The 72,089-nt window shown below is 41.5% G+C and overlaps 1 protein-coding gene across 1 annotated transcript; it reads left to right on the forward strand.

Annotated features, from left to right (window-relative positions):
* The first annotated feature begins 1,213 nt into the window (after window positions 1–1,213).
* On the forward strand, window positions 1,214–49,136 carry LOC137617369 (uncharacterized). Its single transcript, XM_068347391.1, has 9 exons — window positions 1,214–1,329; window positions 6,987–7,230; window positions 13,250–13,360; window positions 41,326–41,529; window positions 41,930–43,264; window positions 43,771–43,879; window positions 45,287–45,395; window positions 46,351–46,470; window positions 48,133–49,136. The coding sequence occupies exons 2-9, from the start codon at window positions 7,198–7,200 to the stop codon at window positions 48,320–48,322; spliced, it is 2,211 nt and encodes a 736-aa protein (XP_068203492.1). The 5' UTR covers window positions 1,214–1,329; window positions 6,987–7,197; the 3' UTR covers window positions 48,323–49,136.
* The last annotated feature ends 22,953 nt before the right edge of the window (window positions 49,137–72,089 follow it).

Here is a 72,089-nt window from a genome sequence, read left to right on the forward strand (position 1 = left end):
ATATATATGTATATATATACATATATGTATATATATACATATATGTATATATATATATATATATATATATATATATATATATATATATATATATATATATATATATATATATATATATAATCAGCTAAAAACTACCGAAGAATACTAAATTATTAATTTAAATGACTCAAGGTATTTTTAGAAAACGTATGATGGCAATGATTGTGTACCACAGGTGATGTTTAATGTTGTTATTTCCCTATTTGTTCAAAATGAGAAAAATAATGGTGACAGTTATGTCGTATTCGTAATATATTTTTTCCTTTTTTTCTTTTAAATTTGTCTAATTGCTTTTTCCTATGGAATTTAAGTATAATCTAGACATGAGAATTATTATTATTATTATTATTATTATTATTATTATTATTATTATTATTATTATTATTATACAAGAACTTTAAGATAACCTACAAAAAGTAACAATTTCCCTTCAAAAATTAATAGCGATATTCTTTTCACAACAAGAACAAAACGTGTATGTTAAAATAGTTTTGATTTTTAAATGTTCCTTATAGTTTCATATTTGCATTTTGATACGGTTTGAAGATAGATAACAAAGACTTTGATGTAGAAAATTCGTGATGTCATTACTGAATACTTCCTAAGAATTGATAGTAATTTATTGTAAAAACGTAATTCTATATGAGTTACGGTAAAAAGAATTACGCTCATGAAGATGGACTAGATTACGTAATTTTAAGCTAGAAGCCTAAAGTACACTAAAATTAGAACCTTCTCTTGATTTAAACTATTCAAGTCCATTTCGAATAATATTATTCTAAAATTTTTATTCACTTATTTGCATTCTGCTGAGTAAGTAGGGTGCACGCTTCCAAAATTAATAATGATAATGATTAGGCTACCATTGTTAACTTTCTCTCCTTGTCCAAGTCAAGGCTATTTCATTAAGCCCAAAACCACTAGTTTCTCATGAAATATTCCCATACTCCTACTCCATTACGTTCGTATACGCTAAAAATAATTAATAGCATAATGCATTTTCATTGTGTTCCTTTCTCGCTAGTGTATTTAAATGAATAAATATAATACTATATAATATATATTTTATTTAATATGATGCTCAAAAGCTCAGACAAAATGTATTTTTTATATAAAAGTAATAAATATTTATAGAAACGAACGATTCGGACACCAGTGTATCAATGCGTAAACAAGCAGACGACGCACATGCGCGCTGGATTCGTCTGTCTGTTGTGAAGAAACGAGATGACGCACTCTGAAGTTTTCCTCATGGGGTCCTAGAGATCTACAGTCTTTATTTGAGCATAGGTTAGTCGTTTCCTGACTTGCTGGTTTTATTACTTATACGACATCGTTGTGGTAAATCACGTCAAATAGTAAAAATCAGTGACAGTGGTCAGTGTCTCTTCCATTGGGAGATTCAGTATCGCAGACTCCTGCCAATGAGGTTTTATCTCGTTATTTCGTGGCATCTTGTTTGGTATAATATACGCTAATATATTTATCTGTACTGTATTTTATTGTATATGTGTACATATAGGTTTATTAAGAGATACGTTTAGATTATAATTTTCATAATAGCAGCGTTGGTTGCTAAGCTATGGTTGGTAACTTGGTAATAATTATTATGTTGCTCTTCGTGTTTTTAGCATAAAAATCGTATTCCATAAGTAGCATTTACTATTGGATTTCGAATTGCTATGAAACTCTTTCTTAATTTCATACCTATCTCTTAATTCAAACACACCTTATGGTTTAGCAAGTTAGCATTGAAGTAGGCTATTTGGGGTGTATGTATGATAGCGGACACCTTAATGTATGATTACGGCTAACTACGAATACAACAGTGTAAGGAGGGTTGCAGGGGGGCATTAGTCCCCCTGTTAGTCAAGTCGGTAAGGACACGGCTTGTAGGTTAGGCTAGGGGGACGTTTATGTTAGTCAGTGCCCATTTTTAATGCACGTTGGAGTAACTGGCCGTTGATGTACAAAGGATCCAGCTATTTTTTATGGGGATTCCAACTTATTTAATGACAGCTTGTTTACACAATTAATATGCTTTTTACAGTAGATTTTTAGGTTAACATGTTGCTGGTCAGAGATACTATGATGTATGATTGATTGTTTTGAAGTTCTCTGACATTCTGACTGATGTATGATGAATAGGGATAAGATGACCTAGGTTTGTTTAGGTAACAGGGTTTGGGATACATAAAGTCTGATAAGTAATGAAGGAGATACGGTGAAAATTGGGTTTTGTTATGTAATATTGTTGGTAACAGGGTAAATATTTACTATTATAAGTTTGTTCTATGTAAAATACTCCGTCTTTATCCCTATGTCCTGTGTAGTACTCCTTCCTTATCTGCAGGTATTACATTCAGAGTACCCCTGTTGGTTTGGAAACTTGAACTATAAAGATAAACAAATTTTATTCTTATATATTCGGTAATATTAGATGTAAAGTGTTGGTATATAATTGTTACTGTCCAGTACATAAGAATACAGGTAATTCTCTCTCTCTCTCTCTCTCTCTCTCTCTCTCTCTCTCTCTCTCTCTCTCTCTCTCTCTCTCTCTCTCTCACATAGCAAATACTGATGATTTGTTATAATTTTATTTTTAATATAAAATTGCATTTATTAGCTTTTTAAACATATGGTAAACTGATGCTATTAGATTATACAATTGGAGAAACAAAATGTTAAAAACCAAAAGGTTCTAATAATGAAAGAAACCCAGTGAAGAAGCAAGAAATAAAGTAATCTATATACAATAAAGGGGTAAAGTAAGTTATACAGTATTCATTATAATGATTAACACAGAATAGCAAGCTAATTAAAATTGTTGAGCTATAAAGGGAGATATGGGTGAGTCTTTGTAACAAGAATGCATTTGCCCCAAATTTAAACTCTTGACATTCCAACGACTCAATTACTGTGCAAGGATATCATTCCGTAATTTAGTCTCGGCTGGAAATTAACTTGCAGAAAACTGTGTGTTATTAAACCTTGTGAAAAAAAAGAGCAAAATTCAGAATTAACTATATCTAGAAATATGTGATGGAAAGTATAAACTGGGAAGATCCGAATGTCGAAGATGGTCAAAATTAGGAAAAATATACAGTGGTGTAACTTAACAATGATGTCCGAGATCAATGTTAAGATCATGAAAAAAAAAAATGATAGAATCAATTTTTTATACAATTTAAGAACGGCCAATTGGTGAAAGTAAACTGGCAAACATTATTTAAAGCAAAGCAGACTAAAAGCATCAAAATATTTCATTCAACATGAACAGTTTTCTATAAACCTTGAAGTACTGTATTTCTCAATACTGTATAATATACCATTTTTTTTTTTGTGTGATTGAAGATAAAAAATATGCAAATTTTTCTTAAAAGCTGATATGCAGTCCAAGGTGACAACTAAAATTTTAAGAGCTGTACATAGTTGAAGGAACATCGCCAATGAAAAAATTAGGATAAGAAGGATCCACTGTTTTAGACCTACAGTACTAACAGTCATGCTTTGAATTTTTTAGGGTTTCATTTTATTTCCGAGTGGCTCCTTGAACTTATTTTAGCTAAATCTCTGTTAAGAGAATCAGTGACCACGGATGACAAACAAAGATTAGAATTGGTTCTCATAGTTGCATTACATGCTAAACATGGTTTAGAGCAAACCACATATCATGTTAGCCAAGAACACGTTATTTTACCATCATATCAATGTAGACTTTATAGGCACCCAAACTAAATCCTCTTAACAATTATGATGGACTTCATTGAAAAACTAAATTTTTAGGCTTGGGAAAAATAAGAATGAATGATGAGTACCCAAAACAATTATGAAATACTGTATGCGCAAAACAACAGAAAAGCTAATGCTGTTGAACTTTAAGTGCCCACTAGTTGTCTATCTATTCTAACCTAACCCATTCTAGGGTGATGATGTGTCCACTTATGCCATCTCAGGGCACTATCAGTGAATCTTGAAAAGGTCATAGAGATGTTTTACTAAGAGAATACAGTATACCATTACTTGACCCGACCATAGGTGTGGAACCTTTATGAGTATGATGTCTGTGGACCCTCATTCTTTGTGCCCTTGCAGGGGTCATGACTGCTTGCAGTCATCACCCTGTGAGGAGTGTAAGGTGTGGCTGTCTTAGTGGCCAGAGTACAGCAGGAGGAGGACAAAGAAGTCCAAGCAATATTATTTTCCTTTGGGTTCTTCAAAGTCTAAAAAATTCGCTGGACCTTTCCCCTCTTCCCTGGGTAATCTGGCTTCTGAACCTTCTCCATCTCCCTCCTCTAAGGGAAAGGCAAAGAAGGACAACAACACTGAATGAATCTTATGACAAGCCTGGAGTGAGATGACTTTTTCTGCTTTCATTAGATAGGAAGGTACAGTACTGTATTCCTTCTTGGAGTGAACCCGGAAATTTAGTTTCAGGTGACGACACGTCTAAGGACATAGTCTGTGACCCTTCTTAGGCAAGAAGGGCATTCTGTCAACAGAAAGACTTTTGCAAGACTTAGTAACTTCAAGGAAAAAGTCATCTCTTGCTATCTCATCTTCTGCCGCCTCTGCAGAGGAAGCCCTTAACATGATCACCTCCGTCCATCCCAGAACCTCCAAAGGTGCAGTTGATTGATAATCTTCAACTTCAGGCCCTCCTTCACCTTCTGATTTGACGTCTCCTGGAAGAGAAGGAGAGCCTTCAACTTCCCTTGCTTCCAAGCTTAATTCCATTGACCATGTCTACATAATCATCCACCTTCTCAGAAGCCTGACAAGGATGTCATCAGCTTCCCTCCCAAGCTGTTTGGAGACGTGCCCTTATGTCCTCAGAAGATGGATCTGCTAGGCCTTCTCACTGTAGAGGATGAGAGAAATCTAGCGAGAACTACAAAACAATAATTGCGCTCTCCTGTACCCACACGCACTCACCAGTTAGTGCGCATTCATCGTATCCTGAGATCTTACTTGTTTGCGTCTACCCCTGATGGTGTATGCTCTTCAGGAACTGAATATTCACCTGTTAGCGCATAGCCATCTGTTTGCATGAGTTCTCCTGTTGACAAATGACCTCCCGTTTCTTATTTTAAATACTCATATGGACACAAGCACTCCTTCCATTTAGGTGCTACACTGCTCGCACATAAGTGCTTTTATCTGTTGGTGTACATTCTTATGTTTGCATGCACATACCATTTTGTATGCACTCTCCTATGCACTCAAGATTTTGAATTAAAGGATACAGTACTGTATTTGACAGACCCTGAAGCTTTAAATGCTCGTAAGTACACTTGGTCTCTTGTGACACAACGCTCTCCTATGTGTACGCCCTCAACTTCATGCGGGCTCTCCCCTTAGAGAGAGTTCTGTTCACACGCTCTCAACTGTTTGCTCTCACTCACCTGGGCATACATGCATTCATTTTTGTGTTCACCTGCTAGAGAAAGATGTGCGCACTATTATGTGCACAAGCGGGCTCTCTCATAAACTCACAATTTCTGATAGCATGCAAACATCTATTCACATGCACTCGCCTGTTAAATTTCTTTCTTCTATTTGGGCATGCTCATCATTTTCCAGGCATACATCATATTATGACCCATAGCCTGTTCAGGGATCCTCACCCGTCATTGTAAGGTCTTCAGAGGAGGATACCTCATGCTCAGTCATCATACAGTACTAAGGCTACCACATAATCTACTACTCTTTTCAAGATCGATCTTCCTCTAAGGTGCGCTCTTATTCTCGGGTAAAGTTACCCTTTCGTTTCCCTCTTTCGAAGAAAGCACGATCACTGGATAAGAAGTTCAGAGTTTGAAATAAGATTATAGAACGATCTCCATGCACAAGATTGGATAATGAAACCAATCTTGAGAGAGATTCACCAAAATCACATCGGAAGAGTAGTTCAAGAATTCACTCTCTTGGACACTCTTCGAGTGACTTTTCTCCTCTAGCCCAGGAGGTCATGGTTATCAAGGGTCAGGCTACCCAAGGACTCTTTGGTCCATAGAGTTTCTCTAAGTGACTGTGCTAGCCCTTCAGTGGTACTGTACAAGTAATTGCTTTGTCACTCAAGGTTAACACAAGAGTTCTGAGGTCCTCAAAATGGTCCTCTTACAAACCTTTAAAGCAGACATTCGAAAAAGACTGAACATTTGAGGCGGTCTTCTTATTGCCTTGACTTCAACGAAAAGAGTATGCAAGCTGCTTGAGTTATCATGTCATCAGTCATGCTGAAGAATGGAGAAAGGTTTCTTTTTCCTTTATGCCTGACTTTGTCACTTTAACTTAACTCAAGACCCGGCTGTAAACGACCAAATCTGAATCTTTCTCCTTATGAAAGCAACAACTGTTCCAGATGATTTACATATTTGCCCTGTGAGGGTACTAAAATGCTACGTGAAACGGACTCAATCCTTCAGACCATGGCTTCAGAAACACCATCCGCCAGTAACTACCGACACTTTATTATAGATTTTAACAGCCGAGTTCTGAGCTTTATTGGAATCACACTTCTAAAATAATTAGGATTATATAATTAGGAAGAATACAAATTACTTTAAAGAATTGTGATATTTAATACCATGCAAATTAGATTGTCATTTTATGAAAAAGGGAGGCTTATTAAAGGATTGGTTTGTCTATGAAACCTAAATTAGGTTTTAAAATTCTTTCACATTTTATGTTTGTTAACCTCGACAGTAGTTCCATTATTCTATATTGGTACATAAAAATTTATATGCTGTATTGTACGTAGTATTGTACTGTATTAAGGTTTTTATCTTGTTGGCAATATTTTTGAATACAGTATTGTACTACTGACTTTGTTTTAAGAAAGGGATGCAAATACATCATACGCTTTTAGTATTTTCGAACTTATTTTGCTGAAGATAGCATGTTTAAATTGTATAAAAACTAATTGACTCATAACTCCTTTTCAGATTCATCTTTGTGACCTGTGCTCAAAAGGCCTGAGACCTCTACAGTTAGGTGCCAAATTTTATATAGCGTTGAAGGAAAATGAACCCATTACCTTGAATAATGAGGTGCTCAGCACAGGACGCGGCTTATGCTGAAACCCTGAGAACTTTTTATAAAAACCAAATTGTTTAGTGGCCTGAATATGTGGTTAACTGCAGCTATGTCCTCATTATGACTAGGCAGATTCTGGCAGCAAGGTCCTTGGTAAGTGATAATATAAACATTTTAAACATAAGACTTACCCGGTAGTTATATATATAGCTTACGTCCCTGACGTCACGGCAGAAAATTCAAAACTCGCGCCAATCGCCGATTGGATAGCCAGGTGTACCACCCCTGCGCCCTAGCGAGGTACCTAGGAACCATTCCAGGAACCCTCATATATTCCATGCCTCTAGTCTCTTAGAGGGGAGGAGGGTGGGACTTTAATTATATATAACTACCGGGTAAGTATGTTCAAAATTTTATTTTATAATGAAAATACCATTTTAGTTTAATACTTGTTTTATTGCCAAGTGATTTACTATAGTTTATTTTATGATAGGTGTATGTGCATTGGTACAATCTTTCAGACATAACCGGAAGAGAAGAGATCATTAATTTCTAGCTGGCAGTCCAATCTTTCAAATTTCACTCTGTGTTCCGTCTTGGAAACACATAGTACAGTAAACTGTGTTCCTGTATTAGTTAAAAATATTATCATTCTTTCATTCTTTGTCTTGCATTTATTGGTGTACAGTTGTGTATGTAATTAGAATCCCTCTCACAGCTTCTCTGGAAACTGTGGCAATTTCTGGTTCTTATCCTAGCTGTTGTGACTAATGCCTGAACTGCCGGTTGGAATTGGATAGATTCTTTGGAGAGTCAGAAGTTTGTGTGGATGTACATAAGGCTATCATGTATTTCATGTGGGGTTACTTATCTTGAATAAAAAATACACTATTAGTACTTATTATTCTAGTTCTTGATTTATTGTACTGTATAAGTTTTTGCTGATGGCATCCGAAGTACATTACGTTGAGTTTCTTTGGATGATTTATGGAATTGTGTTATTCTACTGTCAGCCACAATTTCTTATTTTTGGTTTTGTTATTATCATTTAGTTTTATGATTTAAAAATCAAATTGCAGTACTGTATACTTCTAATTGTACTGTAATTGTTTTTTTTTTTCAATAGACTTTGCTAGTATGGAATATGATCATCATATTCAATTTCATGGACCATGTACTGTAATTGATTTATTAATAAACTGGAAAAAAGGGTTTCGAAGAATGGGAAACCTAGTTTGGATGATGTGTTTTCAGGTCCCGAATGACTTCTTATAAAGTACAACAGGGTATACTAAAGCCAAAGTTTTAAACTCCCTGTCACTGCAGGAGTTTGATCATGGGCTTTGCTAATTTTGTGAGCACCTGTAAACCTATACAGAGGCTGAACCGCATTACTATATTCTTATCCTGTACAAGTTCCTCTCTAGCCAAACCACTACATAATGCTGGAAGTGGAGAACGATAGGGATTTGCCAGTAAACATCTTTGGATCTATAGTACAAACCTATGCCTCTTGGGGTTTAGTTAGTACTGTATGCAAATATGGGCTGTAGTAAGACCCACTTTTCTACTTCATTTTGGGGACAAAAGACCTGGGTTCCAGTGCTTTGAAGTGAAAGAATTTGTGCCATATAAGGGGTTTTGTTTTTCATGATCAACCCAGACCTTTTAAGACTAGGTAGGTAGTAGGTTGGCCAAGGCATCAGCCACCCATTGAGCTACTACCACTAGAGAAGTATAGGGTCCTTTGACTGGCCAGGTAGTACTACAGTGAATGCCTCTGGTTATGACTCTCTTTTATTGCCCAGACATGCACCGAATAGTCTGTCCTATTCATTACACGTTCTCCTTTTACCTTACTCACCCAACAACACTAAGATAACCAAAATATTCTTTTTCACTCATGGGGTTAACTATTGCACTGTAATTGTTCAGCAGCTACTTTCCACTTGGTAACGGTAGAAGTGACTCTTTAGCTGTGGTAAACAGCAGCTTTTCTAGGAGAAGGGCACTCCAAAATCAAACCATAGTTCTTTAGTCCTCGGTAAAGCCATAGCCTCTGTACCATGGTCTTCAACTGTCTTGGATTACAGTTCTCTAGCTTAAGAGCACACTCAGACACACTATTCTATCTGTTTCCTTTCCACACTGGGTTATTTTCCCAGTTGGAGAGCTTGGACTTATAGCATCTTGCTTATCCAACTAGGGTTGTAGCTTAATTAGTAATAATAATATTCTATGTCCTCACTGAAAAAACCCTATCTTTAAGGTAGTCGTTGTTGGGTCCTCTACTTTTACGAAGGACCGGAAACATGACCTCTCCTAGTCTACTTCCTTCCTTCTCTCTTCAATTGAAAGATATCACAAAGGACACAGGACACCTGACTGAGAAGGTTGTCACTTTCCACCACCCAGAGGGAGATTGATTGCTGAGTGGGGGTCTGGGATTGAGCCTGCTAAGCCTCTCTTCAGAGGATACCTCTATTATCGGATAGAAATACTGTATTGTCTCTTAGCAAGGAATGTTCTCTTCTTCAGTGTTAGCTGAATGAGTTTCTTCCACTTCTCAGAAAGAGATGTGCTTGGAGCCCTGGCATTATCCTTAATTCTTTCCACTAAAGATTAAGGAAATAGGTCCTTACACCTTATACAGAGGATTACTAGAGTAACTTCCTTTACTGCAACCTATTCTAGATAGCATTCGGTCAAAACCTGTAGTCTTGCATCGATTTTAATCTTGGAAAAATTCTTGAAGGCCTCAGCAACTTTGCCATGGGTGGAGCAATGCCAGCTTCCAAAAAGGGCATGACAAACACTTGATAGTCAATTATGTGTTGAGCATCATGTTTTGCTTTCCTAATTGCAAGAGTACCTGAAAGCCTTCTTCCAGAGGATGCATAACCACCTTAGCATCAAGCCCCTTGGTAGAAAAATCTCAAGAAACCTTTGCAGTTCCATGAAGCCTTTAAACTATTATGGGTAAACCCCAATAAAGGCTTTAAATTCTCTGGGAGGTTGGAATCCCCCTTAAGCAACATATTCCTTCATTGACCGGACACCCATTTTGAACTGGCAAGGTGTTCCCTGACTTGGCACAGTCATCCTAACCATAGACCAAAATAATTAAACCAGATCCTAATTAACTGGAAAGTTGAGGCAGATCTGTTATAAAGGATGGAAATACTTTGGATCAGAAGGAGCTTGGCATTTAACTACTTTCAGCATGGCTGACGCTAAAAAGGTGATAAATAAACACTCAGGTGGTCTTGCCATCTTCCTAGTGGGCAGTAATGATTATCTGGGTGATGCAAAGCTTCTATGGATATTAGAAAAGAATAGAAAAGAAGGTTGTTTTATCACCAACACATTGTGGTTTTCAAAGAATGCAATCTACAACTGATGTAATAATCCATCAAGAGTGATCTCTATGCGAGTTGTTCGCTTTCAATAAACATCATGTGGCAGTATTTTCTAATCTAAAAAACATATGATACCAACCACTTGGAGGTAAGGTATCCTTAAAACTGTCCATGAATTTGGTTTGAGAGGTGAGTGGCATTTATTCAATCAGGCCTTTTTAATACGGCAGTTCTTCAGGTTACAGTTGGAAATACTCTCAGGAAGAACGAGTCCCACTGGGAACTGCGCTTGGCATTACATTATTTTCCCTAGAAATTAATGAAGTTTCTACTGCGTTCCCAGATGTCAATTTCATCCCCACCTTTTGGGGATGACCTCTGTTTCAAATGTAGGAGCAAGAAGGGCAACAGTTGAAAGAAAGCTTCAACTCACAATTGATAAAATTGGATGGGCAGATTTAAATGTCTTAAAATTTTCAGCATTTGTATGAAGTAACTCTGTACCTTGGATTATGAGTAACTCAGAATAGTGTAAAAGCAAATTGGTATACGAGCATGAACTTTCAAATCGACATATGAGCACTATTGGTTCGCGAACAAAAATTTCCCTCTGTATGCACAGACTAATGAGACTAGCAAGCTATGTATAGTAAACAGTCTCACAGCACCCATACGCTGCTCAAACAGTGTTCATATGATTTTCATGTTTTTTTTTTCTTTTTTTTTTTCTTTTTTGCCTTAGGTCGCAATGTCCCCCTCCCTGCTAAGACCTTAATTCTTTCACTATCTCCACAGTACTTGTACCAGCATCACTTACTGTTATCTTACAATGGTCTTGAAAGTATTCTTTTGTAAAGTTGTGGCTGCATCTTCTTTATAGAACTGTGATCGCTGTTATTCACGTTAAATTTACAGTACAGAGCATCTAGATAATGGCCCCCAAAATAATCATGAAAGATGGTAAAAATATGATGATGATTAAAATTTAGAGGTGAATAAATAAATTATCAATAAGCATGATAAAGGTATGCTTGTGGAAGACCTGGAAAAAATGTACAATCATACAAAATCCACAATTTGTAAAATTCTGAAGATAAAAGAAGAAATCAAAGCAATTGATACTGTGTAAAGGGTGCTTACATTGACAAAACGACAGCCTTGTGTTCTTGATAATGTGGAAAGCTTGCTTCTCATCTCGATCAATGAGAAGCAGTTAGTACATACATACATATACCAAGGCACTTCCCCAAATTTTGGGGGTTAGCCGACATAAAACAAATAAAACAAAAAAGGGGACCTCTCCTCTCTACGTTCCTCCCAGCCTGACAATGGACTCCACCGAGTTCGGCTGGTACGGCTAGGGTGCCACAGCCCACCCTCCCTCGTTATCCACCACAGATGAAGCTTCATAACGCTGAATCCCCTACTGCTGCTACCTACGCGGTCATCCAAGGCACCGGAGGAAGCAGCAGGGACTACCGGAACTGCGTCACAGAAGCAGTTAGTAGTAGATATAATTACCGAAAACATTATTTTTGAAAAAGCAATTCTTTTGTATGCTGACATATTGAAAAATGAGCCAGGTACATTGGCAGACCAAGAAAAAGAACATTCAAAGCAAGTCGTGATGAGTTTAAAAACTTGAAGAGAAGGACAAGAATTTATAATGTTGTGCGACTTGGTGAGGCGGTGAGCACCAATGTCAAAGCAGCTGAGGCATTCACTTCCGAATTTAAAAGGTTTGTGGATTTTAAGCCTTACATGCTAAAGCAAGTGTTTAACTGCAATGAAACCAGTCTGTTCTGGAAGATGGCCACAACATTCCTTACTGCAGATGACTGAAAGGTGCCATCTTGCTTAGTCCCCCTGACTTTTAGGCATTTGCTGATTGTTCTCTATAACTCGTGTTGGGGATGGCAAGTACATCCTCACTAAAACCTCAAACTGAAAATAGTTGGTAATAGATCAAGGGTTTGTACTATACTCTTTCTTGAGTGTTATCTCTTACTGGAAGAGTTCATAAGTAATAGGTTCTGTGAAGGTGTTTATTTGTATTTTAAATGAATACATAGAGAACTTACTGAAGGTCGCGATCCAAGCTCACATGTGGCCTGCCTCGGCATTGCCCTCAAGGCACTTATCCTTCCGCCTAGGCCTACCATTACAGAAAAGGGGAGAAGGGGAAACCTCACAAAACTCTGGTCGATTGAGAGGAGGTTCCAGGTAACTCCTATGAAAATAGTTCTCGGTAAGTATGTTAGGAAAAATACAAATTACTAATAATTTGTGATTTTTCATATACCTCGGTAGCATTACAGCAGGCATGGGCAACTGTCTGTCTGTTACGGGCCACATTTTACTACAGTTTATCCATGTGAGTGAGGGCTGCTTGATAATACACATATACAAGAAAATTGCTTTCCCAATGTTTACTGATTTTTTTTGCAATTCTACCTTGTTTTATTTGTCTTATTATGGAAGTTTACATACTATTGACATTGCTTTCATTATTTCCTAATGATGATAATGGTGATTACCGGTATGAATAAATATAAATCAGTAACTTAGAAAGTGTGGCACATGGGCCACAGGTTAGTCATACCTGCATAAGTGTCTTAAAAGGTTTACCATTCTAATTATTTTTACTTTGCAAACACTCATAAATCTACTCAAAAGTATAACTGTATTAAAGAATAGGGATTTTTAAACTGCTGCTCTGTAAGAATAATTATGCAACCTTTTTAGATAAGTTCACCAGAAGATGAATTTTCCATTGTTGCTTTTGGAAACTGAGACTATTTATAATTACGCAGGTTTTTGCTGTGTTGCCCTACCGTCCAATTCCCATCCTTAGTCTTGGAGCCCAGTATGCCATGGCGCAGAGGAGTCGGCGCCAAATATATGAAACTGCCTTCGACAGTAAGGTAAATAAATTTTGGTAATATTTTAGACATACGGTGCCAAGATCATCAGTTATTTGAAGGTATAGAATTAAGGTCAGTTTAGTACTTTTTATGGGATAGTGCACTTAAGATGTTCTGCATTTAGTAACTATTATTTTGTGGTTTTCCTGTCATGTGTAAGTTTCAGTGCTATGATACATAAACATTTACTAAATAATCTAGCACTTTCAATCTTAATAAATATGTAAGTACATTGTTATTTGCTTATTTTTGCTATTATCTTGCTTTTTAGTAGTGTGCATCGTGTTGCAGTGAAGCTTCTTTTAAATGTCAACATTGAATGATATCATCAATAATCTTATTCCACTAGTAAGGTGTGGCTGTAGAGGAAAAGATGAGTTATTGCCACAGTTATCCTTTTGATTAAATCAAAGCTGAAGCGTATGTGGGGAACCTTTTAAACTCTATTCAACTACACCTTGGCTTATCAGGAGCATGTCGACCCCCATACACATATATCAATCCGCTCTCCTTTCCACGAACTCTTGTGCTTTGTAGATTCTAACACCTGTTTCATGTTCCACTTCATCTGGCCGACAATTTCTTGTTTTCCTTGTTCAAGTACCTCTAAATTATGTACTTTTATAATCTAAGCTAACCTTTTTACTGTGTCTTCATATTTCTAGTTTACACACTGTCAACCTCTCTTACTTTGTGGAAAGACTCTGCCCTTGAAATGATTGGTCTTAGCAGAGTAGCATCACGAAAAGGATTTTGAGATTAATAATGAACTTCTCTTTGGATCTTTAACATTGGTTTGACTCTTATGAACTCTGCTTATGAAGTACAGTGATTAGCTTATGGCAATTATTCTCCTAGTAAATATTCTTTATGGCTGAATTTTCTGATCTTACATGATTTAATATTGCACTTATGAGAGAGGTCTTTGTCACCTTATCCTTCATCTGACATCTAGGGAGTAGTTGCATACTATACAGTTTGTATAGTTTGGTGCAGTACATTGATGCCACTACTTTCTGCCATTTTCTTTTCATCTTTTGCATTTGGTCTTTTCTCACCTAAATGTTCTTAATCTTGAAATTTACCTTTGTTAATTTTTCATCTCTCACCTTACAGCAAATTCTTCAGGTAGTTTTTATGAAAGTCTAGAAATATGACTCGGTGATCTCGTTAAATGGCTTTATAGTAATAATTGCAATAGGAGTACCGTAATAGCATCTTCTTCTCGATGAATATTTAGGATAGTCTGAAATAGTTTGGTTTTAGAGATTAACAGTTCTCACTTTCTCTTGTAAGTGAATTGATAATCTCTACTCTTGCTGTGCTAAAGTGACAGCTTCTTCTCCAATTAATGTTGCCTCTCATTCCTCTTTATATAAACTCTCTTAAAGTTCTTTCCTTTTCACGACTCAGATCATGATGAAACTGCTGGTGGTAGATAAAATCTTTATTCCTGTCAGGTGGCAAATTACACTTGAAAATTCATTAATTTCCTTTTTATGTCTTTTGTAATTGAATGTCATGTTGAATGGAGAGTTACTTGAGGAGGTGGATCAGTTTAAGTACTTGGGGTCTGTTGTTGCAGCAAATGGTGGAGTGGAAGCAGATGTACGTCAGAGAGTGAATGAAGGTTGCAAAGTGTTGGGGGCAGTTAAGGGAGTAGTAAAAAATAGAGGATTGGGCATGAATGTAAAGAGTTCTATATGAGAAAGTGATTGTACCAACTGTGATGTATGGATCGGAGTTGTGGGGAATGAAAGTGATGGAGAGACAGAAATTGAATGTGTTTGAGATGAAGTGTCTGAGGAGTATGGCTGGTGTATCTCGAGTAGATAGGGTTAGGAACGAAGTGGTGAGGGTGAGAACGGGTGTAAGAAATGAGTTAGCGGCTAGAGTGGATATGAATGTGTTGAGGTGGTTTGGCCATGTTGAGAGAATGGAAAATGGCTGTCTGCTAAAGAAGGTGATGAATGCAAGAGTTGATGGGAGAAGTACAAGAGGAAGGCCAAGGTTTGGGTGGATGGATGGTGTGAAGAAAGCTCTGGGTGATAGGAGGATAGATGTGAGAGAGGCAAGAGAGCGTGCTAGAAATAGGAATGAATGGCGAGCGATTGTGACGCAGTTCCGGTAGGCCCTGCTGCTTCCTCCGGTGCCTTAGATGACCGCGGAGGTAGCAGCAGTAGGGGACTCAGCAGTATGAAGCTTCATCTGTGGTGGAAATGTGGGAGGTTGGGCTGTGGCACCCTAGCAGTACCAGCTGAACTCGGCTGAGTCCCTGGTTAGGCTGGAGGAACGTAGAGAGTAGAGGTCCCCTTTTTGTTTTGTTTCTTGTTGTTGTCGGCTACCCCCCAAAATTGGGGGAAGTGCCTTTGGTATATGGATGGATGGTAATTGATTTGTGCTTTAAAACATTTTTAAAAATTGACAAATACAATAAAGCCTGGTGTGTACTCACCTGATGGTAGAGTTAATGACCGTTTCTTTGATTGATATCTGCCATTACACCATGTTAGGGGAGACATATTGATGTCATTTTCCTCTGTGAAGTATAAGAGAGATTTGGAAAGTACTTAAGAAAAAGACTGTGAAGTTAATATTTTATGTATTCAGTACTGAGATGATAAGTGTCAACAAAATACCGCTCCTTCCTTTAATGACTTTCCGATATACAATACAAATACTATACTGTAGATACTTAAAGATATCTTGAGCAATGGTAAAGGGTATCATATTACTATTATTATTATTTTTTCAATATTAAACTTACCCGATGATCATATAGCTGTCAGCTCTGCTGCCCGACAGAAAAACCTACGGGCGGAATACGCCAGCGATCGCTATACAGGTGGGGGTGTACATCAACAGCGCCATCTGTCGAGTAGGTACTCAAGTACTCTATGTCAACACAGAACCAATTTTCTCCTCGGTCCACTGGGTCTCTATTGGGGAGGAAGGGCGGGTCCTTTAATTTATGATCATCGGGTAAGTATATTCAAAAATTTATTTTACTAATGAAAATAACATTTTTCAATATTAAACTTACCCGATGATCATATAGCTGATTCACACCCAGGGGGGTGGGTAGAGACCAGCATATATGTTAACATTAAGAGCTAAGTATTCCGTATTTCATTTTTCTCTCTGTCGTGTCACCGGCAAGACCTACTGAATACGCTCTTGTTTTCTGGATTGATTTTCACGTTATTTGGTGAAGTATTCATCTCTAGTTATTAGCTTTCGCTGTGCAGAAGTTATCTTCAATACTTCCTTGCATTCTTTTTTGGATTTGGATTATTTGTTGACGACTTGGATAGTTTTTGAATTCCCCCCTTTGACTAATTCAAGATGTCTGACCCTTCTCAAGTCCCCAAGTACAGTGATACCTCGGTACTCGACCATAATCCGTTCGAGATCCGTGTTCGACCTCCGATTTGTTCGAGTACCGAATTTTTTTTCCCCATAAGAAATAATGGTATATATTCTATTCCGTTCCCAAGCACTCGAACAGGCCCAAAATATTAATAAAACGTGTACCTAAACAACAATAATTATCTAAATGTGTATGAAATTGGTCAGAAAATCCTATAAAACAATTTTAAACCATTTACTGTACTAAAATAAAACAATTTTAAACCATTTTCTGTACTGTAGTGAACATACCTTTGAGCAGCGGTTCGATGGCATACAGGGATGGATGTGGAGAGGATGGAAGGGGGAGGTTACTGCTTGGAAGGAGAGTCCCCTTCCATGATGTGGCGGGGTAGTTCTCCTTCAGGAGTTGTTTCTCTCTCCAATGAAAGGGTGGGCAGATCTATTTCAGGGGTTTCTTCTCTTCTTTGTCTCTTCTTTGGAGGAGAAACAGGCTTTGATGTAGCAGCTTTCTTTTCTTTTGTGAAAAACTGGTCTATTGTTAATTGTTTCTTCCTCCTCTGCAGTATTCTTCGAAAATGATACATGACACTATCATTAAACATATGCACTGCCCGGTTTGCTACTGCAATTTCTGGGTGGTATTTTTCAGCAAAAGCCTGCACATCTGCCCACTTGGAACAAATTTCATTGATGAGAGAACTTGGAACATCCTCCCTTACCTCATCCTCTTCTGAAGATTCCTGCTCCACAATCAGATCCTGCTGCTGTTGTTGTTGCAGGTGCAACAATTCCTCCACAGTCAACTCGGTAGAATGGCTTTCTACAAGCTCATCAATATCATCCTTGTCGACCTCAAGCCCCAAACTCCTGCCCATGACAACAATTTCCTCAACGACATCAGTGTCATCAGAAATTACAGGGGTAGCAGTGCTTGGACCCGCCTCTGGTTGGAAACCTTCAAACTCCCTCTCTGTGACACATGATGGCCACAGCTTACGCCAGGCAGAGTTCAATGTCCTATAGGTCACACCTCGCCAAGCTTGGTCAATCATGTTAACAGAGTTGAGGATGCTGAAGTGTTCCTTCCAGAATTCCTTTAGGGTCAACTTCGTGTCACTGGTCACTTCAAAACACTTTCTGAAAAGGGCCTTGGTATAGAGTTTTTTGAAGTTTGAAATGACCTGTTGGTCCATGGGCTGGAGTATGGGAGTAGTATTGGGGGGCAAGAATTTGATTTTGATAAAGCTGTATTCTTCTTTCAAGTCATCCTCGAGACCTGGAGGATGTGCAGGAGCATTGTCCATAACCAGAAGACATTTCATTGGCAAGCTCTTTTCAATGAGGTAAGCCTTAACCTGGGGGGCAAACACTTCGTTTATCCACTCAGTAAAGAATTGTCTTGTGACCCAAGATTTAGTGTTCGAGCGCCACATAACTGGTAGTGCACTTTTACAAATATTATTTCGTTTGAACACCCGGGGGTTGTCCGAGTGGTACACTAACAAAGGTTTGATCTTGCAATCGCCACTTGCATTTGCACACAGCAACAATGTTAGCCTATCTTTCATTGGCTTGTGACCTGGCATCTTCGTCTCGTCCTTGGTAATGTACGTATTGGCTGGCATTTTCTTCCAAAATAACCCAGTCTCATCACAATTAAAGACTTGTTGTGCGATCAAATTTTGTTCATTTATGTACCGATCGAATTCCCCCACGTATTTATCGGCTGCAATTTGATCCGAACTAGCTGCCTCCCCATGCCTAGTAACACGATGAATACCTGTTCTATTACGAAACTTTTCAAACCAACCCCTGCTCGCTTTAAATGTAAATGAATCACTTTCACTGGTACTCGGACTTTTCTTCACTAATTCTTCATAGATATGCAACGCTTTTTCACAAATGAACGCTTCACTAACACTTTCCCCGGCCAACTGTTTTTCTTTAATAAATATTAAAAGCAACTTTTCCATCTCCTCAATCACTTGTGGCCTTTGCTTAGTTACCGCCGTAACTCCCGTTGCAACATTCGCCTTCTTAATCATTTCTTTATGCTTTAAAAACGTAGAAATGGTCGACTTCGCCATTCCGTATTCTACCGCTAAATCGGACACTCGTACACCATTCTCATATTTCGCTATAATTTCCTTCTTCAACTCGATCGTTGTTCGCACTGTTTTCCTCTTCTCCTTCCCCTTAACACTCATTACTTTCTTGGGACTCATTATGAAAGCTAAAAAAGCAATTAAAAGCACTGAAAATCACTAAATCACAACGAATGCTGATCGCGCGTTGTCTGAGTGACGCTCTCGAGAGAACTGATGCTTCCCGAACAAGCGAGAGTGGCCGAGATGGCGCGATCATCACAAAGCCCATGCGGTCGTCACGTGTTCGGCTGGTCGAGTACCGAATTTTTGGTCGAGCACCGCAGCAAAAATTTCTCGAAAATTTTGGTCGAACTCCGAATTGTTCGAGTATAGAGTCGTTCGACTACCGAGGTATCACTGTACAGGCAATGTAGCGCTAGGGACTGTTCTAGGCGTCTTCCGAAGGCCTCTATTGATCCGCACACCGTTTGTTCCAATTGTAGGGTTAAAGCTTGTCAATTGGAAGATCGATGTGAGGAATGCGCTGGGCTTTCGGAATTCGGCTTTCAAGAATTCCTGAAATATGCACGTAGGCTAGAGAAGGATAGGATCAGGAGGAGTTCGTCTCGCTCTATTGATTTTTCCTCTCCCCATGCCCCTCAACCTATTCCTTCCCCTGTAGTGGTTGTACCCGACCCCCCTGCTAGCTCTCATCAACCTTCATTGGCGGATGTTATGCTTGCCGTTCAGGCTCTAGGTGAGAGAGTCGAGTCATTGGCGAATGACCGCAATCAACTCATGGCTGACGTCAGAGAGTTGAAAGGTAAAAGTGCAGTGGGAAGTGAAGTGAGTGTCAGTGCAGTGAAAAGTGTCAGTGTTACGCATGAGGGTGCGTCTGTTCGTGCCTGTCGTCCTCCCAGTCCGGGACCTCTTGCAAGCTCCCAAGCCCAGGGGAGAAGCAATGTCGTACGACCAAAGGGTTCGACAGGCTTTAATCAGCGTACAGACGTACCCTCCGTGGTTTCGGACGTATCTTTCCGAGATCGTCCCACCCACAAGAAGGCGAGTGAGCCCATTTATTCCTCGCCTGCGGAAGAGGTTTCTAGACAGAAACGATGGACCAAGGTCTCACGGCCTCTTAAACGTAAGGTCCCTTCCGAGCTAGTCCAACGGCCCAGGTATAGCCACTGGGTCAGTTCGGACTCGCTGCAGTCCTCCGACGACTGCACACCTCCCAAGAGAGGCAAAGTGGTACCGCAACAGGCAGTAACTCCGTCTGTTGCCGCACCCGCTGTTTTAGACCCTCAGTCACAACGGACAGTAGCTCCGTCTGTTGCCGCTTTCGTAGACCCTAAGTGGTCTTTGCTGCAGTCTATGCAGACTCAGTTAGCTGCGGTTATGCAGGAGTTTCGTGCGGAGAAGGTTGACGCTGCACCCGTTAGCCTACTATCTTCCACGGTTGTGCGCCCAGCAGCCGCTGAGGCTGCCTGCTCCCACACTCCGGCTGTGAGAGCTCCTCCACCCATGCGCAGTCGACCCTGCCAGACGCATGCTGACGCTCACAGACGCACGGAGCACTCCGTTGCCGTGCGTGAGCTACCACAACAACAGGAGGGTGGAGTTGGGCTGCCGTGTTTTGATGCGGTGCGTCAACCTCCGCAACCCACGGTGGTCTCCGCTACCCTTCCACAGTCGGGAGTAGACCCTTTGCGCACCCACTCAGCTTTGGTTGTTGCCAGTTCACAGACTGACCAACAGTGGCATGATGTTGGGTCCAGTGCAGCCACGTATGCACCCGTGCTGCTGGACTCAGCCGTCCAGCCCACTCCGTTGCCTCTTCCTCTTCAACATTCAGACGATGGTATCTCTGATGATGACGAAGCTGCACATCTTGACGACCAACACTCCGACATCGAAGATCCCAAGACCACGCCTCCCTCCTTAGACTTGAGGAAAGTGCTTGCGCTCTTTAAGGATTTATACCCAGACCAGTTTGTGTCTGCAGCACCACGCTCGCCTCCCTCTGAGTTCGCTTTAGGCATGCAGTCAGCAGCTCCTGCCTTTACGAAGCTCGTACTCGCTCGCTCGTCCAAGAGAGCTTTAAGGGTACTGGGAGAGTGGTTGCAGTCCAAGAAGCAACTGGGGAAGACTTCCTTCATGTTTCCCCCGGTCAAGCTTGCTTCCAGATCTAGCGTCTGGTATGCCACGGGAGAAGTTCTCGGCTTGGGAGTTCCTGCCTCTGCCCAGGGCGACTTCTCAAGTCTGGTAGACTCTCCCCGCAGGCTGGCTATGAGACGCTCCAAGATTTGCTGGACCCCTTCGTACATGGACCATCTTATGAAGGGAGTGTTCCGCGCTTTCGAGGTCTTTAACTTCCTGGACTGGTGTTTGGGAGCATTGAGCAGGAAGACCTCCCCTTCTGATAAGGAAACTTCCATGCTCATCATGTCCTGCATGGACAAAGCCATTCGGGATGGTTCTAGTGAGCTTGCGGCTTCTTTCGTGTCTGGGGTACTCAAGAAGCGAGATCACCTTTGCTCCTTCTTGTCAGCTGGCGTCACCCCATGTCAAAAGTCAGAGCTGATGTTTGCTCCACTCTCGAAGTGTTTTTCCCTGAAGAGTTGATCAAGGAGATTGCTGCCTCCTTGATCCAGAAAGACACCCATGACCTGGTGGCGTCATCCGCACGCAAAGTCTCCCCTTTGCCCTCTGTACCTAGACCTAGGATGGACACTCCAGCGTCAAGGTTCATTCCGCCCTTTCGTGGCAGAGCCTCCAGCAGAGGAAGTGCTCGTGCCGGAAGTCAACGTAGGAGCAAGCAGAAGGGTTCTAAGTCCTCTAGAGGCAGAGTCTGACTGCTTCCTTCTTCAGACAGCAGTGGGAGCCAGGCTCAAGAACTACTGGCAGGCCTGGGAGAGCAGGGGCGCAGATGTACAGTCTGTGAAGTTACTCAGGGAGGGGTACAAGATTCCATTCTTGCGCAAGCCCCCTCTAGCAACAACTCCCATCGACCTCTCTCCCAGGTACAGAGAGGAGGAAAAGAGGCTAGCTTTACGACAAGAGGTGTCTCTCTTGCTACAAAAGGGAGCGGTAGTCATAGTCCGGGACCATCAATCCCCGGGCTTCTACAACCGCCTCTTCTTAGTGCCGAAGAAGACAGGAGGGTGGAGACCGGTGCTAGACGTCAGTGCTCTGAATGTCTTTGTCACAAAGCAGACGTTCACCATGGAGACTTCAAAGTCGGTTCTAGCATCGGTCAGGAAGGAAGACTGGATGGTCTCGTTAGAACTAAAAGACGCGTACTTTCACGTCCCCATCCACCCAGATTCCCAACCTTTTCTAAGGTTCGTTTTCGGGAAGGTCGTATACCAGTTCCAAGCCCTGTGCTATGGCCTAAGCACGGCACCTCTAGTTTTTACCAAACTGATGAGGAATATTGCCAAATTCCTGCATTTAGCAAACATCAGAGCCTCCCTCTATTTGGACGACTGGCTTTTAAGAGCTGCGTCAAGTCGTCGCTGTCTGGAGAATCTACAGTGGACTCTAGATCTGACCAAGGAATTGGGTCTCCTGGTCAATTTAGAAAAGTCCCAACTCGTCCCATCCCAAACTATAGTTTACCTAGGAATGGAGATTCAGAGTCAAGCTTTTCGGGCTTTTCCGTCGGCCCCCAGAATCAGTCAAGCCCAAGAATGCATCCAGTCCATGCTGAAGAAGGACCGGTGTTCAGTCCGACAGTGGATGAGTCTGATAGGGACGCTTTCATCACTGGACCAGTTCATCGCGTTAGGGAGACTCCACCTTCGCCCCCTTCAATTTCACTTAACTGCTCACTGGAGAAAGGACAAGACGCTAGAAGCGGTCTCAGTTCCTATTTCCGAGAAGATGAAGTCGTCACTGACTTGGTGGAAGAACAACATTCTCCTCAGGGAGGGTCTGCCACTGGCTGTTCAGACCCCCGATCATCTTCTCTTCTCGGACGCATCGGACACGGGCTGGGGTGCGACGTTGGACGGTCGGGAATGCTCGGGTACGTGGAATCCGGTTCAAAGCGAGTTACACATCAACTGCAAGGAGCTACTGGCAGTTCATCTGGCCTTGAGAAGCTTCAAATCCCTCCTTCTAGGCAAGGTGGTGGAGGTGAACTCCGACAACACCACAGCCCTGGCGTACATCTCCAAGCAAGGAGGGACTCATTCGATGAAGTTGTACGAGATCGCAAGGGACCTCCTCACCTGGTCAAGAGATCGAAACATATCCCTTGTAACGAGGTTCATTCAAGGCGACATGAATGTCATGGCAGACCGCCTCAGCCGGAAGGGTCAAATCATCCCAACAGAGTGGACCCTTCACAAGAATGTATGCAACAAACTATGGGCATTGTGGGGCCAACCCACCATAGATCTGTTCGCAACCTCGATGACCAAGAGGCTCCCAAATTATTGTTCACCGATTCCGGACCCAGCAGCAGTTCACATAGATGCCTTTCTTCTGGATTGGTCCCATCTAAACCTTTATGCGTTCCCCCCGTTCAAGATTGTCAACAGAGTACTGCAGAAGTTCGCCTCTCACGAAGGGACAAGGTTGACGTTGGTTGCCCCCCTCTGGCCCGCGAGAGAATGGTTCACCGAGGTACTGCAATGGCTAGTAGACGTTCCCAGAACACTTCCTCTAAGAGTGGACCTTCTGCGTCAGCCGCATGTAAAGAAGGTGCACCCAAACCTCCACGCTCTTCGTCTGACTGCCTTCAGACTATCGAGAGACTCTCGAGAGCTAGAGGCTTTTCGAAGGAGGCAGCCAGAGCGATTGCTAGAGCTAGGAGGACATCCACTCTCAAAGTCTACCAGTCGAAGTGGGAAGTCTTCCGAAGTTGGTGCAAGTCCAAATCAGTATCCTCAACCAGTACCTCTGTAACTCAGATAGCTGACTTCCTGTTATACCTAAGGAAGGAAAGATCCCTTTCAGCTCCCACGATCAAGGGTTACAGAAGCATGTTGGCAGCAGTCTTCCGTCACAGAGGCTTAGATCTGTCCAACAACAAAGATCTACAGGACCTCCTTAAGTGTTTTGAGACCGCGAAGGAGCGTCGGTTGGCCACTCCAGGTTGGAACTTAGACGTGGTACTAAGATTCCTTATGTCAGCAAGGTTCGAGCCACTTCAATCAGCCTCTTTTAAAGATCTCACTTTGAAAACTCTTTTCCTCGTCTGCTTAGCAACAGCTAAAAGAGTCAGTGAGATACACGCCTTCAGCAGGAACATTGGATTTACATCTGATACGGCTACATGTTCCTTACAGCTTGGTTTTTTAGCCAAAAACGAACTTCCTTCTCGTCCTTGGCCCAAATCGTTCGATATTCCAAGCCTTGCTAGTTTGGTTGGAAATGAACAAGAAAGAGTACTATGCCCAGTAAGAGCTCTTAAGTACTATTTGAAACGGACTAAGCCATTACGTGGACAATCAGAAGCTTTATGGTGCGCCATTAAGAAACCTTCTTTACCAATGTCGAAGAATGCAGTTTCTTATTATATCAGACTTTTGATTCGAGAAGCTCATTCCCATCTGAATGAGGAGGACCATGCTTTGCTGAAGGTAAGGACACATGAAGTTAGAGCTGTCGCAACTTCAGTGGCCTTCAAACAAAACAGATCTCTGCAGAGTGTAATGGATGCAACCTATTGGAGAAGCAAGTCAGTGTTCGCATCATTTTATCTTAAAGATGTCCAGTCTCTTTACGAGAACTGCTACACCCTGGGACCATTCGTAGCAGCGAGTGCAGTAGTGGGTGAGGGCTCAGCCACTACATTCCCATAATCCCATAACCTTTTTTAATCTTTCTCTTGAAATGCTTTTTATTGTTGTTTTTGGGTTGTCCGGAAGGCTAAGAAGCCTTTCGCATCCTGTTGATTTGGCGGGTGGTCAAATTCTTTCTTGAGAAGCGCCTAGATTAGAGGTTGTGATGAGGTCCTTTAGTATGGGTTGCAGCCCTTTATACTTCAGCTCCTAAGAGTCGCTCAGCATCCTGTGAGGATCGCGAGGCTCAGTAAGGAAGACGTACTTAAAAAGGCAGAGTAATTGTTCAAGTCGACTTCCTTACCAGGTACTTATTAATTTTATGTTTGTTATTTTGAATAACTGCTAAAATGAAATACGGAATACTTAGCTCTTAATGTTGACATATATGCTGGTCTCTACCCACCCCCCTGGGTGTGAATCAGCTATATGATCATCGGGTAAGTTTAATATTGAAAAATGTTATTTTCATTAGTAAAATAAATTTTTGAATATACTTACCCGATGATCATAAATTAAAGGACCCGCCCTTCCTCCCCAATAGAGACCCAGTGGACCGAGGAGAAAATTGGTTCTGTGTTGACATAGAGTACTTGAGTACCTACTCGACAGATGGCGCTGTTGATGTACACCCCCACCTGTATAGCGATCGCTGGCGTATTCCGCCCGTAGGTTTTTCTGTCGGGCAGCAGAGCTGACAGCTATATGATCATCGGGTAAGTATATTCAAAAATTTATTTTACTAATGAAAATAACATATTATTACTAGCCAAGCTACAACCCTGGTTGAAAAGGCAGAATGCTACAAGCCAAAGGGCTATAAAGGGGAAAGTTGCCGAGTAAGGAAAGGAAATAAGGGAATAGCATATAAACTATAGATAACTGATGAATCCAAAATAAGAAATATTATAAGATAAATAACGTTAAAATAGATCAGTAATATACTGTATCCAAATGATATATTCTATTGATTGAGTTATCATTTCTCGTGTTTCATACAGTGGGATTTTTAAAAATTGTATTTGCACATTCTTCAAAACATGATTAAAATAACTTTAGGATACCAGTAGATGGACAAACTCAACTATGAATTAAGTTAAACGAAACAAATGTGTAAGGCATTATCAATTGACCAAATCCTGTTTCGGACTTGTTGGTATTAAAAAACAAAACAATAATAGAGCAAAGAGAGTTGCTAAGATTGTGGGTCTTCTCAGTGCCAATAATGTATGCGGGTTTGAAGTCTTCAGCTTTGTCTCTAATGTTTGTTCTAGTAGAAGGTTAGACATTTAAAAGTAAAGGTTTGTATTGTGATTTTTAAGTGTAAACACTATTTTAGAATTACAAGTATTTGTACTTCAAAGTTCTGGCAAGGGGTTAGCCTATTAATAGCGTTAGTGTAAGTGAAGTATATATTGAAGAGGCTGTGTCTGGACAAGACACTGTATTGTAAATATTGACATACAGTACTAGTGTATAAAATTGTAAATGTATTTACTTATTTTTATTCCTTCATTTTGTCCTTTTCACGGAGTATTGAGACTGCTTCATTATACAGTATTCCTAATATTGGTACACTTTTTTTTTTTATTTTAGAGTAAGTTGTTAGTATTTTTAAAGAATATATTTTTAAGGATGTCCTTTTATTTTTTCATACAGAATACAAATCATTGCTTTTCTAAATGCCTGTCTCCTTTGGTCTTGGCAAGTTAGACCTATAAAAAATTCCAAGCCCCTTAATTAGTGATATAATATTAAATTAACAAAGATGAAAATCTCATTAAGAAGAGCACTTTGTCTTACTTGTGGTACCTTCATTCTTGCTTGCAGTACGAGGAACCGATTTTGTTAATTTTTATGAGAGGTAATTTTGGTAATGTAATTTTGTTCTTTTCATAACGATTATCATTATAATTGAGTTATTTAAAGTTTGTGTTTAATTTTTACTATGTTGCTGGTGGGCTTCTTTTTTTCTTGAAACGATTTTTTGAGTCTGCATGCTTTCGGCAACAACATATCTGTTGGAGATTTGATGAAGGCAGCCTATCAATCTTCATGTAAAAGGAACAGCTTTCAACTCATTTGAGGGTCGATTTAGACTGCCCTTTTTGTCAATAGCATTCCTCTGCTGGAATCATTAGATCTGCCCTGCAGGTTGAATGTTTTTCTTCAGGAGGTTTATATGCGTATCCCCATTTCAGCAAGAAGGTCCTCTTGAGGGAAGATTGTAAGGTACATTCCTCAATAGATCTTTAAAATTTTGTCCTTGTTCATGACACAAACAAGGGATTACTTTTCCTTGTCTTTTACTTTTTGTAGCAAGAAGTTAGATCAATAATGTCTGACATCTTCATAACCACTAAAAACACAGAGCAATGAAAACAACACGTCTGAACCTCGCTGGTGCTAGGAAGGAATGAGGGAGGGAGCGTGGGGAAGGGTAGGGGTGGGGGGAGGGTAGTCGTAGTAGAGGGCAGTAGTCGGAGGTAGAACGGCACCTTGTAGTTCCGGGGGATATTGAAGAAGGAGACATCTAACTGGTGAGGGACCTATGGTTGTGGTTCTAACACACCCCAGTTACTATACCGACACTCATTAGAGTGAGCGTGGTGCTATAAGGAGCATTTCACTGGGCGACACAGGTTCTTTGCCCAGAAATAGATTTTTCCTTCATCAAAATCCCTTTTTTATCATTGTCCAGTTCTCAGAGGGCCTTCCAGCGATTTTCCTCCTTTACATGGTAGGAAACTAAAGAGGTTATTCTTTTGACTTGGGTCATTGTTTCTCGCAGGTGATGAGCAAAAGCAAGACTACTTTCTTTGAGAAATGCAAAGGTTGTAGTCTCAACTTCTTTTAGGCCAGTGATTAATTTCAGGATGAACTTCTGCTTTAGAAAATACTCTTCCATTTCAGCTGTTATAACTTGGCTTCTCACTACTGTAGTGGACCATATGCAGGAATCTACCTCTGTTTAAAATGTTAGTGGAAGAGTTATTCTGCCTCTCATATCCATATATATGTTCCTCCAATTTTCAAATGGTTCCAGTTAAAATATTGACTCCGGTGTTTCTCTGAGAGCCTTGCAATTTTTCTTCATATCATTGCTGATATTAGTGGAACAGATGACTGTAATGATCTTTCATTTACAGACACGAGCACCAAAATGGGCGGCATTTAATATACTGTACAGAACTATTTCACAATAGTTATACGGTACATAGAATCCAAATTTGGAACTATGTACCCACTCATTACCTTCCTTGCACCATAATATCAGTCCCAGAATCTTAATTAAGTTAAAAAGTGCCTATATCATAGGCACCATCAGTCTGATATGTTATTAGATTGACATGCAGGCAGTAGGCCTATATTTTTTTTTGCCACATATTGTCTTGCTGCCTAAATAAGTTTACTATAACCCTTCTAAACCTTGTATCTGTAGAGCACCATGCCGGTCAAACCAAACCAGTAGCATTTATATCGAATTGTCATTTCGACTTGCATCCACATTTAGTCAGCCGATGGCAGCTCTCTCCAATGGGTGGGAGCTATGTCCAAACCATCTGCCACAGATCTTCTTTAGGTCCAGCCCCAGTTCGCAGGAACTGGTGTTTTTGGTTGACATATGACTGACTCCCACCTGGTATGCAACACGCTTCACATACTGCTTCAGCGCTGCTTGGGTTAGAGAAATGTCTGTGGTCTCTCCTTTCAAGCAAACTTGTGCAACCTCCATCATCAGCATATTTATCTGTGCTGGATCTGTTGTACGTCATGACCATGAGCTTCTCCAAAGGTCTCTAGGTTTTCATCATCCACTACTGGTTGGTGCTGGCTGAGTTTGCGGACAACACTGGAAGCCTCATCACAAACATCCTGGGTTTGCCAAGCAGACTTCTTACCTTTGCCACTAAATGATGAAACGACATCGTAGCCAGTGAAGGTAAGGAAGAAGAGCTGTAAGAGTGCAACACAAATCTTGTACAGGAATCCACCTCAGGTTCTGTTCTTGGCCAAAGGCAACCCACAACTACTATAGACCTAGCTCCTGATGTACCTGCATAACACTAACTGCAATGATGACATCATCTGTATCGTTAGCTTTGACCATGATGACCACTTTGCTACCTGCAGCTATTGCATGCCTGGCATACGTGAAGATCCACGTGAGGGCTTTTTCATGACTTCATAGTGGTACCCCAGGTAGCTTGATAGTGCAGTTGCTGATAGCATCATCTTCCTTGGTCATAATGACAAGTATGGTTTGGCCATACTTGCAATCTTATCATCGAAATATTTCGAATCATAATGGTAGAATGACATGATTTGCTTGCTTCTAAAAGTTGAATGACTCTTTTCCTTCTAAAATTAGAATGACGAGATTGTATTTTGTTTAAAAGTATAGTAACATAAATTTTTCTTTTGGCAGTGAAGGGACATGATTTTTTCTTTTAAAAGTAGAATAATATTTTTAATATTTTGGGTGCAGTGCACTAATAAGTTGTTTTGAATATCTGTAAAGGGTTTTTGATGAATTAATTTTTGCTTATTTAAAAAGTTTTTTTAAATTTTGTGGGTATTCCATTAAAAAAAAAAACATTGATTTATATGGAGTTTCTTTCCTCCCTTCTCACGCGTGTACTTCCATGCAGCACTTTGTGTTGTATTTGGGCAAGCAAAAGTAAAGGCACCAACAAGTGAGAGATCAAGCACTTTCTACTATTACTGAATACACGCTAATTAATCATCAGTTGCCAGAGTACATTAATTAAAGATGATTTGAGTCCTATTTTACCTGCCAAGAGTATGGAACAAAGGCATTTGTAATGCAATGGTTTATATCGATGGAAACAAAAAATATTGTATTAGACCATGCTGGGTTTTCATATAAACCCACAGATTATTTAGTACCTTATTTCCATGGATGTGTAAATCCCAGTTATCCAACTTTTATTAATCGAGATTGTGGTGTCCACCACACATCCTCAGTCCTGTTTATGGCAATCTGCTGCTTTACTCTGACTTTATGAAAACTGATAAGAAGCCAAATTGTAGGTAAGGGAGGATGGCACTCCTTATGATTGCAGTATTGCGTTTGTATTAAAAACATTTTTGTTCCGTAACCGAAATACAAACCACGCTATTCACAAAGGGTTTACTTTTAGCGCAGCTGAAATGACGAGCCAATAGTTTTTAACGAGGGTTAATTACCCCCGCGCTAGTTAGCGGGGGGTGGGGAAGGGTAGCTTGCTACCCCTCCCCCCTCCACACACCGGTGACTTGCTTCACTTCACTTTTGGCTCGGCGGTGATCAGACGTGTCTGTTCATCGCCTTCGCTGACAGCCTTTAATTTTCTTCTTTTTCTTTACAGCTTGTGTGATTGGTTGGAAGTTGACCTTCAGTTATTTTCTTTTATTTAATATGCGGACATGCCCTGGAGTTGCCGGCCGTCCTTGTGGGACTTTCATGTCGGACGTGAGTACGGATCCTCACACCCTCTGCCCTCAATGTCGGGGCCGACGGTGCGTCCAGGATAACATGTGCCGTGAGTGTAGGGAGTGGTCTGCCTCCCAGTGGGAGAGGTTTGGCCGTCGGCGTAAGAAGAAGTCCAAGAGAGACCGTTCTCCTCCGGGGTTAGCCTTGAAGGAGGAAGGTTCTCGGGACTCTTCTTCCGCCGCCCAAACCTCCTCCGAAGCTCCCCCTCGTCCGCCTCCTAAGGAGAGTCGTCCGAGTGGGAGCGCAGGCCCTTGTTCTGTTTCCCTACCTTCGGTGGGGGGAGAGGGCGTCGCCTCCCATAGCGAGGCGGTTCCCCCTCCTCCTCCGGGGGAGGTTATTGATAATAATTCTTTATCCAGTGATGATCTGTTGCAGATTTGGTCGTCCCTGGGGCTTAAGGGCTTGCCCTCCAGGGTCGCTCTTATTGACCTTGTCTCGTTGGGGGCCGCTGTTAAACAGTCGCCGGTGGTAGCGGAGGTAGACCCTCTGTCTATTGTCGACGTCGTGGTGACAGAGGCCTCCGACGTGGCTGGGCCTTCCGACGCAGGTGCTGTTGCTGGTGATGGTGCTCTAGGCTCTCCTCCTCCTTCCGTGCATCCTTCGAAGGGGGAAGTGAGTCCTTCGGTCTCGACTGCTGCCCAGCTTCCTTCTGAGGGAAGTGTTTTGAAGGAGACTCCCCTTCGGAGGACCGATGGTCCCGACGATCTCCCCCGAGGCCGCCTCCGCCGTAAAGCTCTCCGCCCTCTACGCCACAAGGGCCTCCCTTCCCCTTACAGGGGGACTAAGAGGCGCCTTTTTGGGTCTTCGTCCTCCGGGGGGGACTCTCCTCGTCAGCCTCAACCGACTACTCCGCCCTCCTTGAACCTCTCTGCGGACCGCTCTCCATCTCCTGCCGGATCTTCGCCTTCTGGAGAACTCGTCACCCGACGGGCAACGGTCCCTTCGGGGCTAAGGGATTCTTCCCTTACGCGAGCAGGGCCAGCGCACAAGCGCTCTCCTGCTCGCCAGCGATCTCCTGCTCGTCGACGATCTCCTGCTCGCCAGCGATCTCCTGCTCGTCGACGATCTCCTGCTCGCCAAGACTCTCCTGCTCGCCGACGCTCACCTGCTCGTCGGCTCTCTCCTGAGGTTCGCCCCCCTCGCCAGCGCTCTCCTGCTCGTCAGCTCTCTTCCGAGCGTCAGCGCTCATTTGAGGACCATCGCCCTGCGGTCTCTGACCACCCTTTAGTTCCTGCTGAACTCCCTGCTCACCATCGTGTGTCAGAAACACATGTTCGCCAACGCGCCAGCGATCTTCCCGTTCCTGCTCGTGAACCTATCCTCTCACAGGACACGCGTCGACCTTCTGCTCGCCAGCGATCACCAGCTCGCCAGCGATCACCAGCTCGCCAGCGATCACCAGCTCGCCAGCGATCACCAGCTCGCCAGCGATCACCAGTTCGCCAGCGATCACCTTCACATGCTGCCCGCCATCGCACGAACCTGCATGATCGCCCGCTTACGCATGCTGCTCCTCATCGCAATACCCTGAACGATCGCCCGCTTTCGCATGCTGCTCCTCATCGCAATACCCTGAACGATCGCCCTCCTGCGGATGCTGATCACCATCGCACCCTTTCACGCGATCATTCACCTGCGCATGCTGCTCGCCATCGCACAACCCTGCACGATCGCCCGCTTTCGCATGCTGCTCCTCATCGCACAACCCTGAACGATCGCCTTCCTGCGGATGCTGATCACCATCGCACCCTTTCACGCGATCATTCACCTACGCATGCTGCTCGCCATCGCACAACCCTGAACGATCGCCCGCTTACGCATGCTGCTCCTCATCGCTCAACCCTGAACGACCGCCCTCTTGCGCGCAATCATTCACCTTCACATGCTGCTCGCCATCGCTTACCATCACGTGATCATTATCGCCAGCGATCTTCTTCACCTACGCGGCAGCACGATCCCTCGCCGTCGCGCCATCGCTTGCGTTCGTCGCCTCGGACACGTGTTCCTTTACCTGCCCACCCTCACGCCCACTCGCCTGCGCGCCCGCGCGATCGCTCGCCTGCGCGCCCGCGCGATCGCTCGCCTGCGCGCCCGCGCGATCGCTCGCCTGCGCGCCCGCGCGATCGCTCGCCTGCGCGCCCGCGCGACCGCTCGCCTGTACGCCCGCGCAACCATTCGCCTTTGCGCGACCGTTCACCCTCGCGCGACCATAGTTCGCGGCGAATTCCACAGCCGGTGGTAGCAGCAGGGACGCGTGCTCCTAGACGGCACTCGGGATCACCTCCATCCAAGCACAGGTTGGTATTGCAGGACGAGGACAGGTCATTACAACATTCTTCCCCACCTTCTTTTCAGGCAGGTACCGTCGTGTCCACTCCAAAGGATCGCCCGATCCCTTTCACCTTAGCGAGGATTTCGGACTCTGTGTCCTTTGAGCAGCAGACTTGGTTTGGTCCGCTGGCACGGGCGTTAGTGAGGGTTATGAAACCAGCACTCGCCGGCCAGGGTAACAAACCAGCGGCTGTCTCTCCTTCGCTGAAGAGAAAGAGAGGAGTGGACTTCGTGGTGACTTCCCCCAGGGCGAAGTTGGTTCCCAAGAGGTCGGTCTCGAGGGTCCCCTCTCCTGCACGAGTACTCTCTCCTTCTCCCGTGGACGAGGCCTTTCCGTCCTCAGGTGAGTCCAGTGGACCGGTAGTCTTCCCCCCGGCACCAGGGGGGGAGACTTCGCTTCAGGCAGGAGAATTGTCTCGTGAGGAAGGGGCCCCTCGAACCTCGTTGTTGGGATCCTGTATCCCTCCTAGGAGGGAGCCCAAGGATTCCAAGACCATCCCTAAATCCTCTGCAAGGATTCGACAGGAACCCATGACTACCCAGGGGAATGTCCACGTATCACCCCAGGAAGAGATTCCTGGGGCAGGAGACTTAGCTGCCAGCCCACAGGGAGGAGAACAGCAAGAGTCCGAACATGCCTTCTGGCAGGTCCTAAGCCTGATAAGGCAACTTAACAGTCTTACGGATCCAGTCATCCCCCCCCGTGAAGGCAAAGACACAATTCTGGATGAAGTGTTCGACGTTCGGAAGGCCCCTAAGACCAGTGCAGCTCTGCCCTGGTCTCGGGGGCTGAAGAGTGCCAGAGCTAGGGCCAATGCTCAGCTCGCACTTCTTGCCTCCTCCAGTCGTTCCACTGCCGGGAACAAACTCATCCCTCCTCCTCGCCTTCAGCAGAGGAGGTATTTCGAGATCCTGGGTGAGCACAACCTCGCTCTTCCGCTCCATCACTCTGTGGAGGAGCTGGCGAAGGGAGTTCCCTTGGAGAAACTCTCTGCCCGGCAGGTGTCGTTCTCGGCGGCAGAGATCCTTAACCACGAGAAGGTCGCTAAGTGTGCCATGCAGGCCACTTCGTGGCTGGACTTCTGGTTAGGATCTCTGGGCATCCTATTGCGATCTGAGGACTTGTCCAAGGAGACCAATAGGAAGGCCCTAGAGACCTTCTTGCTCTCGGGCACCCGCTCCATCGAGTTCTTGGCGCACCAGGTTACCACCCTGTGGGCCAACTCGGTGTTGAAGCGTCGCGATGCTGTGTCCGAGAGATTCCATCCGAAGGTCCCCGCCGTAGATGTGTGTAGGCTCCGACATGCCTCCCTCCTGGGGGAGAGCCTGTTTGAGCCTCAAGACTTGGAGCGAACGGCTGAGAGGTGGAGGAAATCCAGCACGGACTCCCTCCTCCACAGGGCCCTTACAACTCGGCCCTATAAGCCTCCAGCCCCGCCACAACAGCAGCAACAGCCTCGTAAGGCTCCAAAACAGGCACCGGCAGCTAAGAAAGTGGTGTCTAAGCCCCAGCCCTTTCCAGCCAAGGTCAAGAGGGGTGGTAAGTCCTCCAGGGGAGGCAAGACCTCTAGGGGTGGCGGCCGCGGCCGCAAGCCCTAGGGGTGGCAGTCCCCCTGCGTGTCCACCTGTGGGGGGATGCCTTCAGCGTTGCGTCCGCAGGTGGCAACATCTCGGGGCCGATGCTTGGACGATCTCGGTGATCGGCCAAGGTTATCGCGTCCCGTTCACGTCATCTCAACCTCCCCTGACAGCGAATCCAGTGTCGTTGAGCTCCTATGCCATGGGATCGGCAAAGGGGCTGGCCCTTCAGGCCGAAGTCAAGACCATGTTCGAGAAGGGTGCTCTCCAGGAGGTCGTGGACGGCTCTCCAGGCTTCTTCAGTCGACTCTTTCTTGTAAAGAAGGCTACTGGAGACTGGAGACCCGTCATCGATCTCTCGGCTCTGAACAGGTTTGTCAAACAAACCCGGTTCAGCATGGAGACAGCAGACACAGTCAGACTTGCGGTGAGACCACAAGACTTCATGTGTACACTGGATCTAAAGGACGCGTACTTCCAGATCCCAATCCATCCGTCTTCCAGGAAGTACCTAAGATTCTGCCTAGACAACAAGATCTACCAGTTCAAGGTGCTGTGTTTCGGTCTCTCCACAGCTCCTCAGGTGTTCACCAGAGTGTTCACCCTGATTTCGACTTGGGCGCACAGGAACGGCATTCGTCTCCTTCGTTACCTAGACGATTGGCTGATCCTAGCAGACTCGGAGTCGACCCTTCTTCGACACCGAGACAGGCTTCTAGATCTTTGCCAGGATCTGGGGATCGTGGTAAACCTCGAGAAGTCCTCTCTGCAGCCGTCCCAGCGACTGGTTTATCTAGGCATGCTAATAGACACCAATCTCCACAAAGCCTTTCCATCAGACGACCGGATAGCAAGGCTGAGGAGGGTGGCGGAACCTTTCCTCAGGCGAAAAGAACTCCCCGCCCAATCGTGGTTGCGTCTCTTGGGCCACCTATCCTCCCTGGCCCGTCTGGTTCCAAACAGCCGCCTCAGGATGAGATCCCTTCAATGGCGGCTCAAGTCCCGGTGGAATCAAGGATCCGATTCCCCGGACACTCTGATCCCAATGGGGTCTCTGGAACAGACGGACTTGCGGTGGTGGCTGGCCGACGAGAACCTGCGAAAGGGAGTGAGTCTTCTCGTCCTTCCCCCGGAATTGACTCTGTTTTCGGACGCGTCAAAAGAAGGGTGGGGGGCGCACGTTCTGAACCAGAGGGCCTCAGGCCTTTGGTCAGAATCAGAAAAGTGCCTACACATCAACCTGCTAGAATTGAAGGCCGTCTTTCTGGCCCTTCAACAGTTCCAACGGTTCCTGGCGGGTCACTCCGTGGTGGTGATGAGCGACAACACCACGGTAGTGGCTTATATCAACAAGCAGGGAGGCACTTTTTCGCAACAGCTATCCCATCTTGCAGTAGAGACTCTGAGGTGGACCGAAACCCACTCGATAACACTATCAGCTCGCTTCATTCCTGGCAAGAGGAATGTGCTCGCCGACAGTCTGAGCAGGGCTTCGCAGATAGTGAGTACCGAGTGGTCTTTGGATCCTCAGATAGCCAACAAAGTCCTGACTTTGTGGGGTTCCCCGACGGTGGACTTGTTCGCGACAGCCTTGAACTTCAAGCTGCCCCTGTACTGCTCACCAGTCCCGGACCCCAAGGCACTCTGGCAAGATGCTTTCCAGCAACGGTGGGACAACATCGACGTGTACGCCTTCCCACCATTCTGTCTGATGAGAAGGGTGCTCAACAGGACCAGACTATCGGTCAACTGTTCCATGACTCTAGTAGCTCCGCTATGGCATCACGCGGAATGGTTTCCGGACCTTCTGCAACTCCTGACGGAACTCCCAAGGGAGCTTCCTCCACGACACGAGCTTCTCAGACAACCCCACTCCGGTGTCCCTCACAGGGCCGTAGCCTCGCTTCGGCTTCACGCCTGGAGACTATCCAGCGTCTCCTCGCGGAGAGAGGCTTTTCGCAACAGGTTGCGGAGAGAATGTCTCGGCACCTGCGAAGGTCCTCTGAGGGAGTCTACCAAGCGAAGTGGAGAGTCTTTTGTGGTTGGTGTCGTGGAAGGGGTATCTCTCCACTCGATGCCACTATTCCAGCAATAGCGGACTTCCTTGTGTATCTGCGAGAAGAAATGCGCCTTTCTGTCTCGGCAGTGAAAGGCTATCGCTCAGCCTTAAGCTTGGCCTTCAGATTGAAGGGCGTGGATATTTCTTCATCGCTAGAACTCTCTTTACTCATACGTAGCTATGAGCTTACCTGCCCCCAGTCGGAAGTGAGACCCCCTCCTTGGAACGTGGTTCGAGTTCTCAGGTCTCTCAAGAGACCTCCCTTCGAGCCATTACGCCAGGCCTCCGATCGCCACCTGTCTTGGAAGACGGCTTTCCTACTCGCCTTGGCCTCGGCCAAGCGAGTTAGTGAACTTCATGGTCTCTCGTACGACATCGCCCATTCAAGGGGATGGGGGGAGGTAACATTCAGGTTCGTCCCTGAGTTTGTGGCCAAGACTCAGAATCCTGGAGTGCCGGATCCTCGGTTCGACTCTTTCAGGATCGCGAGTCTCCGTTCTGTAACAAACGACCCAGACCAGCTGCTACTATGCCCAGTGAGGTGTCTGAGGTACTACTTGAAGAGAACGGCTGCAGTCCGTCCTCATGTGCGAGCTTTGTTTGTGAGCACAGGCAGGACAAAGAGGAGGGTCACAAGGAACACCATCTCTGCTTGGATTCGTAGGGTTATCCACCATGCCCTGAATCCTGACCCTCCTCCGTCACGTCGCCCTCGGGCCCACGATGTCAGGGGTATTGCTACATCCCTGGCCTTCAAGAGAAACTTCTCTGTGACGCAGGTACTTCAAGCGGGGGTCTGGAAGCGTCAAACGACCTTCACAGCCCACTACCTGCAAGACGTGACCCACAGGAGCCTCGATACGTTCTCTATCGGCCCTGTGGTGGCTGCACAACAGCTGGTCTAACCTCAGGCTCCTTTTTGGACAAGTAGCAGTAGGTTGAGGGCGTTGTTACCCGGTCTTAGTCTGTGTGAATGAAAGAGTATGTCTGACCCTTACTTCTTTCTTCATTCTCCCCTCTCTTGGGGAAGCAGCATCCTGGTCCTCGCATAGCTGACCTCGACCTCTGCAGGTAACCCATGCTTCTTTGTGCTCCTAGTATTAAGCTTAATACTGTTGCGTCTCCCATACCCTGACGAGGTGGTATGGGGAACGTCCTATCCTAGAATTCCTATCTGAAGGTCTCAAGGTCAACTTCATAGGACGAGTCACACTCTCCTCCTCACACTACTTATGTAGGCCACTCGTTCCTAGCGATGCTAGGAACCTGTGAGGTACAGGGGCTCCCTCTCTCTAGTGCTGCTCACTAAGGGATCGAGCCCCCGGGCAAGCCGAAGTCAGTAAGGCTGGGGACTTTCCACCCTTCCTAAGGGGTAAGTCACCCTTTGTAAATAGCGTGGTTTGTATTTCGGTTACGGAACAAATGACAAATTCGAAGATAATTTGTATTTTTCCTAACCATACAAACCTTAGCTATTTACACATATGTGCCCGCCATCCCTGACCCCCAAGTCAAGTCCTACCTCTAAGTGAAGTGAAGCAAGTCACCGGTGTGTGGAGGGGGGAGGGGTAGCAAGCTACCCTTCCCCACCCCCCGCTAACTAGCGCGGGGGTAATTAACCCTCGTTAAAAACTATTGGCTCGTCATTTCAGCTGCGCTAAAAGTAAACCCTTTGTAAATAGCTAAGGTTTGTATGGTTAGGAAAAATACAAATTATCTTCGAATTTGTCATGTTATAAGAGCATAATTGATTTATTTGAATCACATTTTAGTAATAATGTTACCTGAATATCAATTCAATATTTGTAATATCTCAAATAAATCAATGTAAAGGCAAGGTTTGTTGAAGACAAATAAGATTAGAACCATATGTTCAGGTATTCCAGTTGTATAAGCTATTTGCATGCAACTCATTGGCTTGCACAGTATCTGACAAATAGTCTCTTGAAAACATGATAGAGACAGAGGAGACCATAATCTTAGTGGTCTTGTTCAGCTGATATGACTCTTGAAGAGAAAATGTATGGCAAAGCCTTATTAAAGTACTAAGATACTGTTTTAAGTAGGGTACAAACTCAATTAAACCCTTTATGTGGAGAAAATTGTTGAGGGTTGTGTGATCAAATTTGATTGTTCCCATTTAGGGGGCTGGAACATAGTTTGGCAAGGCTCTCTCAATTGAAGTGAAGACAATTCTCAAATATCCTTTTTCAGGCATTGTGAAAGGGAGACGGTAATTGGAAAGAAATTGATAATTTTAAATGATTACACCCCCGTCCACAGAACTTGTTCTGTGGAAACATTAACCATTTGTGGAATTGATACATAGTGGGTGATTGGACTATGTTACACAGACTGGACATATTGGAATTCCTCATGCTCCTTAAATAAAAGTATTTTGTAATTTTTAAATATTCCGATTGGACCATTTACTGAACTGTGGGTTAGCAGAATCAGGGTTGTAACCCAATAGTAATCCTGCTATACCTGGCCTCAGCCTGCTAATCACTACATTACTTGAAGGGTTGGAACAGGTGACTTCTCAAAACTTGATCTCAGTACTCTTACAAACACTTCAATGCCACATCATGCATGTGCTCGCTACTCTTGGCAAAGATTCTCTTCACCCAAGTTCTTTTGTGTATCTTCAGGGAAGCTTAGTATGGCAATTTTAACTTCCTCATAATAATGGAATTCCTTACACCATAGCAATCAATAGGATCTTGATTCCTGGGTTTTTTGTAGACACCCTTCCTAGCTGAGCTCCTGATGACGGTATGCACCTTGATGGAGACTCGAACATGAGGACACAATATGCCGACATATGAATCTGGTGCAATTGAAACTACTTCCATGGACACCCTCCAACCTATATTGAGGTTCACTGTCATGTATTGCACTATGACCCAAAGCTTGTCAAGCCCAAGGACAGAAAAGTAAATGGACTTAAACTGGTCAAATGGCAAGAATAGAGCTGTTTTGATGCACCATTTAGCTGCCCCATGGCCATTTGAAACCCAGAAGAGAGAGAATATGGTTGCCTTCCACTTCTTTATATAGTAGTCAATAGTGATGTAAAATGACTTATCTCTTCTCATGACTTTGGTTATTCTGGAGGATACAAGATCTCTTTTGCCTTGGTTCAGGCATTTGTTGCCCGGACCTAGAATCCTTTTGGCGATGACTTCAATCCTTTTTAATCTCTTCCTTACAAAGGTGACTCGCAGGGACCAGAATAACTTGCCATCCTGTTCTGGGGGGGGGGGGGGGGCACACTACAACTCTTGCTTCAGTATGGAAGGAATAAGGAAATAGATAGTTAAACTGCTTTTGTTCTGGCTTCGTCCAACAATCGTACACTTGCTCCGATTAGGACACGAAAAGACAACTGTGGATTCGATCACACAAAGTCAGAATATCAGATCTACCCCAGCCTTCAAGAAGAAATTACCAGAGGAGCTTTTCATGAATACAGTAATATGTTACCGACAAACGACCTTCTCTGCCCATTACCTACAGAAGTACTCATAGGTTCCTTGTTACCGTTATCCTTGAACCGTAGGTAGGGACTTGACTGGTCCTGTAGCAAATTTAGTTCCTCGCCAAGACAAGAAGCATCTTATCCAAGATAGTGGTCGTGATGAAAATCTAGAATGAGAGTTAAGATTGACTGATTTATATCTTTCTTCCCCTTCCTTGGGGTGCAGCAGTCATTCCTTTATTTTCTGGACTGGACAATGGGTGCAGGTGAGCCACATGATTGAGCAATTTTCTTAGCAATAAGTTTGTTTAGAAGTGTCTCCCCCATCCTCTCAAACGATGGGAAGGATAGACAAATGTATGCACGCCTGGTCTCATAGGACCATGAGCTATACATTTAGGCAACATTTCCACACGTATATAGGTGTTTCCTTGACCGTATACCAGTCAAAGATATTGCCTCATCTTCATGTCCAAGTTGTTAGGTTGACAGGAGTTGCCACTTTTATTCCTAGGCAGGACCAATTTGCCTTTACATTTCCTGGGAAAGTAAACCAACTACAACCCTGAGTCCTTTAACTTGCACTTCCCATCTAGGATTAAGGTCAAAGTGGGTACTTATTATGGTGGCAGGGGGCAGGGATTCCTCTTCACCTTCCAGTAACTATTGACACCTTGTTATAAATTTTATAATTTTATCAGCCGAGTTCCAGCTACGCTGAAAACAAACTCTTAGTAAAGAACTTAGGTTTATATAGTTAGGAAAAATACAATTTACTTATAATCCTAACAACTAATTAGCGTTTCCTTCCGAGTGATCCTGTGTTGTGTTAAACCTTCTTCTTTTAGAGATGATGCAAGGCATACGGGAAGTGATTAATGATCTTTAACTACTGTAAGTGCAGTACAAGGTTGTGGGGTTCTGTGTGGAAATGAATATGGATGAAAAGATGAATGAAGATAATTAAGACTATCAACAATTAAAAAAGAAAACAGTATTTTGGGAACAGAGCAACAAATTTGACTATGCCAATCACATGAAGCGAGAGTTAACCCTTTTACCCCCAGGCTATTTGGAACTTTCCAACCCTTAACCCCCAGGGGTTATTTTTTTTTCAAGCACATTTTGCAGTACATTTTTTTTTAAATTGCTCTAACAGCCTTAATTTTTTTTCATAGAGAGGTCAGGTTGGTCTCATTCTCTTGGAAAATGCCTGAAGTTTCTCAAAAAATTATCAAAAATATGCAAAAAAAATGTAAATAGCAGTTTTTTGCAAGGACGTACCGGTACGTCCATGGGGGTAAAGGGATGAGTTTTGCGAAACGTACCAGTACGTCCTTTGGCGTAAAAGGGTTAAGTTGGAATTGTGCTGTATATGGGACTAAGCTTTGGCAGAGGAGTTTCTTAATCTTGATCAAATAAGTTGGTGTGACTGGGATTTCAGTGTCGGCATAAATAAGGCAATGTATATGATTAATGAGGTGATGAAACAAACTTAGTTTTTTTTTCTATAGTGCCTGTCTTACTTTTTAAGAATGCAGTTTTATAACTCAATTTGCTTTAGTTATACTTTAGATTTTATTCATAAAACAGTAGTTGCTGTGATAGGTATGGCTTCAACAGACATAGGTTAGTTATATAGTGCATGTTTTACTTCATAAGCTACAGTAAGCTTCTCTCTAATATTTAATAGTTTTTAATCAAGTAGAATATAAGAGGTTGACCATTTTCTTTTGAACACATACTAATTTTCTTAACTCTGCTTCAGCCTTCATTGTGCTTCCGCCAGGTGGAGAAGAAAAATGAGGACGGAGGGGACTTGATAGACCGCATTGCCAACCATCCAATTCTGCAGTTACTGAACTTGCGCCGTCGTTCACGGCAAAATGGTCAGAACACCAATGGAAGTCACCGGTCAAGGACATTGTCTAGCAATGCAGTTGCATCTACCTCTTCGGATCCCAAGTTTCAGGTAATGTAGATGTATATTTGCAATTGTTTTTAATGTTATAATAAAGTGCACAATCAGCTATTGAAGTTTCATCATTTGATGAAGGGATTATCTAAATGGAAGACAGCCTGTGAATAGTGGTTTACACACGCCCTTGTTAAATACACGACACCAACAAGGTGTTCGCGCGAGGAGGGTTGTAACCTCTGCATTCCATGCTTTTATCTTTCTCTAGTATATTTGGAAGATTTATATTAGAAAAGTGTAAAGAAGGACCCTTTTCACCGGGCGTCACAGGTCTCTCCCCAGAAATAGATTTTTCCTTCGTCAAAATCCCTTTATTGGCCCCAGGTTGAACATAGGTATGCATGAAGATTCATTTGACATGATGTTACATAATTGCATTTTTTACATGTTGCAGGTTGGCGTTTATACACCAAAAGGCCGGCGTCGTGATCATGGCCGTGGAAAGGTTCCTCGGCCTGCAAGAAGTGTCTCTACTCATCATATCACAGAACACCGTGTCCGCCCCATAGGACTATCCAAGAGTGATGATGAGATTCTCAATCGTGGCTCAGACTCTCTCGACGAGGACGATTACATTGAGGATTACATTGAAGGCCAGAAAACGAAAGAGCTCTCGGCAGATTTAAAAACTTTACACATGCACAGCGATGACTACTTCAAGAAAACGGAGAAAGATAAAAAGAATGCCAAGAATAGGAGGACAGAACTGAAGAATCGTGCTGAAATCAGCAAATCTCAGGCTATCCCTGTCAAACTGCCTTTAAGACCCTTAGAATTACGAAGTCCCCCCGGTACCGCTCCCTTACCAATAAAGTTCTGCAAGAAGACTCCTGTCGCAGACAAAAGTCCCTCCAGTTGGTTTAGTCCTCCAAGACAAAAGGATCTTAAGTTGCCTATAAAGAAGAGTCTGAGTAAAGAGTTACTTGGCCTCAGCAGAAATTCACCTCCATGCCAGAGTAATATTAGTCTCAATGCATCAATGGAGGTGCTTCTCGACAGTTCGTCCCAAAGGGATATCAAATCTTGCTTCATTCCTCCCGGGGTGAACGTAAAGTACTCGAGCATTGAAAGCGTTGTTACAGGTAGTACTATGTCGAGCATGGAGAGCCTGCGAAGTTCCATGAGTGACGGTAACAAAAGCACAGCGAGTAATGAGTCAGCAGTCAGTAGTTATAAGAGTTCGTCCTTGGGAAGTGACTCATCCCTCTTGTCCCGTCCCTTTTTAAACCTCTGTGCCCCACACCGGTCACTCATTCAGTCAGCAAAATTCCAGATTCTTTCTCCCATTTCTGATAAATCACAAGAACCTTCATCAGAAATGGGAGGTGCCTCACAAAAGACCTCCCCTCAAGACCTAGCTGAACTGAATTCAGTAATAGCCCGTCAGAAGACTCCTTTACAGCCGAGAAATATCCAAGAAGATTTCAGAAATTTTCACCACATTTTACCTGGACCTACTCAGGAAGGTGACGTACAAGGTTCCGATAGCGGCATAAGTATTGAATACGGTTTACACAGAAGTAGGAAGGAAGACGTTCCTTTCAGCGATCTGCCTTTTGACATGCCAAAGCTTCGGCGACGTCTAGCAGCTGCAAAAGTGGGAAAGACTAGCCTTTCCAGTAGTAATTCTTCAATATCTTCCAGTGGTGCCACAAGTGAAGGGAATCCCAGACTAAGTCTTCCTCCAAACTTCCAACCCACAATGAATCCTGCTGTTTCCAGGTTACAAGTAAGTATATATCTGTGTCTATTTCTTAACCCTTTTACCCCCAAAGGACGTACTGGTACGTTTCACAAAAGCCATCCCTTTACCCCCATGGACGTACCGGTACGTCCTTGCAAAAAAATGCTATAAGAATTATTTTTTTCATATTTTTGATAATTTTTGGAAAAAATTCAGGCATTTTCCAAGAGAATGAGACCAACCTAACCTCTCTATGACAAAAATTAAGGCTGTTAGAGCAATTTAAAAAAAATATACAGCAAAATGTGCTGGGAAAAAAATAACCCCCTGGGGCTTAAGGGTTGGAAATTTCCAAAGAGCCTGGGGGTAAAAGGGTTAATTCTTTAGCTGTTACATTTTAAAATTTCTTAGGTCTGTTGTTATCCTCAGAATCTTATATAAAATTCTGAGAAGTATTAGAATTTCTGTCCCCTTTTTATTTCAATTTTATAATGTTAACATTTTAAGATTTATGGTTTACCAATTTTTCAAGTATCGTTCATTCTTAACAGATATCAGAAACCAGAAGTGGCACTTCCTCGTCTAATTCCAGTGACTGGGATACTCGATCTTCAGCTGATAGTAGTGATGATCAGGGAACACCAAAATTTAAAAGTAAAGGTTAGTATGTGACTAATTTTATTTTATTCATACTTTATGCCTTAATGTTTAGAATGGGCTGTAAGACTAATATAGATTACTGTATTCATTTAAAACATTAAAAAAAAAGTGGGAGGGCTCTTCAATTGCCTAGAGAAATCAGCTGATTCCCTCCCATAACAAATCATTGGGCTCTTCATTCCTTAATTTTATCCTTTTTAATCTACATCTAAATGAAGTGTTCATTATTGCTTCACAATGTCATCTTTTAGAAAAGGGATTTTGACGAAGAAAAAATCTATTTCTGAGCGAGGAACCTGTGTCGCCCAGTGAAATGCTCCTTAAAGCACCATTTCAAAGGTATAAATACTGCTAAATATACCAGACAAAAAAGTTGCATGGAATGCCAGGAATATACCCAGCTCGCTCACCCCTAAAGGGTGTCGGTATTAAAACTGGGGCAAGTGATACCACTACCAGAGGTTCCTTTCCAATTAGACTTCTCCCTCCTCAAAATCCCCCGTTACTACGAGGTGTCGTTCACTACAGCTACTGCCCCACCACCACCACCACCACCACTACCTATCCTTCTGCCATCATATATTTTCTTATTTCAATATCTTGGAAATGATGAAGAGCTTTGCTTATTGATGAGAACATTTGTGTACGTCCTCTTTTTCTGTACATTGGTTCTCTTTTCTTGAATATCAGTTATTTTTGTGTAGTTCTGCATAACTTAACATCTGCATCCATCTTTGGGATATTGAGCTCTTTTTTTTATTTATCTTTTATTTCTTTGTTTGTTGATCTATCACTGGGAACAATTTTCTTCAATAATCTGTTCATACATTATATTTTACAGTGCTCTTGATACACTTGAGAAATTTTGCAAGAATCTTGCATTTCTATTTCAATTATAGTTTAGACTTTAGAAGAACCTTGAACAAGTATATACAACTTTCATGATTGAATATTATAGCTCTCCTTTGTTTACATAATCCAGGTTTTCACAAACTACCCAACAGCTTCCTCATAAGCACTTTTTTCTCTTTAGTTACCAGAACACCATAATTTAATGACCAATGTTGCAGCAAGAAAAAAGCTAGTCATCTACTGTTTTCATTTTTTCTTTATTTCATTTTTTCATGTGCATTTGACCCTGTTGAAGCTTACGTAGATTTTTGGTCATATGCCTCACTCTAAATATGTATATCCCACCATGAGTACTACTAATAATGTCACAGAATAACATATTTTGCAAAGAGGCTACCATTGTGGTTATAGTATTGCATAGCTTTTTTGTTTTGTTTCTGCAGTGGACTGCTTAGCCTATTTATTTCACAGGGTCAATAGTTCCTTTTATACTTGTCGTAATTTAAGGATGTGGTTTATGTGTATCACATATATATAACTTCTCTTCTCTTCCAGAACCTCATGGAGTACGATTTAAAAGTGGTCTTGCGCTCAATCTAGGATGTGCAGCTTTAGCCATTAAAGGAGAAAGTGTTGATGTCAAACTCCCTCTCATGAGACAAGGGTATGTCATATTTTTTTTTTTATTATTATTATTATTATTATTCTTTGTACAAGAGTAGAGCGGTTGCCATTGCCAGAATCATGTGATGAGTGATGTGTAAGAGTATTATTATGCTTCTTGTTGCAAATTTGCTGTTTGGTGTTGTGCCATATCAGCCCAGATAGAACCATGGAAAGGTTAAGGAAATTTTGAACTTTCTTTAAAGGTGAAAGAAGTTTTGAACTTTTTGTAAAGATGAAAGAAATTTTGAACTTTCTGTAAAGATGAAAGAAATTTTGAACTTTCTGTAAAGATGAAAGAAATTTTGAACTTTCTGTAAAGATGAAAGAAGTTTTGAACTTTTTGTAAAGATGAAAGAAATTTTGAACTTTCTTTAAAGATGAAAGAAATTTTTAATTTACTTTCCATGTGAGCATTCATCACTAACGAGAGCCTCATTAATTACAAATATATTATTGTTACCTCGGATATTTTATGATGCCTGAGAATAGGTATTACCTTTGATCTTCTATGTTGTTTATCTCTTCAGTCTTCTAGGTATTCTTGCTGTCAAGATATGCCAACAGAAAGTTGGCTTCCAACTACTTACCTAGTTAGTGGTTTATTATTGTTGTTATAAATGGGTTTAAGACAACGGAGTCACATTTCCAGACTGTCATGGAGCTCATCTAAAGGATTTGTTCTAAAATAGATGAAAATTGGGGTGCGGGAAAGAATTTGGACGGCTAAGGGTTTGTCGTGGGGCCAAAAGAACACTGCAGTGATGTACCATCTTCGGCATACTGTACCCTGTACCCCATAGTCACAGCTATCATCACTATCCCCTTGCTCAGGACTAATTACTGTATTACCAATTTACAATGCTTTATGGGTGCATTATTACCGAATGCCACTAGCAGTAAGCACAGACTGAACTGTTCAATTTGAATCTAGACATTCTTATATTTATTTGCAGATGGTATCATGGTGCATTAAGCAGAACAGAAGCTGAAAGTACACTTCGGTCGTGTGCTGAAGGTAGTTACCTCGTAAGATCACTAGATGCCTCAAAGCATGAATACTCCCTAGGACTAAAGTAAGTACATGAATTCTGGCCTGTTATCCCTTTTACCCCCAGGGTAAGGTTAAATTTCGAGCACATTTTGCTATATGTTTTTTTTAAATTTCTCTAACAGCCTTAATTTTTGTCATAGAGAGGTCAGGTTGGTCTCATTCTTTAGGAAAATGCCTGAAGTTTCTCATTAAAGTTATCAAAAACATGTAAATAACAGTGTTTTGCAAGAACCTACCGGTACGTCCTTTGGGGGCGAATGGGTTAACCTTTTGCACACGTTCATATATTGTTCTTTATGGGACTCTTTAGCTATGGTAAGCAGCTTTTCTAAGGGAAGGACACTCCAAAATCAAACTACTGTTCTCTGGTCTTGGATAGTGCCATAGCCTCTGTACCATGGTCTTTCACTGTCTTGGGGTAGATTTCTCTTGCTTGAGGGTACAATCGGGCACACTTCTATCTTATTTCTCTTCCTCTTGTTTTTTTTAAGTTTTTTATAGTTTACATATGAAAGATTTATTTTACTGTTGATACTGTTCTTAAAATATTTTATTTTAATTACTTCTCTTCTAGTTTCTATATTTCCTTTCCTCATTGGGTTATTTTTTCCTGTTCTAGCCCTCTGGCGTATAGCATTCTGCTTTTCCAACTGGGGTTGTAGCTTAGTAAGTAATAATGATAATAATAATTCGGTATTTGTAATTTACGAGAACAATGATTTCTGGAAAACTTGATTTTCCCATACAAACCCTTTACTTTAATTGTAAAGTGGTCTGTTCCTATATTATGCAGGAATGTCACATCATTCCATTTATAGGATTAAAAGACACTAGGAGACTCATTACAGTACATTCATGTGTTGAAACCTTAGAAGCTGAGAAACATCAATTAATTTGTCTTCAACAATTTCATGTAATTGATTTAGCATTAGGAATACTTTTGGGGAAATTCTTTGTCCAGGAATGTCCGAGTACAACTTCAAGGTTTGTCCCATTTCATGCTATTCATTATCAGTTACTTTTGTTATCTGCAACTCGATTAGCTCCCTATTTTTTAGCTCTCCAGGATGTGACTACCAATTAATTTATGTACTGTATACTGTAGGGGACAGTGTTATGAAGCTTCATCTGTGGTGGATAATGGGGGAGGCTGGGCTGTGGCACCCCTAGCAGTACCAGCCGAACTCGGTTGAGTCCCTTGTCAGGCTGGGAGGAATGTAGAGAGGAGAGGTCCCCTTTTCTGTTTCATTTGTTTGATGTCGGCTACCCCCCAAAATTGGGGGAAGTGCCTTGGTATATGTATGTATATCATTTTTTTTAATCTCATGATGCTAACTTTACAGCTTTTTTTTTTTGTGGGGATGGTGGAGTTACCTCTTCTGACATCTCATTCTTTACAAAACCATTATTGTAAGGAAGATGATGGTTGGTTTATAGCATCTATGCTTCCTTCATGTTGTAGCCTTATTTTCCATTTCTTAATGTACAACTTAACTCCTAGTTTTTAAGAGTTTTCTTAATGTTCAAAATATCAACTTTTATGATGGCATATGGTGCAATGATGTTGCTTAAATTTGATAACTACTTAACACAAGAGGTTTTACAGAAGTCTGTAACTACAGTAAATAATTCTGTTGAGTAATATCTCATACACTTAGAGAGATCTAAATTGAAATTTTTACAGATCCGCACGTGGCTACATGCATCTGCGGATACAGTTTGACCACAAAACTGGTTGCTACATGCTGGGACGAGGCACAAAGCAGTTTCCCTCAGTGCCTCACATGATCCACCACCACAGCATCTTCAGGTTGCCGATTAAAGGTGCCGAGCACATGGTTCTGCTGTACCCTGTGATTCATGAAACTCTCTAGTCATTCCTCTTTTTATCTTAAACAATTTTTTTTCCTCAAATCTTCAGCATAATTAGGCACCCTATGTGAAGTTTTATGAGTTAGTATTAAGGGAAAATGAAGTTTTATTTCAGTTTTTAAAGTGAAGATAAAACTTCAGATGATAATGCTGATTATGCTGTAGATTACAGTATTACATGCAACTGGTTGCCAAATGAAACGCCAAAATGTTTAACTATTCTTCCACTTATATCTGTATTCATTGTATTATGTATTTTGATAGTATTCAGTAGCAGATGGAAACACTTCTTCTTCTTCAGTGTCTACTAAAAATATGAATACTGTATTGTCATTTAATGAGTATCATATTGTAGTGATATTTAGTATCCAGACCAATTTTTTCATAAAATATGCTGTGAAAAATGGTACAGAATTAGTCATCGTTTTTAGAAAAGTTAATATTGTGACTTTTTTATTTCAAAAGTGCACTGAAAATCAAACTACTAATCTGAGAAAACCAAGCTATCTCAGGGGCATGTTGTTTTGATTTTTTTTTTACACTTTTTTTTTGTTCAAGTTAAACTTGAAGCTAACATGGATCAGGGTGAATTATATTGGTTAAGTGTCTTCAGGAATATGTCAGTGATATAAAAATGTTATTACTGGTAATGGTTTTGTGTGTGCTGGAGTAAAAGTAATAGTCATTACTAAAGCTACTAATGTATTTGTAATGCTCACTGTAAATATCCTTCACTGCTGGATGCCACTGTGTTTTATTGGAGTGATGTCAAGAAGGTTATATGTTCAAAGGTACATTTAGTGCATTGTATTTCACGGGAACAAATTTCAAGATATTTGATTAAAATCTATTCACTTGAAGAATTGAAATGTGGAAAGATGTCTTAATACATTTCTTTTTCAATTTTTGTTTGTTCCGACGCTATATACAAACCTCGTAATCATTTAATGTAGGAATTCGCTTCAGCTCCTATATTAAATGATTACGGGTTTGTATAGCTAGGAAAAATACAATTTAGGACAAATTGTCATTTGTTCCGACGCAATATACAAACCTCATAATCATTTAATATATGAATTCGCTTCAGCTCCTATATTAAATGATTACAGGTTTGTATAGCTAGGAAAAATACAATTTAGGACAAATTGTCATTTGTTTCGACGCGATATACAAAGCTCGTGATCATTTAATATAGGAGCTGAAGCGAATTCCTATATTAAATGGTTATGGGTTTGTATAGCTAGGAAAAATACAATTTAGGACAAATTGTCCTTTTTACCGTGTGAATTCTTCAAGACTAAACTGTAACAGGTGGGAAGACATGTTGAGCTTGTTCAATTCTCATAATTATAATGATTTACTTATGTGTCATAAGTAATATTGATGATTTACTTGATAAATTCATGAATGTAATAGCATGCTACTGCTTTTTGTTTGATAAATGGATTGTGAAATTATGTAGCTTTATACAGTATTGGTCTGGAAGTCCAATCGGGTATTTCATCTACATGGAAATTGGTTATTTTTCCCATCCTATTACGAAAGTCCATATCGGTAGCATTTTATACGAAGTGGGTAATTGAAAATAGCCAGTACTGCCAAAGTAAAAGTAAAAGTACATTACTCAAACCCAGATTCCATTGATTTTATCAAAATTCAAGTAACAGTTTTAGAAAACTCAGTTACTTGGGATTTTAAGATGAGACAGGTCCAAATGATAGGAGAAATATGATTCAAAATATATATTTGTCCCCCTGAATAGGTAATTTTTTTTCATATTACTGAGTCTTTGGTTTTAATATACAAAGCGAAGACCTATTGAAAATTCATAAAGATAGCAAGCTTTTTTATCATTAGGCAAAAGTCATGAGAAAGCAGTTGATGAAAACTTAGACAGACATAATTTTATCTGATATGAACTCAGGAGATTTGGGTTTTCATATTGTGAAGTACAAGTCTACCAATAGTATCCGGACAGTGAAACCAAGATAGATGGACATTGAATTTTATTTGTGTTTTCTAATATAATACTGTCAGTCCCAGAACTTGAACATTCAAGACTAATTCATAGTACAACTCTGAACCTTTCCGAGAACATCCTTTTATGGAAACTGGATTTGAAAGAATGTATCCCTTGTTCTTATGTATACATTTTTCTACAGATATTTGTAAATTGTTTAAGAATTCTTTGATTATTTATTTTATCAAAAAAAGTATCTTGCTATTCTCAGTTAATTTTTTTATCAGTCAAAAGTTACTGTTCTTGCATTTGGATAAATTCCAGAGATTTAAAATGTTCACAAAAGTATTTTGTGACATAACTCCCTGTGTTGATCACATCTGATTTTTGTATACAGTATTTTATTTTCATGGTACTATAATGGTGTTTAATACAAGATATAGATACTGAAAGATAGCTTTTTCTGTTTGTATTTTGATCAACTTTGAATTATTAGTTTAGAAGTTTCAATTACCAAAACAGTATTATTTCATGTTTTTTCCTCTTCCATATTTTTGTGCCAAACTTAAAAGGGAAATAATATAATACAATGTTTGCTTGCGAACACACTAAAGAGATTAGAATTTTTTTATGAGCATATTTTATTGTTATTTTGTGTAATGATTAATGTTGATCATTAAGATAGATTAATATGCCGCTATATAAATGAACTTTTATTTTTTTGTTTGATCATGGAAATTATCATTGCTTTAATGGTGACGTTAATATTGTTTACCTGCCAAAGATATTTTACAGTACAGCCAGCCATAGGTTTACCAGTGAGTTGTGTCCTGTCATGATCAGTTGTAAAAAGGGGGGGGGGTTCGTCCCTTATAAGATTAACTTATATTCCACATAGAACATCGAAGAAATCATAAATAAGTACAAAAGTTAAAAAGGAGAGTATGAAATCTATTAAGGAAAAGTAAAAGTAGTTATAAACATATACTATAGTACTTATATAATACCCAGTCTAAACAGAATTATCTACAATTCCTCCTTCCGTGTATCTTAAATGCTCAATTAAAAATAATCTTCATTGCCGCAGTTATTAGCGAGACCCATTGGTATTACCTAAGATTCTTTGCAATATCCCTTTGGTCTCTTACTACAAATGCTTTTTAACCCTCTTCATATCCGTCCTTGCTTCCTCCTTTCCATCTTGCTGTCCAACTCCTATGAACTTTTACTTCATACCACAAATGTGGGTCCCCCAACAGCACCCTTGCTCTGAATGGCCTCTCGGGTTTTGTTACTTTTAGCTAATACAATCTTGGGAGAAATTTTTTGGTTCTGTAATATGAAAACTGTTGAACATGATCCCACAGACCTCCCAGTGTAATTGTTCAATATATCCACTTTGTATTACTTGAAACATATTTAAATTTAATGAATGTACAAATTCTACTTAATAATGTTTTACCACCTCGGGCATTGCCCCCAGGTCACGTTCTCTCCTGCTATCAGGTCACTATAGAGAATGGGAGTAGGGTAAACTACACAAAACTCTGGTCGTTTGAGAGGAGTTACCAGTAACCTCCTAAGAAAGTGTTTCGAGGTAAGTCTCTGTGTCGGAACAATAATGTTTTACCTATTACATGAGGTCCCAGTCAAACAAGACAGTCTACAATATGGGTTTTGTCTAAAATGAAATGGCAATTGATGGTGTTTTTTTTATTTTATAGATAATAATTTATATTCCTTATTCATATCAGGGAAAACAATGATTTAGCAAAAAAAAAAAAAAATTCACGTCATAACAACTGTATACGCATGGCTGGGGGGGGGGGGGGGGTGTTAGTTGATCGTAAACCCATGGCTGGTTTTTTAGTAGCTGTAAAAATATATAGTTTTTTAATTTCTAGTCATTTTCAGTTTACCGTTGTCTGGTTACTTGTATAATTATCATGATCATTATTATTATTATTATTGTTATTATTATTGTCATTATTGCTGCTATGATAAATATAGCAATGTTTTACCAACTGCCAAAGATGCTAAGTGATATACCTAAATATGTATTTATTCTTATTACTGTACTGTAATGTTTCCTGTATTGTTACAGGCAATTGGAAAATGTCTTGGATACAGTAGGTCAACAAGTTTCAGTAGAATTTTATCAAGGCCTGAAGCATTCATTTTGTAGTTTATCACACATTCCAAGTTAAGTCTTTAAATATTTTGTAAGAAAGCATATTAGTTCACATTATGTTACATAGTTAATGTGACATGTATGTTACATATTTAATGTGACATATGTTGTACAGATGAATTGGGAGTTTCTGTTGTCTTAAATGTGACAATGTAAATTCAAAATATTGTTTAGGGAGTACTGTAGTTAGCCTATTGATTTTACATGTAAGGTAAGTTCATCTTTGAATTCGTGTTATGATTTTTTGTACATGGCTGTTCATAGTCTTGCATTTATGCTTCCATGTCTTCTGAGGTAGCCGACAGTTATACTGTAGTTCAGCGATGCAATAAGGTACAGTATGTCCATCCATGTCTCCACCGCTGCTATTAACCTACAGTTGTAATTAATCCCTCCAATACCCACATCCCTCCCATGTTTGTAGTCATTGGTATGTAGTAGAGTTTGCCTTTCCCTCGCTAATGAATGGCAAGAGCAATTGCCCGTAATAGGCAAAGATTTGCTGATATTGCCTAATGTAGGTGAAATGTAGTTGGCTTTTCTTGTTACAGGTTAACTTTTGGTTATGGTTACCTGTTTCAAGGTGAGATTACAGGCCTGCCTAAAGACTGATTGAAAAGATTTGCCTTTTTCAGGTGAATGATACTTTTTAAGTCATACGTATGTTTTTCTAGGAGAGACAGACTTCATTTCTTATGAGTGAATAAGGGTCGATGTTATAAGGTCAGTGTGGCAGTTATGTTTTGCGTATTATATATAAATAGTTTGTTTTGTGGTGTTCTTGGGAAAATTTGCATTATTTACTCACGTATTTATTAATATTTTAAAAAAATTAAACTTCAACTTGAAATAAAGCAAGCTGTGAAACTCCATCAATAAATATTAGTAATAACATCCTAAAACCAAAGAAATAATAGTTTTAGCAAACTGAACATTACTGCAGGAACATTACTTGAATGTGAGAATGTGAGAGAATAATGTAGACTTCAGTTCTATGAATCTATACTGTCCATTGTAACACCGAGTATGTATTAATCTCTTATAGCATTATATGGCTAGAAATAACGTGGGGATCTTATTCTGGACTGAACAATTCACTGACAACTTTAACTCAGGACATTATTCAGAGCATTGAAGATAATATATAATGATTGTCAGTGTCAGATATTGTCTTATAGAATTCACTTTTAGAATTTTTCATGAACTCTGAATCAGTCCCAGTGTGCTGTACTGTATTTGCTACTATTTTTCAGTTGTATTGTTTTTTTTAAGTAATGTCAGTAGCAAGATAATGTAACATATGTTGTTGGTCATTTTGTGAGAATGACTTCTAAATACCTGGTCGTAAGAGTGCAAGATGTCGATCCTTACTTTTGTTTCAGTAAGGCAATGAATGTTTCCTCCTGCATTAAATAGATTTTGTAAGGATATTGGGGCTTAGACTAAAGCCTCTACTGCTCTGGATCAAGCCTTTCAATTAAGAAATCACAAGATATAAGGGGTACTATGTTTTTAATATCAGTGGTTGTCATTTGTTCCGTTCACGTTTCTTGCACTTGTTAAATGCTACTCCTGAATGCTCATCCATCTTTTACAGTGTCTTTGTGAGGTAACGCCAAAACCCTTATGCCAATAAGTTGCCAACAGTTTTCCAGCTAGGAACAGTGACAAAAATAATGTTTTTTCCCCCTTCTTAATTCAGCTGTTTATGGGATCATATTTGTATTGCTTCATATGAGATGAGGGGCCTTGATGCCTGTTACATCTGTATTGTTTCAAAACGATATCTTAGTAAGCTTAGGCTGTAAGGTAAGGGACAGCCTGTTTTAATGTGAGTGAATGTTATGCAGGCTGTTCCTTTGTCTATACATTTATTTACCGGTATTGTATATAGTTTTCTTAAGTCTGGTTATAAGTATGGAAATAAACAAGACAGTTGTGGATCAGTGAAAAGGAAATTCGTTGTTTTTGTGTTCATTAAATTTGTGTTGTGTATAATTTGCTAAATATCAAATGACAGCATCAAGAGTATCACACTTTCTTCGAGGTATTCAAAGCTTAATGTGTACAGTATTTTAAATGTTTAATGTAGTGCAATACTTTCTTCATAGACGCAATCAGTCACTTTAAAACTGTTGTTTTCAGTTTGAAAAATGAGATATTCCTTTTGACCATAAATTTTCCAAAGTTTTGTCTCCCACTTTTAAATTTCGATGAAAACCATTATAGATTAAATTTACTACAAGTATTTTAGTTCTAGATATTTTAACTTTTGATATTAATTTGATACTTAATAATTTACCGTTATTCATACAAACAAAACTAAGTCTTTTGTTTAACTTGTTACAGCGACTAATCCCAGAATCAAAACAAATCCATTTAAAACTTAGATGGTCATGATTAAGACTTACTGATTTCTTAAAATCTAACCCTTAATGCTTATAAACTGTAATCTACAAGATTGATTTTAACATTATTTAATCAAAAGACACCAAAGTTTATGGTGATATGCAATCATTATATCTAGTTAAATATAACACTATCCCCGTATTATATCAATCCATTGACTCATATTGCCAATTTTTTTTTATGTAAAGGTCCAGGAAATTGAGGAATTTAACCTTGGTACTTAAAGAAATAACAGTGTACTTAACCCATCGTAGTTTATATCTAAAACTGGTATGCTAACCCTAAATCATTCTGATCTAAAACCAACATATTTTATTAAAGAAAGGTTGTTAATGCCATGTGAAGGTATTCGAATTTGAAGTACATGCATCTTGAAAGAATTCTTGACAATATATCCTGCTTTATTACTTCCCGTCTCTGGCCAATCATGCATTCTGAAACTACTCTTTCAGTCACATTAATGATAAAAATTACAGTAAGTACCTGCTAACGTACAAAGTAGCTTTTATGCAGAAATGTCAGTCCAAAAACAGAAGGATGACCTGGTGAGCGCGAGTGGTAGGTGTCGGTAGGGTAACCCAACTGTATTCTCTAGGGCCTGTCACGGCCCTCCCCCTTTTGATGAAGGGATTATCTAAATGGAAGACAGCCTGTGAATAGTGTTTTACAAACGCCCTTGTTAGATATACGACACCAACAAGGTGCTCGCGCGAGGGTTGTAACCTCTGCATTCCATGCTTTTAATTTTCTCTGGTATATTTGGAAGATTTATATCAGAAAAAGTACAAAGAAGGACTTTTTCACCGGGCGTCACAGGTCTCTCCCCAGAAATAGATTTTTCCTTCGTCAAAATCCCTTTTGTTTCTGTGGTTAAGCATAGTTTCAGGCATAGTTTCATCTGTTGGATTCATTCTGTCTTGAAAAAGGTAATTACTTAAGCAGTCCATCATAACCGATGACATCATTCGACATTTCTAGGTAGATGATGAACGTAGTATGATGAGTTGTCAGATGTGGTGTTAGTTTTCTCCTATGGCCTATTCGTCATTGATGATATGATTGTCTTTTTGAGAAAAGTAATACTGTATTCTAATGTTTGCTAGATGAATTTTGAATGCATGATAAATTTCTCTAACTATGCATAAGGATAAGACTTCCATCTTGGGATGAATCTTTTGAGTAGCATCTGCAAGGGAAAAATCACATTTACTTTGAAGCTAAAATTCTGCCCTCAATTACCTTAGGAAGGTTATGAAAGAAAACAGAAGTCCGATTCTCTTTTCTTACTGCTGCTTAAGATTCTAATGATAATACTCATAGTTCTTGCAATTGACACAGGATTAGTGAGGAGGAGGATGGAGTCAGTGAGAGAAGTAAGCCAGAAAGTTCATCTTAAAATGACCACGAGAGATAAAAAAGCCGAGGTGATCATCTTCAGAAAGGAGAGGGATCACCAAGCAACTCAGTGGAGGATATTTATAGGGAACCAAGATTGGCTTCAGAATAACAATGCCTTGTCCAAAGGAGATTAAGAATCAGAACACAAAACTGATAGCAGATGTCCCAGCTAATAAGAATAAACTGTTGTGTATTGTATGAGAAACTGATGCTAAAGGAAAAGGAATACCTAGACGCTGCAGACAAGTCGTTATTGAGATAACAAAAGTTTCTTTTAAACTCTCCCAAAAAAGCATATACCTTTACAGTTAGCCCTCCTTATTTGCAAGGGTTAGGTAACACAGACAGGCGTGAAAATCGTGCATCCGCGAATGCTTGCTTTCCAAAGGTGGGCTGCTTATTGCCTACACACGGTCAACTAACACACTAAGTAAACCCCTGTACTGCCTTATAGTGATTTTATGCTGTTTCTGTCACATTATAAGTATTGTATTACTATATGAACATACTTCAATAACTACACAAGTGTACTGTACATACATACATAAGGTACTCGGTAAGACTACACATAAAGCGAGTCATTGCATCACTTATAAGTAAATACTATATCAACAAAACACTGTTGTTCCTATGTAACAGCACTCGCTGATACTGTAATGTATGCAGTATTACTGTAATATATGTACAGTACTATCACTACAGTACATCTTAGTTAGCTAAGGTAACGCTCGTAAGTAATCGCTGTTTTTGGCAGGTCGACTCGCACTGTTTCAACTCACCATATACGTAGCCTATACAGTATCTACATTACTTCTGTAAAGTACGGTATTTCCTATACAATAGATATTAAAAGAAAAAGTATCACTACAACATCAATAACCGTTTACGTACAAAGTTCTACGCATTACAAAAACATGATGTTACTCTTGAACCAGCGATTGTTTGGCGCGTGGTATAACATAATGTACATATCGTACTTAATACTAAAATTACCATAAACACACTGGATATGTAGAGGTTTTTTATATCACCACGTAATTCTGCACAAGGGTTACTTAAGCGTGAGAGGCAATGCGAGAGTGAGGCCAATTTAGCAAGAGATTGGTTGTTGTGCCATGCACAGAGGGAAACAGCACAAAGCAGGCCGGGTGCAAAGGAGTATGGTTGATTTGAAATCATTGGGCTGTGAGAGTACATATCGCGAAACTGCGAATGGGGGATTTTAATTTAATACGTTATACTGTTCTCATCGCAAGTGACCGAATCCGCGAAGGTAGAACCCGCGAATATTGAGGGGTGACTATAGGGTCATGGAGAGATTTTGGGGTTCCTATGTTCTTTTGAAAAGATGTGGAAGTATACACCTGTATTGAGAGCATCGAATTGACTTTAATTCTTTCTACTCTTTACACTATTACACTGCCACAAAAGCTATACGTACAATATTGCTGTTCAAAAATAAACCCTTGCTCACCAGATCAAATAATTCCTTAATTTATATATGAATCTGATTTAAATGTTGAACTGCTGGATCCCTTTTTATGCAAGCATTTAAAGTGAATGAAGATGCATAAATAACAGCTAGTCTTGAATAACTATGACTAAATCAAACCTAATAAATTCCATAAACAGTCATTACATCACAGTAGTCCATTATAATAAGTAAATTGAAGGGTGACTGGAATGTTGAAACAGGTAATAAATTAAGAGTAGATTAAACCTACCTTAGGAATATGGCTGTTATCAGAACAAAAACAAATATTTGTAAGGGGGTGTTAACCCGTCTGAGAATTTGACACATTCAATGTAAGCATAAACATTAAAACACATTTTGTGTGAATGGCCAAATATTAATTGACAAATAAAGTTGTAAAGTACTGTATTAGATAAATTAATAAATCTTGTGGTAGGGGAAATCTAATTACCTGTGTCAACCAAATTAATTCTGTTCAATTCAAGCCCTCAGTTGTAAAATCTTTTTATATCAAGAGAATTAGCAGACCTTCTGGTCCTTTTCTTTGAAGATAGAAAGTTCAAGCCATCAGCGATTTTGTCACACTGAGCTGCCTTGACAGAACACCTGAAGCAGGCTTTTTTTAACATTAATTGGATTCAGATATAATTAAAAAAAAATTATTCAGTCCTTCACTTGGCAATGATTTGGTACAACTCCTTCAGTTTCCTGAGCACTTGTTAGAGTGCTTGATTTTTTACCAAATCAGATGCTTCCCTTAATTTTCTAAAAGAGCCACTTAGCTTTGGAAGTAAGAGTCTGTGAACTTCCAACATTCTTCAGAAAATAGGCGTTCCTAGATGTCCCCTCACCTTCACTCTTGGCTGTCTTCTGTTTCAAGGTCTTTGGTTGGGCAAGAATGAAAAGCCTCTCCTCAGCTTTACAGTCTATTTGTGGTGACTTCTGTCTGATATCTACCTTGCAAGCATATCTTCTGAGATCCGAGTCAACAGTAATATAGTCTGTTTCAAAATACCTAGACCAACAAGTCCCATTCTATAGAGGATATCCGTGTCTTACAACCTCTCTCCTCATAAAACCTATGCACACTCCATCCGTGAAACCTATAATGTGAGAAAAATTCCTCATAAGGCATTTTTTCTAATAAGCAATTTCAGGATACATAGAGTGTTATGGGGTGTTGATAAAACACTGCCTGGAAGAAACCCAAATGCTTCAACCCACATGTGTGGGGGCTCAGCTTGAGCATGGTATCTACAGGGTAAATTGGGTTGAAGAGAGGTATCCTCAACCAGGCCCCTTAGCAGAAGTGTCATGATGGTCATCTAGCTTCCTTTCCCAAGGGTTTTCCTCTCATGAGGTGATTGGGTTGACTTGTTAGGCTTTTACTTTCACATATGCAAGCATGAATTTGGCATTTACATGGCTATAGTTGACCTGATACTTGTGGTGCTCTGGTATTAGCCCTTGGGAACCACACACATACCTAACCCCCCAAAAAATGGAGTTTTGACTAAGGAAAAAAAAATAATTTTTGGAGGCAATGTGAGGTTCCGAAGACACTCCCTCCTTCCTAGACTCGTGAAGGAAAGTGGACATAACTGAGACATTCTCTTTGACGGAAATGATGGTTGCTGGGCGAGAAACAAAAGTCTGGGTACACATTGTCTTCAGTGTTTGTAATGGGCCTCAAGGGGTGGCAAGTCACAAGTTAGCAGACGATTTCAGCACTGAAAGTGCTTTGACGGATTTAATTGAGCCTGAACGCGTGGGTTTCCCTTATACACACCGAGTCCGTGCCTTGCACGTTAATACACTGGCCCTAGGGCAGGGAAGATATTTCTTTGGTATATCATGTATTGAAATGACAAATTTGGAAGTAATTTTGATTTTTCCTAACTAAAACCTGAGCTCTTTTCTATGGATATTCAGTAGATAATTGCACTGATTAACCTCCCAGTAAAAGAACGAGGGTTTGTATTTGTGTTGAAACAAATGACAAATTTGGAAGTAATTTGTATTTTTCCTAACTAAAACCTGAACTCTTTTCTATGGATATTCAGTAGATATTAGCACAGATTAATCTCCCAGTTAAAGAACGAGGGTTTGTATTTGTGTTGAAACAAATGACAAATTTGGAAGTAATTTGTATATTTCCTCATTATGCAAACCTGAGTTATTTTCACAGGGAAATTGATTTGCGCTAACATCTATATCCATAATAAAGAGTGAATGCTTTGTATTCATGTCACATCAATTCACTGTTCTAGCTTTTACAGGAAAGTCCTTGGGAACCACACATCATCTTCCCATAGATAGATCTTTCCTTCATTATAACCCCAGATTTGAAAATTAAATATTCATTTATTAAGTTATATTTTTATGGTCATTGAAGGTATCCAAACATCTTAACATTCCTCAGCCTCAGTTTATTTATCTTGTGAAGTTGTGATACTCTTGTGCTATAAATGTCCTTTGTGATTACTTACTGGATTGTTTCAACTTGTGTACTGGTATGTTGTTTGCATAAACACCACTGTGTAGACTTTTGCTACCTCATGAATTCTTAGCATGTGGTATCATTAAGTAAACTTAATTGTTTCTTTCACGTGTGTTGTTAGAATCTCTTATTTAAATCCTAGTTCTTAGAGTATTTTGTACTTTTTAAAGGCAATGAAACTGCAAATCTTTACGTTACTACCTTCACCATTTGAATGCACATTTTAGGTCTGAACTGTGGAAGTAGGGATTCAGTAAGTTTTATTTTCATTTTACGTCAAAAGGATGCAAATTACTAATGGCAAGGTTGAAAGGTTATAGTTATTTTTAATTATTTACTTAGTCTTTATATAAATATTCAACGTTATCAATTTAGATTTGCACAAAATAGTATCACCACAGATGTTTATTACAGTTTTAAGAAAATGAGGCATCCGGTCACTGATATTAGTAAATTGGAGCACAGGGAATAGTAGTGTCTTCAGAATCTCAAATAAAATAAAGAGAACTCATATGGTATTGTATAGTAGAACATACAGTGAGCGAGTGTCAACCAGCTAGACGTTCTAAATGTCAACAGTGAGTTTTTAGTCTACAGGCAAAGTACATCACCCCAGGCCCTAAAAATGGTTGCATCCATTAAGATTGCAGAAGTATTTGAATCAGAATAGGGAAGTGGATGTCTGTAGTGACAGAAGCAACTATGAGTTTATGCATAGCGTGATTATATCCTATCATTAGGAGAGTCCTTCGTTTGACATTGCATTAGATTTCTAATACCCTTTTTGAGTTCAAGGAGCGTTATAGAAGCATTATTTAACTTGCCTTTATTTTCTAGTCAAACAAATCTTCATCTATATCTCAACTGTATATATGTAGAGTAGAAAAAGCAAGAGATTACATCTTGTAAATATTATACAGTATAAATGACTTAACCATAGGTAGACTCAGAGAATAGGATATCTGAATAATGGTTTTCAGCATATAGTATTTTCTCGTTTGCAGTGAAATAAAGAAAAAACTGAAATATATAACAAGATTTTTTCAAATGGTTTTATATTGTATCTTAACCCTTTTACCCCCAAAGCTATTTGGAACTTTCCAACCCTTAACCCCCAGGCATTTTCTTTTTCAAGCATATTTTGCAATATTTTTTTTTAAATTGCTCTAACAGCCTTAAGGTCAAGTTGGTCTCATTCTTTAGGAAAAGGGCTGAAGTTTCTCATAAAGTTATCAAAAATATGAAAAAGAATGTAAAACGCAGTTTTTTGCTAGGACGTACCGGTACGTCCATGGGGGTAAAGGGGTGAGTTTTGTGAAACGTAACAGTACGTCCTTTGGGGGTAAAAGGGTTAAGAATCTAGATTTGGAGGGTTTAGCGCGTTACTCTCAGTAGCCCACCTTTTTTTTTAAATCATTTAATTAAAAGTTTTAAAAGATTCTCCAGAGGAAATATATATGCCGGAAACCATTGCTCCTTCTGTAGTCATTGGGTAACAAGAAATGCTTCATAGAAATTTTCCTTGACATATCATTAGTTCATCAAAAACTGTTCTTGATTCACCCAAGAGACACACAAGGGACTTCAGGAATCAGATTTGGAAAATGTGCCAATACTAAACCTTAGTATACTCTAGTCATAGTGTTGAAGGGGGAAGTACTGAGAAGATTAGAATGCTTAAAAGGACACAACACCACGGTTCTTTAAGTGAATATACAGTATTATAGTCATTTGTTTATAGAGGAAGTTTTTACTACTGTATTTTGACTCGTCTACAGCTACACAATATTTATACCTTGTACGTTAACAAGGTTCCATATTGGTTTTTTAGTGCCAAGCTATATTCCTCTATGAATAAGTTACCAGAGTCGAGCCAGCATTCAGTGGAGTGTAACAGTAGTGGAACCCTTGGTATGGTGCCAATTTTGTGTAGGTTTATCCAGTGTGGGGCCCAGGGTAATAAGGAATGCTTCAACTATTGGTGATTATCAAATATGTTTAATGTGGAATTTTTAATGTTTTTGTATCATGGATATCAGTAATGTTATCCAGTGGAATTCTTTTGGTGTTATTGAACATTAGAAAAAAAAATGGATATGAAAATATCAGGAACAAAGTGAATTTTGTATTAGAATATTTTAACAATAGTATTTTTGTCTGGATTATTCCAGTTTCAATAAGAAAACGTCATCGTGGTAGAGGGAGGATAAAGACGTAACTATGTTACCATTGTTTTTTTGTATTAGAATTGGTTTTTCACCTGGATGGCGAGTGCTGGTCTGTCCTTCTCTACCTTATTTTTTCTTCCTGTACTTGTTAACTCTTCCAATAAATAGTTAAAGCATAAATTTGTTTTGCATTTAGTCTCTGGTTTTTAAAAACACATTTCTTACAAAAGTCTTTTTACTCAATTTTTTAATGATTTATTGAGAAATTGATTTTTTTCTCATACAATTTTATTGTAGTAGTATGCAGAATATTTTCTGATTAATTCCAAATCCTTTTCATTATCCTGGTGTTAGAATTCCCTGAATTCCCCTTGAATTGGCCTTGTAGCATTAGGATTAACGGCTACAGTGTGATGTATTCTGTGCACTATTGGTAATACTTAAGAGTTCTCTATAGCAACTTTTTTACCTATTTTGCATTTGTCTACAATACTTTTTGTGCCTCCTTCTCACCCATTCTCTTTATTCTCTAACAAACTGACTGTCCCAAGTTCTTCATCTTATTTTCCCTTTTCCATTGTCTGAAAAAATAAATGAATAATAACTTGAAAAACATCACAATTTTCAATATTTAACTTAGCCGGTGATTATAATAGCTGCAACTCTGTTGCTCGACAGAAAACTCTAAGGTAAAACTCGCCAGCGATCGCTACACAGGTTGCGGGTGTGCCCAACAGCGCCATCTGTCGTCCAGATACCCAGTACTCAATGTAAACAAAGACTCAATTTTCTCTCTGTCGTGCTATCGACAAGACGTACTTACTCGCTGTTGCTAAACTGGAGTTTTTTCACATCTAATTGGTGAAGTACATTATTCTAGTTTTGAGCTTTCGCTGTGCAGGGTTTCTCTTCACAAATCCTTGAACTCTTTTTGATAACGGATTCTTTGTTGATGACTTTTTGATAGTTTTTTTAATTCCCCTTTGACCAATTCAAAATGGCTGACCCTTCACAAGTCCCAAAATTTAGGAAGTGCAATGCTAGGGACTGTTCAAGGCGTCTTCCGAAGGCTTCTATCGACCCTCACACTGTTTGTTCCAATTGTCGGGATAAAACCTGTCAATTGGAAGATCGATGTGAGGAGTGCGTTGGGCTTTCGGAATTTGATTTTATCGAATTCCAAAAGTATACACGTAGGCTAGAGAGAGATAGAGTTAGGAGAAGTTCCTCTCGTTCTATTGACATTTCCTCTCCTCATGCCCCACAACCTATTCCTTCCCCTGTAGTGGTTGCTCCTAATCCCCCTTCTGGCACTCAGGAACCTTCGATGGCTGATATGATGCGTGCCATCCAAGCTCTGGGTGAGAGAGTTGAGTCCCTTGCTAGTGACCGTAATCAGCTCATGGCGGATGTGAAGGAGCTGAAGTGCAAAAGTGCAGTGGGAAGTGATAAAGTGAGTGATAGTGTTGTGGATAGTGTTGCGCTTGAGGGTTCGTCTGTTCGTGCCTGTCGTCCTCCTAGTCCGGGACCTCTTGCAAGCTCCCAAGTCCAGGGGAGAAGCAATGTCGTACGACAAATGGGTTCGAGAGGCTTTAATCAGCGAACAGACGTTCCCTCCGTGGTATCGGGCTTATCTACCCTAGATCGCCCCTGCCTAACAAAGACGAGAGAGCCCATTTATACCTCGTCTTCGGAAGGTGTTTCTCGCAAGAAACCATGGACCAAGGTCTCACGACCGTTAAAGCGCAAGTCGGTCCCTTCCGCTCAAGTCCAACGGCCCAGTTGTAGCCACTGGGTCAGTTCGGACTCGCTGCAGTCATCCGATGACTGCTCACCTCCTAAGAGAGGCAAAGCGGTACCGCTTCAGACAGTTACACCGTCTGTCGCCGCACCTGCTCCTGTAGACCCTAAGTGGTCTTTACTGCAAGACATGCAGTCTAAACTAACGTCTCTTATGCAGGACTTTCGTGCGGAGAAGGTTGCTGCCGCACCAGCTAGTGCAGCTCCTTGCCTACAACCACCAACACGATCGGTTGTGCGTCCAGTGGACGCTGAGGCAACCTTCTCACGCACACCAGTTGAGAGAGTTCCGCCACCCATGCGTTCCAGTGGGATCTGCCAGCCGCATGTTGACGTTCAGAGACGCACGGAGGTATCCGTTGACGTTCGTGAGGTTCAACAACCGTCAGAGTTGTTTTGTTTTGACGCGGTACGTCAACCTCCGCAACCCAGTGTGGTTGCCACTGCTCACCCACATCAGTCCAGACAGTCTGGAGTAGACGCTGTGCGTCCCCGCGCTGCTATGGTTGTTGCCAGCTCACAGACTGGGCAGCAGTTCCATGACGTTGCGTCCGGCTCAGTCACGCATGCACCCGTGCGACCGGACTCAGCTAACCAGCCGTTACCCACTCCATTGCCGTTCCCTCATCAGTTATCGGATGAGGGACTTTCTGATGATGATGTTGCTGCACACGTAGATGAACCGCATTCAGAACTGGACGAGCCTAAGTCTACGCAACCCTCTTTGGACTTTAGGAAAGTTTTGGCCCTGTTCAAAGAGATGTTTCCGGACCAGTTTGTTTCTGTGGCTCCGCGTTCTCCTCCGTCAGAGTTTGTGTTAGGCATGCCGTCAACCCCTCCTGCCTTTACTAGACTCGTCCTCGCACGCTCGTCCAAGAGAGCTTTGCGGGTGATAGGAGAATGGCTGCAGTCCAAGAAGAGTTTAGGGAAGACAGCTTTTACGTTTCCCCCTGCTAGACTCTCTTCTAGATCGAGCGTCTGGTATGCCACGGGAGAAGTTCTCGGCTTGGGAGTTCCTGCCTCTGCCCAGGGTCACTTCTCAAGACTTGTAGACTCTCCCCGCCGCCTTGCCATGAGACGCTCAAAGATATGTTGGTCATCTTCGGACCTGGACCACCTTTTGAAAGGTATCTTTAGAGCCTTCGAAGTTTTTAACTTCTTAGACTGGTGTCTAGGAGCTCTAAGCAGAAAGATCTCTCCGACAGAGAAGGAGACTTCCTTGCTCATTATGTCCTGCATGGACAAGGCCGTACATGATGGGTCTAATGAGCTTGCTGCATCTTTCGTGTCCGGAGTCCTTAAGAAGCGTGAAAACCTATGCTCATTCCTTTCAGCTGGAGTTACACCATGCCAGAGATCCGAACTTCTGTTTGCTCCTCTTTCCAAGTGCCTTTTTCCAGAAGACCTGATTAAGGAAATTGCCGCTTCTTTGATACAGAAGGACACTCACGATCTTGTTGCGTCCTCAGCTCGCAAAGCCACCCCTTTGCCTACCTTGTCAGATAGACCAAGGATGGACACTCCAGCGTCCCGTTTTATTCCGCCCTTTCGTGGCAGAGCCTCCAGCAGAGGAGGTGCTCGTGCCGAAGGGAAACGAGGAAAGAAGAAAGGAACCAAGTCCTTTAAGGGCAGAGTCTGACTGCCAGCTTCTTCAGACAGCAGTGGGAGCCAGACTCAAGAACTTCTGGCAGACCTGGGAAAAGAGAGGCGCAGATGCACAATCTGTGAAGTTGCTCAGAGAGGGGTACAAGATCCCGTTTGTACGGAAACCCCCTCTAGCAACGTCTCCCATCGATCTCTCTCCCAGGTACAGAGAGGAAGACAAGAGACGAGCATTGAAACAGGAAGTGTCTCTCTTACTAGAGAAGGGAGCGGTGGTCAAAGTCTCGGACCATCAAACCCCGGGATTCTACAACCGCCTCTTCTTGGTGTCAAAGAAGACAGGAGGGTGGAGGCCGGTGCTAGACGTCAGTGCGCTGAATGTCTTTGTCACAAAACAGACGTTCTCCATGGAGACCACAAAGTCGGTTCTAGCAGCGGTCAGAAGGGAAGACTGGATGGTCTCTTTAGACCTAAGGGACGCCTACTTCCACGTCCCCATCCACCCGGACTCCCAACCTTTTCTGAGATTCGTTTTCGAAAAGGTTGTCTACCAGTTTCAAGCCCTGTGCTTTGGCCTAAGCACAGCTCCTCTTGTGTTTACGAGGCTGATGAGGAATGTAGCCAAATTCCTTCATTTAGCGGACATCCGAGCCTCCCTCTATTTGGACGACTGGCTTCTCAGAGCTTCTTCCAGTCGTCGCTGTCTGAAGGATCTAAAGTGGACTCTAGATCTGACCAAGGAATTGGGTCTCCTTGTCAATATGGAAAAGTCACAAGTGGTCCCATCCCAAACTATTGTGTATTTAGGGATGGAGATTCACAGTCTAGCTTTTCGGGCTTTTCCGTCGGCCCCCAGAACAAGCCAAGCCCAGTTATGCATCCAGAACATGCTGAAGAAGGAACGATGTTCAGTCAGGAAGTGGATGAGTCTGATAGGGACGCTATCATCCCTGGAACAGTTTGTGTCATTAGGAAGACTACACCTCCGTCCTCTTCAATATCACCTAGCATTTCACTGGAAAAAGGACAAGACGCTAGAAGCGGTCTCGATCCCCATTTCCGAGAAGATGAAGTCTTGCCTGACGTGGTGGAAGGACAGTATCAGCCTCAGAGAGGGTCTGCCCCTGGCTGTTCAGACTCTCAACCACGTTCTCTTCTCGGACGCATCGGACGTAGGCTGGGGCGCGACATTAGACGGTCGGGAATGTTCGGGAATATGGAACTCGAGTCAAAGGACAATGCATATCAACTGCAAGGAGCTACTGGCAGTACATCTGGCCTTGAAAAGCTTCAGGTCTCTCCTTCAAGGCAAAGTGGTGGAGGTGAACTCGGACAACACCACTGCTTTGGCATACATCTCCAAGCAAGGAGGGACCCACTCACTGACGTTGTACGAGATCGCAAGGGACCTGCTCACCTGGTCAAAAGGTCTAAACATATCGCTAGTAACGAGGTTCATCCAAGGCAACTTGAATGTCATGGCAGATTGTCTCAGTCGGAAGGGACAAGTAATTCCAACAGAATGGACCCTCCACAAGGATGTATGCAAGAGACTTTGGGCCACTTGGGGCCAGCCAACCATAGATCTCTTTGCAACCTCTATGACCAAGAGGCTCCCAATATATTGCTCACCAATCCCGGACCCAGCAGCAATTCATATAGATGCCTTTCTCCTAGATTGGTCACATCTAGATCTATACGCATTCCCACCGTTCAAGATTGTCAACAAGGTACTGCAGAAGTTCGCCTCTCACGAAGGGACAAGGTTGACGCTAGTTGCTCCCCTCTGGCCCGCGAGAGAATGGTTCACCGAGGTACTTCGATGGCTAGTAGACGTTCCCAGAACTCTTCCTCTAAGGGTGGACCTTCTACGTCAGCCACACGTAAAGAAGGTACACCAAAGCCTCCACGCTCTTCGTCTGACTGCCTTCAGACTATCGAAAGACTCTCGAGAGCTAGAGGCTTTTCGAAGGAGGCAGCCAGGGCGATTGCTAGAGCAAGGAGAACATCCACCCTTAGAGTCTACCAATCGAAGAGGGAAGTCTTCCGAAACTGGTGCAAGTCAGTATCTGTATCCTCGACCAGTACCTCTGTAACTCAAATAGCTGACTTCCTCTTATACCTGAGGAAAGAACGATCACTTTCAGCTCCCACTATCAAGGGTTACAGAAGCATGTTGGCATCAGTCTTCCGTCACAGAGGCTTAGATCTTTCCAACAATAAAGATCTACAGGACCTCCTTAAGTCTTTTGAGACCACGAAGGAGCGTCGTTTGGTTACACCTGGTTGGAATTTAGACGTGGTACTAAGATTCCTCATGTCAGACAGGTTCGAGCCGCTACAATCAGCCTCCCTGAAAGATCTCACCTTAAAGACTCTTTTCCTGGTATGCTTAGCCACAGCTAAAAGAGTCAGTGAGATTCATGCCTTCAGCAAGAACATCGGATTTTCATCAGAAAAGGCTACATGTTCACTACAACTTGGTTTTCTAGCCAAAAACGAGCTGCCTTCTCGACCTTGGCCGAAATCGTTCGATATTCCAAGCTTATCGAATATGGTTGGCAATGAACTAGAAAGAGTCTTATGCCCTGTGAGAGCTCTTAAGTTCTATTTAAAACGAACTAAACCTTTACGAGGCCTTTCTGAAGCTTTATGGTGTTCAGTTAAGAAACCATCTTTGCCTATGTCAAAGAATGCTTTATCCTATTTTATCAGACTGTTAATACGAGAAGCTCATTCCCATCTGAGTGAGGAAGACCAAGCTTTGCTGAAGGTAAGGACACACGAAGTTAGAGCTGTCGCAACTTCCGTGGCCTTTAAACAAAATAGATCTCTGCGAAGTATAATGGACGCAACCTATTGGAGAAGCAAGTCAGTGTTCGCGTCTTTTTATCTTAAGGATGTCCAATCTCTTTACGAGGACTGCTACACACTGGGACCATTCGTAGCAGCGAGTGCAGTAGTGGGTGAGGGCTCAACCACTACAATTCCCTAATTCCATAACCTTTTAATCTTTCTCTTGAAATGTTTTTATTGTTGTTTTTTGGGTTGTCCGGAAGGCTAAGAAGCCTTTCGCATCCTGGTTGATTTGGCGGGTGGTCAAAGTCATTTCTTGAGAGCGCCTAGATTAGAGGTTTTGATGAGGTCCTGTTGTATGGGTTGCAACCCTTGATACTTCAGATCCTAGGGGTCGATCAGCATCCTAAGAGGATCGCGAGGCTCCGTAAGGAAGACGTACTTAAAAAGGCAGAGTAATTGTTCAAGTCGACTTCCTTACCAGGTACCTATTTATTTTGTTTTAGTTATTTTGATAACTTCTAAAATGAAATAAAAACTCTTAGCTCATAATAATGTAAACATATATTGCTGGTCTCTACCCACCCCCCTGGGTGTGAATCAGCTATTATAATCACCGGCTAAGTTAAATATTGAAAAATGTTATTTTGATAATAAAATAAATTTTTGAATATACTTACCCGGTGATTATAAATTAAAGGACCCTCCCTTCCTCCCCAATAGAGACGCAGTGGGACGAGGAGAAAATTGAGTCTTTGTTTACATTGAGTACTGGGTATCTGGACGACAGATGGCGCTGTTGGGCACACCCGCAACCTGTGTAGCGAGTTTTACCTTAGAGTTTTCTGTCGAGCAACAGAGTTGCAGCTATTATAATCACCGGGTAAGTATATTCAAAAATTTATTTTATTATCAAAATAACATATTTTAAAAATAATTTGTATTTTTCCAAGCTAAACAACCCTGATTTTTTTTAAATAGGGAGATTGATACAGTACAAACTGGAGGCAGTTATTAAACTTGGATAATGAGCAGTTATCTAGCTGGTGAGGGTGTGGGGTGAGTAGCCCCGCCCCCTTTTCCCAGCTGGAGAGCTCCATTTTTGACATTTTGGCTGAGGACTGAGAAGGGTGGTTGTGGAAAAAAAAGTTGGCTTAAAGGACTCTGGTTTGTATAGCTAAGAAAAATACAAATTTGTGATTTGTTCCCAAGTGGCATAGAAATCCTCGTCCTTTAATTAGGGAGACTCGCTGCTTGGTTTGTTGGAAGTCCCCTTAGAATCAAACTAGATGGTTCATTTTCTTCCCTGGAAGTGACCACCGCTTGTGCAGGAGCCAAGCAGTAACCTCAAGAACCTCCTACCTGTCTTTCATAGGGATAAAAGACTGATAGGGCCTGGCCTGTACATGAGTGCATGTGCATTACTCAATCAAAATATAGAAACCCTTCCCTTGAAGGGGATATCAGTTTGGAAACATATACATACCTGTATGATGATCAAGGGGTTGGTATAAATTCCACCATTTCCCCTTTGTTAAGGAAGGTTAGGAGAGATACTTTTTAGATATAAAGAATAGAGTTCCAAAGTTTAACTTACCAGCATCAGGGTTGATCCAGCTCGTAATGATTCAACTCTTTAGTCCCCGAGAGGGCAACAGAAGAATGAAGAAGAATAGTCAGTAATTCTAGCATTCATTTCAGACTCACATGTTACCATAGAAAAGATGTATTCTGTCCCATGTTAGGAGCTGGGCTGGTTATACAACTACTTGAACAGCCACCACAAGACCAAGCACAAAAGTGTCATAGGACTTGTGGGTATACTTCAAACGTCATTGGAATACTTGTAGCGCTAGGAAGGCTGCTTACATAGGCTTGGCTACTGCTGCCTTTGGAGGGCCAGGGCCACTGAAGGAAACAACCCGCTGGATCATGAAGTCTTGTGAAGCAGTCCTCCACTTTCTGCACACAACTCTAGGAAGGAGAGACCTGGTCCCATGCACTAACAAGTTACAAACAACTCTAGGAAGGAGAGACCTGGTCCCATGCACTAACAAGTTACTTACCAACAACGCAACTTTCCAGATGGTAACTTGTTTTGAGAAACGGCAAACCACAATAACCCATCTCTTCAAAACCTAGTTAGGCAACTGGTTTGCTGAATGGTGAGCCAGGAAAGTCACAGCCTTCCCATCAGATAGCATGAGACTTATAGTTCTCTAAAAATTCCGGGGTTGAAAACCTTGTTGTCTTTGTGAAGTACTGTACAGTGTGTAACTGTTCCTGACCACTGGTCAAGCCTGAAAACAGGGTGGAGAGAGGCCAGGGTAGACAACACCATGGCCACTGACTCGAAGAGGATAAGAAGGATGTGCCTTTACCTTGAGTCTCTCAAGAGGGGCTGATGCAGCATACAATGGCGTGTAGAATCTATGCTACCTGAAGAATGAGGGGGCACAGGATCTTACTTGACTGAGTGGACTCAAGTAAGTTACTCAATCTAAGGACAAATCAATAACATTCAACCACAGCAACTTCAAAGAGGGCCTCAAGCCTTAAGGAGCACAAAGTACCAATTAATGACCGAGATTTTCTCCAGGGGGGAGATGCCAAGGTTGCCTCCTCCAGGTCACTGCACTCAAGGCTGAGGGCAAAGATCTTTACAAACAAACATCGATTAGTGGTAGTCAGCCACAGTCCAGTGTCTCTGGGACATTCCGACCTCTAGTACCCTCATACCTCACCAGGACCTAGGATGTGGCAGGATGCTCCGGAAATTCTGCTCCCCCCACGAGTACACCCATTCCGTCCCAAGGATAGAACCCTGTACATAATCAAGGGCTAACGAAGGCCTGGGAAGATTAATGGCAATGGATGGAGAATTCCTGGTATGGATCCCAGCAGAGACTGATGAAGTATTAGATAATTCAACCTCTGAGGATTGGGGACGGAGTAACGCCCGCAGACCTGTGCTCCATGGTATGGGGAGAAGGTCCCTCCACTCATCATTCATGGTCTTCTATTGCAGCCTCTAATGATGCCATCCTCTACAGCCTCGAATGGTGCCATCCTCTAAAACAAGTCAAGTAAGAACTCGGTAAAGGGAAGAATGGCCGTCAAAATTCCTGGAAAGAGGGGTGATAGAGGTTGCCAAAGCTCTTCCACCAACCTGGATAGAGAGAGTGTATTGGGCCATACATTCATAACCTAGCTGGCTTCTAGGATGGCCCAGGGGCAGCGACCCGCATGACACGGGGTCGGATGCCACTCGAGTGCCATCCACCACCCTTTAGAGAGGGATGGTGTTGAAAAGAGCCCCATTTACAAGTACAACTGGCCTTCCTGGACTTCTTCAACCTCTTCATCTTAGAAGACACATCAGAATCAGAGTATGAGGAGAAGGAGAAAGAACAGCACTCAAACTTCTTCCTCATCCTGGCTCTTGCTCCAGGCTCTACAAGCAGAGGGGTC

The sequence above is a fragment of the Palaemon carinicauda genome, chromosome 23 (assembly GCF_036898095.1).
Source record: "Palaemon carinicauda isolate YSFRI2023 chromosome 23, ASM3689809v2, whole genome shotgun sequence".
In the NCBI taxonomy this organism is placed as follows: Eukaryota; Metazoa; Arthropoda; class Malacostraca; order Decapoda; family Palaemonidae; genus Palaemon; species Palaemon carinicauda.

Bases quoted from the DNA above. Each gene is read 5' to 3' on its own strand.
- LOC137617369 (XM_068347391.1), top strand. From the start codon at position 7,198: ATGACTAGGCAGATTCTGGCAGCAAGGTCCTTG. The intron at 43,265-43,770 runs GTAAGTATATAT...CATTCTTAACAG, and splicing joins CTGCTGTTTCCAGGTTACAA to ATATCAGAAACCAGAAGTGG. The intron at 46,471-48,132 runs GTAAGTACATGA...AAATTTTTACAG, and splicing joins GAATACTCCCTAGGACTAAA to ATCCGCACGTGGCTACATGC.